The 72,089-nt window shown below is 44.0% G+C and overlaps 1 protein-coding gene across 4 annotated transcripts; it reads right to left on the reverse strand.

The window, feature by feature from the left end:
- Nucleotides 1–22,396: 22,396 nt before the first annotated feature.
- MAFF (MAF bZIP transcription factor F) lies at nt 22,397–47,809 on the reverse strand. Of its 4 annotated transcripts, none has more exons than XM_040406949.1 (3): nt 47,676–47,809; nt 33,364–33,422; nt 22,397–27,098 (listed from the first exon to the last, which is right to left on the reverse strand). In XM_040406949.1, the coding sequence occupies exons 2-3, from the start codon at nt 33,397–33,399 to the stop codon at nt 26,688–26,690; spliced, it is 447 nt and encodes a 148-aa protein (XP_040262883.1). In that variant the 5' UTR covers nt 33,400–33,422; nt 47,676–47,809; the 3' UTR covers nt 22,397–26,687. The 4 variants fall into 4 exon arrangements, with proteins under 4 accessions (XP_040262883.1, XP_040262884.1, XP_040262885.1 ...); XM_040406950.1 differs by lacking the exon at nt 47,676–47,809 and adding an exon at nt 47,107–47,533; XM_040406951.1 differs by lacking the exon at nt 47,676–47,809 and adding an exon at nt 37,327–37,403.
- Between the last annotated feature and the right edge of the window lie 24,280 nt (nt 47,810–72,089).

Below are 72,089 nucleotides of genomic sequence, written 5' to 3' on the forward strand. Positions count from 1 at the left end.
AGGAACCACCCCACTCTGAGTTCCAGGACCTTAATCAGAGCAGGTAACAGGCATATACTTGCGGTTAGTTGGTCCTGGCTAGGAAGCCAGCAGTGGGGAAGCCAGTGGCAAGAAGGTAGGCAGTCCTTCACAATGTTGTTAGGGATCCAGGTCTGGATATGTGGACAGAGTCCTCAGATGCAATGGAGCTAGCAGGGTGCGCACTCCATTAGTGGAACACCCTGCTTAGCACCTGTCTTCTATTTAAGGCCCGGAGGTAAGTGGGCGGAGTCACAGGGAGCCGCTGCGATCCAGGCTGTACTGTTACAATGTGATATTTTTATAAAGCCGGTCGATACGGACGCAGCGATACATGTCTACTTTATTTTGGAAAAAGGACGCTTTTTTTTTTCCTTGAACATTATTATTATTTATTTTTAAAACCTATATTTTTTTACTTTTTTTTTTCCAGTTCATTTTTTGTCCCCCTCTGGGACTTCAACTTTTGGGGGTCTGAACCCCTTTACAATGCATTACAATACTTCTGTACTGTAATGCATTGGCTGTAAGTGTACTACCAGTGTAATACAGGGGGCTGGATCTCACAGGCCTCCCAGACAGGAGCCACAATGCCTAAGGAAGGCATCGGGCTACCTTCCCGACCATTGGCTCCCCGTCACAGCAGCGTGGGGACCCGATGGACACCCCGCACATGTCTGAAACTCGCACGTTCCGCAGTCAGCGCTGACCACGGCCGTGCAGGGGTTAGTGCGCCGGCATTGGTGATTTCACCGATGCCGGCACATACAGCAGGGGTCTGACTATCAGTGCCTGCCGGACCCCTGCCCCCGATCGGGCAGGCGCAGCTCCTGCACCCGCCCGATCACCATGCAGTACATTTACGTCACTGGGCTTTATCTAGAGCAGCTGAACTTTATTTGGGGTTAATCAGAGGCACTTTAAAAGATGGCAGGTGTATGCTGACTCCTATATAATATGATTTTGAATGTGATTGCTTAAATCTGAACATAGCTACATCCCCAGTTATAAGAGGGTGTGCACACTTATGCAACCACATTATTTAAGTTTTTTTGTTTTCTTCCCTCCACCTAAAAGATTTCAGTTTTTCAATTGAGTTGTACAGTTTATAGGTCACATTAAAAGGTGGAAAAAGTTCTGAAATGATCTATCTTTGCCTCATTTTTTTTTTACATCACAGAAACCTGAGATTTTAGCAGGGGTGTGTAGACTTTTTATATCAGCTGTACATCATCGGGTGCTAAGGAGTTAAGTGGGGGATGTATCTAATGTAATGATGTACGGGGCCTTTTACTAGAATACAAAATGATGATTGCAGTTTATGTATATATACACACACACACACACACACACACATGTGTGTATAAAACACACAAAATCAGCCAGTTACATCATACATCTGTACCTCGCTGTGTGTATAAATTGTATAAATATATATACAAACCGGATTCCAAAAAAGTTGGGACACTATACAAATTGTGAATAAAAACTGAATGCAATGATGTGGAGGTGCCAACTTCTAATATTTTATTCAGAATAGAACATAAATCACGGAACAAAAGTTTAACCACTTCCCGCAACTGTAACGCCGAAAGGCGTCATTGCGGCGGCTCCCCCAGGCTACGCTAACGCCAATAGGCGTCATCTCGCGTGAGCCGAGATTTCCTGTGAACGCGCGCACACAGGCGCGCGCGCTCACAGGAACGGAAGGTAAGAGAGTTGATCTCCAGCCTGCCAGCGGCGATCGTTCGCTGGCAGGCTGGAGATGTGTTTTTTTTAACCCCTAACAGGTATATTAGACGCTGTTTTGATAACAGCGTCTAATATACCTGCTACCTGGTCCTCTGGTGGTCCCCTTTGTTTGGATCGACCACCAGAGGACACAGGTAGCTCAGTAAAGTAGCACCAAGCACCACTACACTACACTACACCCCCCCCCGTCACTTATTAACCCCTTATTAGCCCCTGATCACCCCATATAGACTCCCTGATCACCCCCCTGTCATTGATCACCCCCCTGTCATTGATCACCCCCCTGTAAAGCTCCATTCAGACGTCCGCATGATTTTTACGGATCCACTAATAGATGGATCGGATCCGCAAAACGCATCCGGACGTCTGAATGAAGCCTTACAGGGGCGTGATCAATGACTGTGGTGATCACCCCATATAGACTCCCTGATCACCCCCCTGTCATTGATTACCCCCCTGTCATTGATCACCCCCCTGTAAAGCTCCATTCAGATGTCCGCATGATTTTTACGGATGCACTGATAGATGGATCGGATCCGCAAAACGCATACGGACGTCTGAATGAAGCCTTACAGGGGCATGATCAATGACTGTGGTGATCACCCCCCTGTCATTGATTACCCCCCTGTAAAGCTCCATTCAGATGTCCGCATGATTTTTACGGATGCACTGATAGATGGATCGGATCCGCAAAACGCATCCGGACGTCTGAATGAAGCCTTACAGGGGCATGATCAATGACTGTGGTGATCACCCCCCTGTCATTGATTACCCCCCTGTAAAGCTCCATTCAGATGTCCGCATGATTTTTACGGATGCACTGATAGATGGATCGGATCCGCAAAACGCATCCGGACGTCTGAATGAAGCCTTACAGGGGCATGATCAATGACTGTGTGATCACCCCCCTGTCATTGATTACCCCCCTGTAAAGCTCCATTCAGATGTCCGCATGATTTTTACGGATGCACTGATAGATGGATCGGATCCGCAAAACGCATCCGGACGTCTGAATGAAGCCTTACAGGGGCGTGATCAATGACTGTGGTTATCACCCCATATAGACTCCCTGATCACCCCCCTGTCATTGATTACACCCCTGTCATTGATCACCCCCCTGTAAAGCTCCATTCAGATGTCCGCATGATTTTTACGGATCCACTGATAGATGGATCGGATCCGCAAAACGCATCCGGACGTCTGAATGAAGCCTTACAGGGGCGTGATCAATGACTGTGGTGATCACCCCATATAGACTCCCTGATCACCCCCCTGTCATTGATTACCCCCCTGTCATTGATTACCCCCCTGTAAAGCTCCATTCAGACGTCCGCATGATTTTTACGAATCCACTGATAGATGGATCGGATCCGCAAAACGCATCCGGACGTCTGAATGAAGCCTTACAGGGGCATGATCAATGACTGTGGTGATCACCCCATATAGACTCCCTGATCACCCCCCTGTCATTGATTACCCCCCTGTAAAGCTCCATTCAGATGTCCGCATGATTTTTACGGATGCACTGATAGATGGATCGGATCCGCAAAACGCATACGGACGTCTGAATGAAGCCTTACACGGGCGTGATCAATGACTGTGGTTATCACCCCATATAGACTCCCTGATCACCCCCCTCTCATTGATCACCCCCCCTGTCATTGATCACCCCCCCTGTCATTGATCACCCCTCTGTAAGGCTCCATTCAGACATTTTTTTGGCCCAAGTTAGCGGAATTATTATTTTTTTTTTCTTACAAAGTCTCATATTCCACTAACTTGTGTCAAAAAATAAAATCTCACATGAACTCACCATACCCCTCACGGAAACCAAATGCGTAAATTTTTTTAGACATTTATATTCCAGACTTCTTCTCACGCTTTAGGGCCCCTAGAATGCCAGGGCAGTATAAATACCCCACATGTGACCCCATTTCGGAAAGAAGACACCCCCAGGTATTCCGTGAGGGGCATATTGAGTCCATGAAAGATTGAAATTTTTGTCCCAAGTTAGCGGAACGGGAGACTTTGTGAGAAAAAAATTAAAAATATCAATTTCCGCTAACTTGTGCCAAAAAAAAAAAATTTCTATGAACTCGCCATGCCCCTCATTGAATACCTTGGGGTGTCTTCTTTCCAAAATGGGGTCACATGTGGGGTATTTATACTGCCCTGGCATTCTAGGGGCCCCAAAGCGTGAGAAGAAGTCTGGTATCCAAATGTCTAAAAATGCCCTCCTAAAAGGAATTTGGGCACCTTTGCGCATCTAGGCTGCAATAAAGTGTCACACATCTGGTATCGCCGTACTCAGGAGAAGTTGGGGAATGTGTTTTGGGGTGTCATTTTACATATACCCATGCTGGGTGAGAGAAATATCTTGGTCAAATGCCAACTTTGTATAAAAAAATGGTAAAAGTTGTCTTTTGCCAAGATATTTCTCTCACCCAGCAAGGGTATATGTAAAATGACACCCCAAAACACATTCCCCAACTTCTCCTGAATACGGCGATACCACATGTGTGACACTTTTTTGCAGCCTAGGTGGGCAAAGGGGCCCATATTCCAAAGAGCACCTTTAGGATTTCACAGGTCATTTACCTACTTACCACACATTAGGGCCCCTGGAAAATGCCAGGGCAGTATAACTACCCCACAAGTGACCCCATTTTGGAAAGAAGACACCCCAAGGTATTCCGTGAGGGGCATGGCAAGTTCCTAGAATTTTTTATTTTTTGTCACAAGTTAGTGGAAAATGCTGATTTTTTTTTTTTTTTTTTTTTTCATACAAAGTCTCATATTCCACTAACTTGTGACAAAAAATAAAAACTTCCATGAACTCACTATGCCCATCAGCGAATACCTTGGGGTCTCTTCTTTCCAAAATGGGGTCACTTGTGGGGTAGTTATACTGCCCTGGCATTCTAGGGGCCCAAATGTGTGGTAAGGAGTTTGAAATCAAATTCTGTAAAAAATGACCTGTGAAATCCGAAAGGTGCTCTTTGGAATATGGGCCCCTTTGCCCACCTAGGCTGCAAAAAAGTGTCACACATCTGGTATCCCCGTACTCAGGAGAAGGTGGGGAATGTGTTTTGGGGTGTCATTTTACATATACCCCTGCTGGGTGAGAGAAATATCTTGGCAAAAGACAACTTTTCCCATTTTTTTTATACAAAGTTGGCATTTGACCAAGATATTTATCTCACCCAGCATGGGTATATGTAAAATGACACCCCAAAACACATTCCTCAACTTCTCCTGAGTACGTAGATACCAGATGTGTGACACTTTTTTGCAGCCTAGGTGGGCAAAGGGGCCCACATTCCAAAAGCACCTTTCGGATTTCACTGGTCATTTTTTACAGAATTTGATTTCAAACTCCTTACCACACATTTGGGCCCCTAGAATGCCAGGGCAGTATAACTACCCCACAAGTGACCCCATTTTGGAAAGAAGAGACCCCAAGGTATTCGCTGATGGGCATAGTGAGTTCATGGAAGTTTTTATTTTTTGTCACAAGTTAGTGGAATATGAGACTTTGTATGAAAAAAAATAAAAAAAAATAAAATCATCATTTTCCACTAACTTGTGACAAAAAATAAAAAATTCTAGGAACTTGCCATGCCCCTCACGGAATACCTTGGGGTGTCTTCTTTCCAAAATGGGGTCACTTGTGGGGTAGTTATACTGCCCTGGCATTCTAGGGGCCCGAATGTGTGGTAAGGAGTTTGAAATCAAATTCTGTAAAAAATGACCTGTGAAATCCGAAAGGTGCTCTTTGGAATATGGGCCCCTTTGCCCACCTAGGCTGCAAAAAAGTGTCACACATCTGGTATTGCCGTACTCAGGAGAAGGTGGGGAATGTGTTTTGGGGTGTCATTTTACATATACCCATGCTGGGTGAGAGAAATATCTTGGCAAAAGACAACTTTTCCCATTTTTTTATACAAAGTTGGCATTTGACCAAGATATTTATCTCACCCAGCATGGGTATATGTAAAATGACACCCCAAAACACATTCCTCAACTTCTCCTGAGTACGTAGATACCAGATGTGTGACACTTTTTTGCAGCCTAGGTGGGCAAAGGGGCCCACATTCCAAAAGCACCTTTCGGATTTCACTGGTCATTTTTTACAGAATTTGATTTCAAACTCCTTACCACACATTTGGGCCCCTAGAATGCCAGGGCAGTATAACTACCCCACAAGTGACCCCATTTTGGAAAGAAGAGACCCCAAGGTATTTCGTGATGGGCATAGTGAGTTCATAGAAGTTTTTATTTTTTGTCACAAGTTAGTGGAATATGAGACTTTGTAGGAAAAAAAATAAAATAAAAAAAAAATCATCATTTTCCGCTAACTTGTGACAAAAAATAAAAAGTTCTATGAACTCACTATGCCCATCAGCGAATACCTTAGGGTGTGTACTTTCCGAAATGGGGTCATTTGTGGGGTGTTTGTACTGTCTGGGCATTGTAGAACCTCAGGAAACATGACAGGTGCTCAGAAAGTCAGAGTTGCTTCAAAAAGCGGAAATTCACATTTTTGTACCATAGTTTGTAAACGCTATAACTTTTACCCAAACCATTTTTTTTTTACCCAAACATTTTTTTTTTATCAAAGACATGTAGAACTATAAATTTAGAGCAAAATTTCTATATGGATCTCGTTTTTTTTGCAAAATTTTACAACTGAAAGTGAAAAATGTCATTTTTTTGCAAAAAAATCGTTAAATTTCGATTAATAACAAAAAAAGTAAAAATGTCAGCAGCAATGAAATACCACCAAATGAAAGCTCTATTAGTGAGAAGAAAAGGAGGTAAAATTCATTTGGGTGGTAAGTTGCATGACCGAGCAATAAACGGTGAAAGTAGTGTAGTGCCGATTTGTAAAAAAGGGCCTGGTCTTTAGGGGGGTATAAACCTGTGGTCCTTAAGTGGTTAAACTGAGAAAATGTACCATTTTAAGGGAAAAATATGTTGAATCAGAATTTCATGGTGTCAACAAATCCCCAAAAAGTTGGGACAAGGCCATTTTCACCACTGTGTGGCATCTCCCCTTCTTCTTACAACACTCAACAGACGTCTGGGGACCGAGGAGACCAGTTTCTCAAGTTTAGAAATAGGAATGCTCTCCCATTCTTGTCTAATACAGGCCTCTAACTGTTCAATCGTCTTGGGCCTTCTTTGTTGCACCTTCCTCTTTATGATGCGCCAAATGTTCTCTATAGGTGAAAGATCTGGACTGCAGACTGGCCATTTCAGTACCCGGATCCTTCTCCTACGCAGCCATGATGTTGTGATTGATGCAGAATGTGGTCTGGCATTATCTTGTTGAAAAATGCAGGGTCTTCCCTGAAAGAGATGACGTCTGGATGGGAGCTTGTTGTTCTAGAACCTGAATATATTTTTCTGCATTGATGGTGCCTTTCCAGACATGCAAGCTGCCCATGCCACACGCAGTCATGCAACCCCATACCATCAGAGATGCAGGCTTCTGAACTGAGCGTTGATAACAACTTGGGTTGTCCTTGTCCTCTTTGGTCCGGATGACATGGCGTCCCAGATTTCCAAAAAGAACTTTGAATCGTGACTCGTCTGACCACAGAACAGTCTTCCATTTTGCCACACTCCATTTTAAATGATCCCTGGCCCAGTGAAAACGCCTGAGCTTGTGGATCTTGCTTAGAAATGGCTTCTTCTTTGCACTGTAGAGTTTCAGCTGGCAACAGCGGATGGCACGGTGGATTGTGTTCACTGACAATGGTTTCTGGAAGTATTCCTGAACCCATTCTGTGATTTCCTTTACAGTAGCATTCCTGTTTGTGGTGGAGTGTCGTTTAAGGGCCCGGAGATCACGGGCATCCAGTATGGTTTTACGGCCTTGACCCTTACACACGGAGATTGTTCCAGATTCTCTGAATCTTCGGATGATGTTATGCACAGTTGATGATGATAGATGCAAAGTCTTTGCAATTTTTCGCTGGGTAACACCTTTCGGATATTGCTCCACTATCTTTCCGCGCAACATTGTGGGAATTGGTGATCCTCTACCCATCTTGGCTTCTGAGAGACACTGCCACTCTGAGAAGCTCTTTTTATACCCAATCATGTTGCCAATTGACCTAATTAGTGTTAATTGGTCTTCCAGCTCTTCGTTATGCTCAAATTTACTTTTTCCAGCCTCTTATTGCTACTTGTCCCAACTTTTTGGGGATTTGTTGACACCGTGAAAATTGGAATCAACGTATTTTTCCTTTAAAATGATACATTTACTCGGATTAAACGTTTGATCTGTCATCTACGTTCTATTACAAATAAAATATTGACATTTGCCATCTCCACATCATTGCATTCAGTTTTTATTCACAATTTGTTTAGTGTCCCAACTTTTTTGGAATCCGGTTTGTATATTATATATTATATATATATATATATATATATATATATATATATATATATATATATATATACACACACACACACACACACACACACACACACACACACTCACCTAAAGAATTATTAGGAACACCTGTTCTATTTCTCATTAATGCAATTATCTAGTCAACCAATCACATGGCAGTTGCTTCAATGCATTTAGGGGGGTGGTCCTGGTCAAGACAATCTCCTGAACTCCAAACTGAATGTCAGAATGGGAAAGAAAGGTGATTTAAGCAATTTTGAGCGTGGCATGGTTGTTGGTGCCAGACGGGCCGGTCTGAGTATTTCACAAACTGCTCAGTTACTGGGATTTTCACGCACAACCATTTCTAGGGTTTACAAAGAATGGTGTGAAAAGGGAAAAACATCCAGTATGCGGCAGTCCTGTGGGCAAAAATGCCTTGTGGATGCTAGAGGTCAGAGGAGAATGGGCCGACTGATTCAAGCTGATAGAAGAGCAACGTTGACTGAAATAACCACTCGTTACAACCGAGGTATGCAACAAAGCATTTGTGAAACCACAACACGCACAACCTTGAGGCGGATGGGCTACAACAGCAGAAGACCCCACCGGGTACCACTCATCTCCACTACAAATAGGAAAAAGAGGCTACATTTTGCACGAGCTCACCAAAATTGGACTGTTGAAGACTGGAAAAATGTTGCCTGGTCTGATGAGTCTCGATTTCTGTTGAGACATTCAAATGGTAGAGTCCGAATTTGGCAGAGTGAGAACATGTATTCATCATGCCTTGTTACCACTGTGCAGGCTGGTGGTGGTGGTGTAATGGTGTGGGGGATGTTTTCTGGGCACACTTTAGGCCCCTTAGTGCCAATTGGGCATCGTTTAAATGCCACGGGCTACCTGAGCATTGTTTCTGACCATGTCCATCCCTTCATTACCACCATGTACCCATCCTCTGATGGCTACTTCCAGCAGGATAATGCACCATGTCACAAAGCTCGAATCATTTCAAATTGGTTTCTTAAACATGACTGAGTTCACTGTACTAAAATGGCCCCCACAGTCATCAGATCTCAACCCAATAGAGCATCTTTGGGATGTTACACTAGTGATGCACCGTCGCTTGCACTAAAATGGACTGACGCAGCGGTACCGCAACGGTATCGCCACCGTTGAAAATAAAATAAATGATGTGTATAATATATATGTTAGGTACTGCGCGACATATACCCCCTATTGCTTTCCTTGCCAGTTTGGCACTATGAAGGTCCGCAGTAAATATTACAGAAACTTACAGATTGATTGGAATACCTTTATCCTGGATGTTCCTCTGCGAGGGCTGTTCTCCTGCGTCTTTCTGTTTTTTTCTTTTTTCTTTTCTTTTTAGTGCCGTTCGGGATGAGGAAAGGTGTAGGGGGCTGAGCCCTAATGGTAATTAATGATTTTTATAAAAATACAGAGCTTGCCCCGGCCGGTGGCACAGCTCGTGGTTAAAAGGTGCCGCTCGTGACGTCACGGCAGTAGCTACGGTGGATCAGGAGGACCAAAGTTTACCCAACGCGTTTCGATTAGTTCGCAAATCTTCGTCAGGGATGATTCTTCTGGCTCCTGGTGCTACTTTTAAAGGTCTGTATCTCCTCCCTTCCTTAACTCCTACATCCCTGGCATTCTTGATTGATGTTTATTGAAAAGCAAATAATTCTATCTCTGAGTTTAGTCCTGAGGGTACCAGAGTATTTAAGTTGAATATCCAGCGGCTTTCTGATCTGGACATTTTCTTGATATAATCTCCTCCCCTTTTATCTTTTTTAACCATTTTGATACCACAGAAAGTGGTGCCGCTGTGGTTTCCTCCGTGTTTATCCTTATAATGTCTAGAGAGTGGGTGACCCTCATATTTTCTTCCTATGTTGTAGATGTGTTCCCCTATTCTTTTACTTATGGTTCTCTTTGTGCGTCCTATATATGTTTTTTTACACGGACATGTTATAGCATATATTGCACTCTGACTTCTGCAGGTTATATGATCCTTTATTTTGTATGTTTCTGTGTCCCCTGTCCATTAATTTTTTATTTCCATGTTTGTGTGCTGTTTTTTGTTCGTTTTTAATTTTTTGCAGACACCGCAATGGCCACATGGGAAGAAGCCTCCCTGGGGTTTTTGTCCAAGGATGGTATTTATTGTTTGATTGTCATTTTTCTTGCTCAGGCATTTGTTAGTGGGGGCTATTATGCTTCCCACATTTTTGGCTTTTCTATAGATGAATTTTGGATTTTTGGGGATCTGATCTCCTATTATTTTATCCTCCTTCAGGGTTTCCCAATGTTTTTTGATGATCCTTCTCAGTGTTCCTGCTTGGCTGTTGTACTGTGTGATAATGGGTGGCATTTCAAAGGTTCCCACTTTTGTACTGTCTTCTGGTTTTTTCTTCTTTTTATTAATTAGCTCCTGTCTGTCTAGTTTTCCTACTAGTTCTTTCTGTATTAGTAGTTTTTCCTTGTTGTAGCCTCTCTCTTCGAATTTTTTCTGCATTTTGTCCGCCTCTGCTTGATATTCACTTTCCTTTGTACAATTACGTTTTAATCTCATAAATTGTCCCTTTGAAATATTTTCCAACCATTGTGGGAGATGGCAGCTCTCGCGGGAGATGAAGCTATTAACGTCTGTTTGTTTGTTGTATGTCCTGGTTTGTATATTACCATCCTCTATGTAGATGGTTAAATCCAGGAAATTGATTGTACTTTGACTAAATATTGGTGTGAATTGTTAATTTCATTAAAAAAATGTGTTCAGTTCTTCTTTTTCCCCTGCCCAGATGAATATGATATCATCTATAAAGCGTTTCCATAGGACGAGATTCGACCGGAGTTTGCCGTGGGGATAGATGACTTGATGCTCCCACTGGCCGACATATATGTTTGCGAACCCCGGTGCGAATCTCGTCCCCATCGCGGTGCCCCACTGCTGTATATAGAACTTGTCCTTGAATAAAAAAGAATTTATTTTTAAGATGAACATGATACATGCACCGATGAAGTCTATTTGTTTCTCTGCAAGAATTCCCTGATTCTGTAGACACGTTTGTACTGCGTCGCACCCTTTCTCATTTTCAATGATGGTGTATAAAGATTTGACATCCAGGGTGCCTAGAATGTAATTTGGTTCCCATTTCACCTGATTTAGGATGTTCAGGATGTGCTGGGTGTTTTTCAAGTGTGTTGGTAGCAGGTCTACACATGTTTGCAGGAAGCTGTCTATGTATTCGGATAGATTGTTTGTCAGGCATTCTACTCCTGATACTATTGGTCTTCCCGGGGGGTCTATTGTGCTTTTATGTATTTTTGGACTGTAGTAAAACGCGGCAATTCTGGGTTGTTTTGTTTCTATATATTCGGCCTCTTTTGTATTTAGGATGGCTTCTGTTCTTCCCTTCTTGACCAGTTCACTTAGTTCTTTTTTGAACCCTTCTGTTGGGTCATTTTTTAGTATTTTGTATGTTTTCTTGTCTCCTAATAGTTTGTATGCTTCCTGTAGGTATTTGTCTTTGTCCAATATTACAATTCCCCCACCTTTGTCAGCAGGTCTTAGAATAATTTTTTCATTTTCCTGTATTTTGGTTAGTGCCTCACGTTCCGCATGGGATATGTTTCCTAGGTGTTTTTTCCTATGTTTTTGTTTTTTTGGACTTCTGATTTTTCATATGTCCTTAGTGACCATGTTCATGAAACTGTTGAGTGCCTGGGAATATTCTTGCACCGGATGGTATTTGGATTTTGCTTTTAAGTCGGTGTGTTTGTATCCCTTGTCTGCATGGTTGTCTTCCATTATTTCTGCTTTGTTGGATTGATGGATTTTATTGGTGTTTTCCCTATTATTGTTGGTTTTTTGTTGTTTTTTTATGAAGTATTTCTTTAGGACCAGTCTTCTCATAAATTTGCGAACCCCTATGAACGCTTCAAATTTATTGAACAGTGTGCTAGGTGCAAATTTTAACCCTTTTTCCAGGATTTCTTGTTCTCCCTTTGTTAGTATGTATGTACTAAGGTTAAAAATCTTCTGTCCTGACTCTATTTTGATCTCCTTTTGTTTTAGTTTCTTCTTTTGGGCGAGTTTCCCTCCTCTATTACCCCTCTTGCACTTTTTCTTCTCAGGAAAAAATCCTGTTTCACAGTTTTTTTCACTGTTGCTCTTTTTTCTCTCTGTTCATTGCGTCCTCTTTCCTGCTCTTGAGGTTTATTTCTATGTGTGTTTCTTGTTGCCATTGTTTGGTTTGTTGTTCTTGGTTCTTCTTTCCTGGTATTATGGTTATTTGAAGTAACCTTCATATTGCTTCCTTCAGTATTATGTTCTTTCTCTTCTATTTGATTGTCTTCTGATGGGTTACGTTTGTCTTGTCTTTCTCTTTCTTGTGTTTTCTTCTGTTGGCAAGAGGGAGCTATTTCTTCCTCATCTGTCTCATAGTTCATCAGTACCTCATAGCGGTTGTCCATCTGTATTTCATTTCTATTAGTAGCTTCATTTTGTCTTCTAATAATGACTTCTGGGGTTATGGGTATCAGTTGTTCTATTTGCGTGTCCCCCTCTTCTTGATAGTTATCCTCTTCATGTACCGTGAAGATGGATGTATGTTCCTCAGCTTGGCTATATCTACCTTCGTCCAGTGTGTGGAAGGAGTTCTGGCTGCTATGTTCCGTGTGATTTTTTGGTAATGCATCACGGTTGAATTTTCTGCTTTTCTTTTCTTTAATTTCCTCTTCTTTCTGGTGGATTCTTCTTTTTATGTTTTCTACCAGTTGGTGGATACTCGCATGGTCTTTCCAAGGTCTCAGTGTTTCAAATGTTGCCATGATTATTTTGTTGGTTCTTCACAATCTTTCTCCCCTTTTATTGATGATGAATTTGATTGCATTGCGGGAGAATTCGTGGAACATGCGTTCCCATTCATTTATTGTGCCGTTTTCTCCCATGTCCCCTGATAGTGTTTTCTCTACTTTTAGTCCCTTAGGTATAATGTCCCATTCAAGGTATTTCTCCAGTGAGGTAATTTCCCAGAGGTCCTTCATCTCGAGAATTAGGAGTTGTTCTAATTCTCTTAGTGTATCCTTCACATATGTGAACTGTATGCCATTGTCTTGGTTAAACACTTCAGATTGTCTTTTATAAGAGCGAAAGAAGGTTTGCACATCTTTGGGATGTTGTGGAACGGGAGCTTCGTGCCCTGGATGTGTATCCCTCAAATCTTCATCAACTGCAAGATGCTATCCTATCAATATGGGCCAACATTTCTAAAGAATGCTATCAGCACCTTGTGGAATCAATGCCACGTAGAATTAAGGCAGTTCTGAAGGCAAAAGGGGGTCCAACACCGTATTAGTATGGTGTTCCTAATAATTCTTTAGGTGAGTATATATATATATATATATATATATATATATATATACATATACATACATACACACACACACACACACACATACAGTACAGACCAAAAGTTTGGACACACCTTCTCATTCAAAGATTTTTCTTTATTTTCATGACTATGAGAATTGTAGATTCACACTGAAGGCATCAAAACTATGAATTAACACATGTGGAATTATATACATAACAAACAAGTTTGAAACAACTGAAAATATGTCATATTCTAGGTTCTTCAAAAGTAGCCTCCTTTTGCTTTGATTACTGCTTTGCACACTCTTGGCATTCTCTTGATGAGCTTCAAGAGGTAGTTCCTTGAAATGGTTTTCACTTCACAGGTGTGCCCTGTCAGGTTTAATAAGTGGGATTTCTTGCCCTATAAATGGGGTTGGGACCATCAGTTGCGTTGAGGAGAAGTCAGGTGGATACACAACTGATAGTCCTACTGAATAGACTGTTAGAATTTGTATTATGGCAAGAAAAAAGCAGCTAAGTAAAGAAAAACGAGTGGCCATCATTACTTTAAGAAATGAAGGTCAGTCAGTCAGCTGAAAAATTGGGAAAACTTTGAAAGTAAGGGCTATTTGACCATGAAGGAGAGTGATGGGGTGCTGCGCCCAGATGACCTGGCCTCCACAGTCCCCGGACCTGAACCTAATCGAGATGGTTTGGGGTGAGCTGGACTGCAGAGTGAAGGCAAAAAGGGCCAACAAGTGCTAAGCATCTCTGGGAACTCCTTCAAGACTGTTGGAAGACCATTTCAGGGGACTACCTCTTGAAGCTCATCAAGAGAATGCCAAGAGTGTGCAAAGCAGTAATCAAAGCAAAAGATGGCTACTTTGAAGAACCTAGAATATGACATTTTCAGTTATTTCACACTTGTTTGTTATGTATATAATTCCACATGTGTTAATTCATAGTTTTGATGCCTTCATAGTCATGAAAATAAAGAAAACTCTTTGAATGAGAAGGTGTGTCTAAACTTTTGGTCTGTACTGTGTAATATATATATATATATATATATATATATATATATATATATACACATACATACACACACACTAGCAGAAGGACCCGGCTTCGCACAGGTATATTTAATTTTATGTTTTCGTGTGTCAAAAACAGATAGTTTCCCCCATAACAGTGACCTCTACAGTACCCACCCCTTTAACAATGACCACCACAGTGCTCACCCCTTTAACATTGACCTCCACAGTGCACGCCCCTTTAACAATGACCTTCACAGTGCCTGCCCCTTTAACAGTGACCTCCACAGTGCAAGCCCCTTTAGCATTGACCACCCCTTTAACAGTGACCTTCATAGTGTCCGCCCCTTTAACAGTGACCTTTACAGTGGCCGCCCCTTTAACAGTGACTTTCACAGTAATTGCCCCTTTAACAGGGACCTTCATAGCGCCCACCCATTTAATAACAGTGACCTCCACAGTGCCCGCCCCTTTAAGCAGTAAAGAAAAATGGCTGTGTTGTTACGGAAACCTGGAGTAAAACTGTGTTTATGGCAGTTGGGATTTGAAGAGAAAGACTTGCAGGCTTGTATTGGCTAATGTGGGTCATTTTTTGGAAATATCTCAGGAACAGTACGTCCTAGAGAGCGAATATCTCAGGAACAGTATGTCCTAGAGAGCTGAAACGGTCTAAAACCTTCCCGGACACCTGATGTAACGGTGTACCAAATTGGGTGAAGATCTGTCGAGTCGTTTGGTCAGGCATAAAGAACGTCCAGACAGACAGAAACTCATATATATATATATATATATATATATATATATATATATATAATACTAGCAGAAGGACCCGGCTTTGTACAGGTATATTTCATCTATTTGATTTTATGTTTCCGTGTGTCGTAAAAAGATATCGAGTTTCCCCCATAACAGTGACCTCCACAGTGCCCGCCCCTTTAACATTGACTTCCACAGTGGCCGCCCCTTTAATAGTGCCTGCCCCTTTAACAGTGATTTTCACAGTGGCCTGCCCCTTTAGCCCCTTAGGGATCCATGACGTACTGGTACGGCATGGATCCAGAGTCCTTAAGGACCCATGACGTACCGGTACATCATGTATAGTTCCGATCACCGCCGCCCGGCGGACGGTGATCGGAACCTGGTGCCTGCTCAAAGCAGGCACCTAGGCTAAATGCGCGGGGGGGTCCCGTGACCCCCCCCCCCGTGTCGGCGATCGCCGCAAACCGCAGGTAAATTCAGACTTTTTATTGTGCGGGCGGTGGTGCCATCGGGTCCCCATGGGGCTGTGGGGGGGACCTAATGGCATGGAAGGCAGCGCGATGTCTAAGGAAGGCATCGCGCTGCCTTCCGGTGAAGAGCCTGTGAGATCCAGCCCCCTGGATCTCACAGGCCGGAAGCTGTATGAGTAATACACACAGTATTACTCATACAGCCAATGCATTCCAATACAGAAGTATTGGAATGCATTGTAAAGGATTAGACCCCCAAAGTGGGACAAAAAATAAAGTGAAAAAAAAAAAAGTTTAAAAAATAAAGTTTTCCCCCCAAAAAATTTAAAGTTTCAAGTAAAAATAAACAAAAACGTCATTTTCCCCAAATAAAGTAAAAAAAAAAAAAAGTATACATATTAGGTATCGCCACGTCCGTATCGACCGGCTCTATAAACATATCACATGACCCAACCCCTCAGATGAACACCGTAAAAAATAAAAACGGTGCTAAATAAACCATTTTTTGGTCACCTTACATCACACAAAGTACAACAGCAAGCGATCAAAAACGCGTTTGCCCACCAAAATAGTACCTATCTAACCGTCACCTCATCCCGCAAAAAATTAGCCCCTACCTGAGACAATCGCCCAAAAAATTAAAAAACTATGACTCAGAATATGGAGACACTAAAACATCATTTTTTTTGCTTCAAAAATGAAATCAGTGTAAAACGTATACATATTAGGCATCGGCGCGTCCGTATCGACCGGCTCTATAAAAATATCACATGACCTAACCCCTCAGATAAACACCGTAAAAAATGTAAAATAAAAACTGTGCTAAATAAACCATTTTTTGTCACCTTACATCACAAAAAGTGTAATAGCAAGCGATCAAAAAGTCACACGCACCCCAAAATAGTGCCAATAAAATCGTCATCTCATCCCACAAAAATCATACCCTACCCAAGGTAATCGCCCAAAAACTGAAAAAATTATGGCTCTCAGACTATGGAAACACTAAAACATGATTTTTTTTGCTTCAAAAAAGAAATCACTGTGTAAAACTTACATAAATTAAAAAAAAGTATACATATTAGGTATCGCTGCATCCGTGACAACCTGGTCTATAAAAATATCACATGATCTAACCTGTCAGATGAATGTTGTAAATAACAAAAAATAAAAACGGTGCCAAAACAGCTATTTCTTGTTATCTTGCCTCACAAAAAGTGTAATATAGAGCAACCAAAAATCATATGTACCCTAAACTAGTACCAACAATACTGCCACCCTATCCCGTAGTTTCTAAAATGGGGCCCTTTTTTGGAGTTTCTACTCTAGTGGTGCATCAGGGGGGCTTCAAATGGGACATGGTGTCAAAAAAAACAGTCCAGCAAAATCTGCCTTCCAAAAACCGTATGGCATTCCTTTCCTTCTGCGCCCTGCCGTGTGCCCGTACAGCGGTTTACGACCACATATGGGGTGTTTCTGTAAACTACAGAATCAGGGCCATAAATATTGAGTTTGGTTTGGCTGTTAACCCTTGCTTTGTAACTGGGAAAAAAAATTATTAAAATGGAAAATCTGCCAAAAAAGTGAAATTTTGAAATTGTTAACCCTTTAGGTGTTCCACAAGAATTAATGGAAAATAGAGATAAAGTTTGTCAAATCAGTTTTGAATACCTTGAGGGGTGTAGTTTCTAGAATGGGGTCATTTTTGGGTGGTTTCTATTATGTAAGCCTCGCAAAGTGACTTCAGACCTGAACTGGTCCCTAAAAATTAGGTTTTTGAAAATTTCAGAAAAATTTCAAGATTTGCTTCTAAACTTCTAAGCCTTCTAACATCCCCAAAAAAAGAAAATATCATTCCCAAAATGATCCAAACATGAAGTAGACATATGGGGAATGTAAAGTAATAACTATTTTTGGAGGTATTACTATGCATTATAGAAGTAGACAAAATTGAAACTTGGAAATTTGCTAATTTTTCCCATTTTTTTTTGTAAATTTGGTATTTTTTAATGCAAATTTTAGCAGTGTCATGAAGTACAATATGTGACGAAAAAACAATCTCAGAACGGCCTGGGTAAGTAAAAGAGTTTTAAAGTTATCAGCACTTAAAGTGACACTGGTCAGGTTTGCAAAAAATGGCCAAGTCCTTAACATGAAATAGGGCTGAGTCCTTAAGGGGTTAACAGTGACTTTCACAGTTACAGGCCCTTTAACAGTGACCGCCCCTTTAACAGGGACCTTCATAGCGCCCACCCCTTTAATAACAGTGACCTCCACAGTACCCGCCCATTTAATAACAGTGACCTCCAAGGTGCCTGCCCCTTTAAAAACATTGACCTCCACAGCAACCGCCCCTTTAAGCAGTAAAGAAAAATGGCTGGGTTGTTATGGAAACCTGGAGTAAAATGGTGTTTATGGCAGTTGGGATTTGAAGAGAAAGACTTGCAGGCTTGTATTTGGGGGAGGGCTCATTTTTTGGGAATATCTCAGGAACGGTACGTCCTAGAGAGCTGAGGTACGTCCCAGTCTAAAACCTTCCTGGACACCTGATGTACCTGTGTGCCAAATTTGGTGAAGATCGGTCCAGTCGTTTGGTCGCGCATAAAGAACGTCTAGACAGACAGATAGACACACACACATTATATATATATATATATATATATATATATATATATATATATATATATATATATATATGAAAAAGAAAAGAAAAAAAAGATGAGCAGCACACAACTCACAGAGGTGCAATTCCTTGGGTAGATCACGGACTTGATCCAGTAAGATATATATAGAAGAATCCAAGGCAGCACACGAATGACGGTGAAAAAAAATGATGTTTATTCCCCCATGTGCAGACAGCAACGTTTCAGCTCTCTCAATGGAGCCTTTGTCAAGCCATAGCAATCAGTGCAATCTCAAGTGTTTAAATAGCATACATGATTACTGTGTAAATTACATGATTATACAAAAAATTACATAATTATACAGAAATAGTATAAAAAAAGTTTCTCCTGGTTAACCAAATTAGTGACATGTGTTTATAATAAATCAACTGCACAATTGATATCCATTATTACAATTATAATATTGAACGATATCCCTAACCCACTTAATTGTAGTGTGTATACATAATTCATAATAATTACATTCAGGTGCCTGTGATTGTGTAATGTTAAAAACATACAAGGAAAACTCACATACTGGAGGAGAGCAGGAATCGCTCGGCGTCCGGAAATCGCAAACGCGCATGCGCGGAACTTCATCGGTGCCGCAAGACAACCTGTATTACACAGAGATCCGAGACCCACAACCAAGATGGCCGCGCGTGAACAGAAGCGTTCTGCGCATGTCCACTCCCGACCCAGGGCGGAATCAACACAGCCAACGTGACAGTCATATGTCCTGTCACATGATATAAACAACCCACCACGTCATGGACTATTAGCGATCATACGCTGCAAATACTATATTAAATCCTCACAAAACAGGGGTCCAGCGGTTTATTATGAAACAGTGGCATACACCACCTATATATATATTACCACCTCATCCCAATATTCAACAGGAAATTTTACTCACGTCCATGTGGTTCATGCATACAGATGACAATCTCTCAAGCCCGCAGTCTTCAACCGAAAATCAATCGGAGACCCCAGGCTTGTGAGGCAGCTGCAGGCACGGAGATATATATTACACAGTCATGGCGAGGTAGAGATGTATGATGTAACTGACTGATTTGTTACATGTCACACCAGTTAATAAGTAATAATTTGTAAGGGGATGAAATACTTATTTTCATAACATATATATATATATATATATATATATATATATATATATATATATATATATACACACACACACACACACACACACACACACATTACAGAGTGTTGGCGAGAGATACAAAAGTAATGTAAGCATTGTAGCTGGGCATTTTCTGTCACGGATCTCTCTGATCCGCTCCGAATTCCTTCTCTTCAAATCCGACCATTTTTTTAAAATATGGCCATCCTAGGGTGATTGCCCTTAAACTTCCTCTTGAGCTTGAAACGGATGTCTATAGTGTATATAGTGTGCGGCAGGAAAATGGATGTGTAATGTGCATGTGAGAGATATTTCTATGCTGCCCATAATTATTCATACCCCTGACAAATTTTGACTTAGTTACTTTTATTCAACCAGCAAGCAATTTTTTGACGGGAAATGACATAGGTGTCTCACAAAAGATAATAAGACTATGTACAAGAGGCATTATTGTGGAAAAAAACATTTCTCAGCTTTTATTTACATTTGAGCAAAAAGTGTCCAGTCCAAAATTATTCATACCCTTCTCAATAAAATCAATAGAAAAGCCTTTATTGGCTATTACAGCAATCAAACGCTTCCTATAATTGCAGACCAGCTTTTTGCATGTCTCCACAGGTATTTTTGCCCATTCATCTTTAGCAATGAGCTCCAAATCTTTCAGGTTGGAGGGTCTTCTTGCCATCACCCTGATCTTTAGCTCCCTTCACAGATTCTCAATTGGATTCAAGTCTGGACTCTGGCTGGGCCACTCCAAAACATTAATGTTGTTGTCTGCTAACCATTTCTTCACCACTTTTGCGTTGTGTTTTGGGTCATTGTCATGCTGAAATGTCCACTGGTGCCCAAGGCCAAGTTTCTCTGCAGACTGCCTGATGTTGTCGTTGAGAATCCTCATGTATTGCTCTTTTTTCATGGTTCCGTTTACTGTGATTAGGTTCCCTGGTCTATTGGCTGAAAAACACCCCCAAAGCATTAGGTTCCCACCACCATGTTTGACAGTGGGGATGGTGTTCTTTGGGTTTAAGGCTTCTCCTTGTTTACGCCAAATGAAGGAAACATCATTGTGACCAAACAATTCAATTTTTGTTTCATCTGACCATAACACAGAAGACCAGAAGTCTTCTTCTTTATCCAGATGAGCTTTTGCAAAGGCCAAGCGAGCTTTTGTGTGCCTTATCTGGAGAAGTGACGTCCTCTTGGTCTGCAGTGTGCAGTGTCCGTTGGATTGTCTGCCTTGAGACATTGCCACCAGCAGAGCCCAGATTCACCAGGATGGCCTTGGTGGTGATCCTTGGATTCTTTTTCACCTCTCTAACTATCCTCCTGGCCAGCACAGGTGTCACTTTTGGCTTCCGACCACGTCCTCTGAGATTTTCCACAGTGCGGAACATCTTGTATTTTTTGCTCAAATGTAAATAAAAGCTGAGAAATGTTTTTTTTTCCCCCCACAATAATGCCTCTTGTACATTGTCTTAATATCTTTTGGGAGACACCTATGTCATTTCCCGTCAAAAAATTACTTCTCTAATTATCTACTTAGACATGATAAAAAGTGAAGTAATATGTATCGCGAAAAAAACATTCGGATCATAAGTGGCGATTTTCGCAATCACGAATATTTTATAACACTCTATCTGCATATAAAGCGATTGGTCTGACATGCATGTAAAATTTAATCAAATACACTGGTGTAATGTGAAATTACTTACAGTGATCAGGAGTTCTTCCTCACCGTCTCGAAAATTGCTTCCGACCATCTTTTCCAATTGCCTCAAACTTCGGGTATGTGCCCCTTTTTGCACATTAAGCGAATTTTACATTGCGATTTTAGTAATGCAAAAAATTAAAATGTAAACAAAGATAGCGAATTCACGAATATTCGCATAATCGAATATTGCTCCTGCCGCTCAACACTAGTCTAGATGGCCTGTCTAGGCTTATGCCATCTACAGGATTAGAAAATCTGGGCAATTGAATACATGAATTACATTGAATTGTAGAACTGTTATATTTACTTACATAGAAATCTGAGGTTACACACCTTATGATTCAATTGTATGAATTTTTTTTTTTTACTGTATATATACATACCACATCATAACTTTTTTTTATTTTTATATGGAAGTCAGTGGCAGATACATCCAGTCTGTGCTACATCACAAGCCTACCATATAGAGCCTAAAGGGCCCTTTACACCGGCCAGTTCTCAATCTCGTTAGCAATTATCTGGTGGTGTAAAAGTGATGCCGAAAAAGTGAAATGCTTGTTCATCGGGTAATCGCATTGTTCATGCGGTCACAAAAAATTTGATTGTGCTGGCAAACAACAAGTCTGTAAGGGGACAAGCGATGGCATTAGCGATCACTCCTCTCCATACTGTGGAGGAGATCTCTGCATGTAAATGCAGGGGTCTCCTCCGCTGACATGCAAGCGATTGCTGGGAAAGAAACGCTTCCTTCCCGACATTCGCCTGCAGAATTAGACTGTGTAAAGGAAATGCTAATTTGTTGTGTGATTGCATCTTATACCCAAGACCTAAAATCCTAATTTCTTCGCAGCACATCTCCCTGGACAAACATGGATGTGCTACCAATAAATAATGAAACTGTATGTAATGGAGTGTGGGGGGGTGTCAAACGATCACAGTGGTGATTGTTTATCCCCATAATGAATCAAAAATCTAATCAAAATAAAAGAACAGATGCAAAGTAAAGTAAAATAAAATGGATTAAAATGATATCAGGTAGATGAGACATAAACTTCAGCGGCAAATACATCATTTACATGAAAAAAATTCTTTATTCGAACAATATAAAATACACTTATAAAGGGACTTTAAAATGCTTCAGAAAAATAAATAGCATTCACTATATTTATATACACACATATATTAGATATATGAAAATGTTCAATACATGTGACTCGTAATACAGAATAAGTACTGTGCACTTGTATCTGACACACAGATACTACACCTGAAATATGCCACACGCCTCGGCTGGTAATAGGATTGATAAAGGAGCTGGGTAACCACCAAGTGACCCATGGGCGAGTGGCCACTGTTAAAAAATGAGCAACTGATCAACTAAAGGGTCAGAAATGGAATTAATTAACCCTCATCTTGCCAAGAAAGCCACATCTGCTAGTCAAAATAAGAGACTAATGGATAGAGCAGATAGGTACACCAGCTGGAATTTGCAGATTGGCATGAACTATATCCATTATCGAGGAGCATATCTTTTGGGCTATATGTTTAACACACATATTGGCTTTAATTGCTTTCGGGTATGATTAAAAAGCCACTCTGAGTGCAGAATACAGACTGCCAATGGCGACAACTACAGGGAATTTCAAATTCTATATTTTTTTAATTACTCCAGATGCTACTAAAAACAGGGGATTTCCTAATAGACTTGCCTTCAGAAGACACATGGAAACGAGGATGCCCGACAGCAGAGAACCCCTTCAATTACAGGGCTGTAGACCAGCTATGCAGAGCTAAGGCTTCACAGATTTTAAGGTTCTGTGTTCTGATAGTAGTATGTCAAGGAAATGGCTGAATTATGACTGTCCTTTGGGTGTTTGAAGGGGTCATAAAGGAATGGAAAAAAAAAGAAAAAGATGTCTGCTCTTTTTCCAGAAACAGCGCCACTGGCGTGGCTAGCACTGCAGCCCCTCTCTGGTCAAGAGAACTGCAGAGACAGCCCATGGACATGAGTGGTCCTGTTTCTGAGACAGAGCAGACCTTTTTTCTAATCTCTGACAACCCCTTTAACTTTTTGCAGTGTGGCTTTCTAATAAACATACCTGGCTATGGCAAGTAGCCTCAAGTGTTTCTGTATATTGCTGTCAATAGGTGACCAGTGAGCAGGTATAGAGTATCTGCTGATGACGGAAAGAATGGTATAAAGCGTCTGGACTTGTGCCTGTCAATTACATTGAAATTTACGAATCCCACTAATTCTACGCTCAAGTAGTAATGCTATCATTATCAATTACCATTAACAGAAATCAATCGTCCTATGAGACATAGCAAACATTTAAAATAAGCATTTCCCACCCTTTACCCTAAATTCTTTAAAATAAAAATATATAAATATGCAGAAAAATAAAACGTCTCAAACATAAATAAGAAAGCAAATAAGGGCAACCGGGATAATCAGAGAGAAATGGCCTGGAAAATTGAGGTCTGTGACTCGCCCCCTCCCCAGCAATGTGAATTTCTCTGTCCCATATTTTGTCAAACTGATTTTTATTAAGCAGCTAATAAGGTATTTTTTTTTAGAGTTTCTCCGAAAGAGTGGAGCAGACCCATCTCGCCGTCAGTAACATCACAAGCGGGAGCGGGGTACTTGTCATATGCTCAAAACTGGCCACTTTAAAACTTACAGTAATATTACAGCGTGATGTCAGAAAGACATTAAAGTACCTTGCACCAGTATCCGTATGCATCAGCATGAGTCCCTAGCCGGGACGCCGCGCATGACCTCACACATTGCGGCTAGGCTTCACATTGTTTTGCAGCATTTTGCAGCGTTTTTTTTTTTTTTTTTTGCTTTTTTTTTTCTCTGGCTGCTGCCAGATGTGACTTTAAGTACTACATTTTATATTTTACTATAAACTTTAAAACATTTTTTGTCATCTGTGGCTTTCTTTTCCTCCAAAATGCAGCTTGTTCTAGGTATGACTTTTTGCCATTTTTTTTCCCCCATAGGCTTCTCTATAGGACTTAAAAAATAGACATGTTTTGAATGTTATACAAATAAAAAAAAGCCACCATAAATGCTTAAAATGCAGCAAAAATTGTAAGCATGTGAATAAGGCCTTAAGAAGGATTTGGGTTCCTGGTGGAGATTGCTTGCAGTTTTGTGTCCCATAGGATTTTTGGTCCTACTCACTGTCCACTCGTTTAACAGTCCGTTCCTACTTCTTACATTAGTAGGAGCCACTTTCCCTTATTCCTGCATTTATTATCCAAACATTAAGTCCCGCTTGCTGAGGCCATCATGAATACATCATGTTGCGTTCTACCTTTTTTCCTTTCATATTTCTGTGCTTACTGCCCTGTGCAGCGTCCATCATAGGTGAATCAAACACGTATGGCGTTGCGACGCAGCATTCTGCATTCAAGTACCATGAGGCAGTACAGGTCGCAGCGGACTCTAATTAAACTAATGAGACTGTTTAGTGGGCCTGTATTGTAAATGACCAAGCAGTATTGAATGTTCCGTATGGCCATTAAGAATACAGACCAACTAAATAATGCGCCTCATGGTCATGCCCTGAATGTCTTCTCGGGGGTTCCTATAAGCAGAGTTCCATCTCCTCCTGGGCTGTAAATGCACATAATTGCTGAAAGCAGTCACAGATAAGAACATACAGATGACACATGGGTTATATATAGCCATCAAGGCTGCTTTTCAACACAGCTCTTATCTCAGAGGATTTAAAGGGGTCGTCAGAGTTATATAAAACTCACGCAGCAGCAGTAAATATGATGAAATAACAGAAGAAGTGGTATTTACCACTGGTCCTCCCCTCCGGTGTTTGCTTTCCTGGCTGCAGCGGTGATGTTCCGTGCACACCAGGTCACTGCTGCAACCAATCACTGGCTTAGCAATGATGTCACATGTTATACAGCTGAGGCCAGTGATTGGCTGCACAGTGACTTGTGTGCACATCACTGCTGTAGCCAGAAAGATGACGGCTTCGGTCCTACACCACTGAAAAGCGCTGGAAGCAGCAGAGGAGAAAAGTGGAAGGTATCGCTTTTGTTATTTTATCATATAAACAACTGCTGCCTGGGTATTAATTTCACTCGACCAACTCTTTTAAGGAGTCTGGATTTTTAGATCTTCCGGACCAGCATACTATAGACTTTATAGCTTCACTGACTACTTGCAATTTTCCATCTCTGAATTAAATATCTATCTATAGATACATCTATGATCCCCCAGGGATTTCCAAACTTATTACCATGGTGGAACCCCTCAATACTCATTGCCATTTCCAGGGAACCCCGACTTCACCGCACTTAAATCCCTGCCTATAAATTCTCAGCATAGATAGTCACGTGGGCCAATGCAGCAGGGAGCAGATAAGTATGTGTCTCTTCACAGGTCATGTGAGGTGGAGTTGGAACCCCTTAAAAAAAAAAAAACTTGGGGCAGGGGCAGGTAGAAGATACTATCATTCTTGCCTGGCACTATATTTCGTATTACAGTAGTTGTGTTGACTACATTGTCAGGCATATTTGAGCAAAACGGTTATAATTGGTTTGCTATATCTACTGTAAAAGGGACACTTCTCCTGGGGGAACTTCTGACCTGATTCAGTAGTCCCAATCCCTCTCAAGGTGCACAGTGCACATTAGAAATGTCTAACACATACATGATCACTCTTTTCCCCTTGAATTAACATTCTCGCTCTCTCCGACTTCCACATCTTGATTTCTCTTTCTTGTTTCACATTCCCTTTACCTTTTGTACGATTTTTCACTCAAACTCCTTTATGTTCTGTTGGACCAAAATCTTGAGGATTAGAAATCCTGAAGCAAGCTCCACAAGGACCAGCACAACCCATCTAGAAAGGTTAATTTGCCATTCATGGAAACAAAGCATGTAGATTGTTTCTTAAAGTAAACCTGTCTTACGCGTAATCTGTAGCATTTTATATTAGAATAAATATTGTGAAAATAAATTAAATATTAACTTAATGTTATATAATATATGACTTTGGGGTTTATAGATCCTCTCCGAGATGGAATGTTACATGTTCCCATACAATGCAGCTAAACAACCAGTACACAAGATAATCAGAATTATAGTTGACATAGGTTGTGTTAGGTTTACTTTAAGACAAACCCCACCGCTTTCCTTAATTGAAATATTTCCAGATGTGTGAAACCGACATCTTCCTGTTGGAAGGGACAGGTTCGGATTGGTGAATTATGGAAGTCTCATACTGATGAATATGTAAGTCTTTGGGAGGCCGCTATCTGGTGCGTGGCTTGTAGGTCTTGTCAATGTGAGATGGGATTTGGGATCTCAAGCAATGTTCTATTGCCTGTGTTAAGAGTAAGAGTTCCCAGAGGACTTCACAATGGTGATTACACTGGTGGCAGCCACTTTAGCTGGAGTGATGGAGCCTCTGGACACTGAGTGAGCAAAGTTTTGCAGAGCCTCGTACTTAGCCCTCAATGCGTCCAGTTCCAGTTTTATGGTGGAATTCTCCTGCGCCAACTTATCTACCTCCTGCTGAAGGTCATTCTTCTGCTTCTCCAGTTCCTCTTTCTGTGACACACGCTTGACACGGCAGCTGGCAGCATAGCCCCTATTCTTTAGGGTTCTCCTCCGCTGTTTTAGCCGGATTACCTCCTCTTTGGATAAACCACGTAAATGGTGGTTAAGCTCCCGAACAGACATGGACATTAATTCATCGTCGGAGAGCACTGGTGTATTTTCCCCCATTTCTCTTTTCACCTAAAAAGGGAAAAATAATAGTAGTTTTTACATTTTATTTTATAACTTTATATTCTATAATGCAATGAAAATCCAACGCTTTTGATGTTGGAATCAAAATATATCAATTCAATGAATCTAGGTCTAGAGAAATATAACCAGGGCTGCAATTACTGACTACTAAAAGTGATTAAGGGGAACCTGTCACCTTCAAAAGTCATCTGGTTTCTAATCATGTGCTTAGCCAATTCCTCTGATGGGCAAGATCGCAGGAAAACAACTTTTATTCTGTCGCTTGCTGTATGTAAGTGAGGATCTTGAAGTCACCACCTTGCTGCCCATTCATGTTTGATTGATGTCTTTGTTTTTAGTTTTTCCTTCACTGGCGATTACCCAGGAGAACTCGTGCCTGTGCAGCTAGAGCTTGTTTTCTGCGCCTGCACAGTGATCCCCACTGTAGTGTCCTAGGCTTGGCTTGCGCACTGGGAAGTTACTGCGCAGGCACACAAAACAAGAGCGACGAGACAGGCTCCTCCTGGAGAATCATACATGAAGAAGAAAAAAAAACAAAACAAAAGGACATCAAACATGAATGGGCAGGAAGGGGACGCGGCAAGCTTGACTTCCATCGTCAAGGCCAATGCCCCCTTGACGTCAAGCTTTTCATTTGCATACAGTGAGTGACGGAGTAAAAGTTTTTTTCTGCGATCTTGCCCATCACATCAATTAGCAAAGGACATCATTAGAAACCAGATGACTTCAGCTGCGAGGTACTGCAGGCGGTTCAGGGGGCATTTTGGCAGTGACAGAGTCCCTTTACAGGGTCATTGTGCATGGAGGGGGAGTAAATTACCTAATATATATATATATATATATATATATATATATATATATTTGTAATCCATATTATTAGGCTTAATGGCCAGTGCAAAAACTGCAGGATTGTAGGATTATTTTCAAATATAACTAGCGACTTGGAAAATTTAAAAACAAACACACAAAAAATTCTTGAAAAATATATATCTAACAAACACTTGATTTAAACAATAGGCTATTTTAGAATAACACATTTCCTGTAAGTTACAGTGAAAATGGGAATTAAAAGAAGTTTTCCAGGAATATCCATCCTAAAGACAGGGCATAAAATGTCTGACTGTGGCTGTAAATGGGATTAAGCCCAAATTTTGTACAAAAAAAAAGTAATGCAATAAACCATAATGAATTATAAAGATTATAAGTGACATATGTTTATAGCTCAATATACTGATAGGATGATAATTTGGCAATTACAATCGCCTATGTCATAAAAATCATGCATGCCTCTAAGGAATTTACATACAATTGGAAAACCTAGGTGGAGCTGCGGTAAAAGGCATGACCGCTTGTACCAATGCGCTGCTGTATTGGTAAGAATAGTTGAAAGGTCATAGCTCTCCAGCAAGCAATGAAACCTCTTTGATCTGTTCACTGCTGGGGGTCCCAGGGGCTGAACCTTCATCAATCCAACGGAGAGACCAATCAATACTCATTGAAATCCCCTTTAAGTACAATATTGTCATCCACCAGTATTAGAATTGTTTTCAGAACATCAGACAAACTCTTCTAGTACTAAATATAATATCAAGTCGATCACTATTTAATTTCTTAAAAGGGTTTTCCCAAGATTTTCTAACTCATGACCTATAGTGTTGAGCAAACTTGTGTTTCAAGTTCGGCGTACAAAGTTCGGGTGATCTAAGAATTCTGTTATGGATTCCGCTAACACGGACCAGAAGTTATGGTCCGTGGTAGCGGAATCACATAATTGCAGCTCAGCCTCATTTACTTGAATACCAGACACAGCTCATGAGCAGGACTGGTTCGGTTTCTGGGACAAAGGCACACCCTTTCCTAACCTCACACAACCTCTTTTAATAGTAGGCGGGGTGCCAGTTGTGCATTATTCTATTGTTGTTACCATGGCTAGTGCAAGTGTTATAACCCCATGGGCAGAGAGTAACAGAGGACTTGATGAAACAAGTAAACTTTCACTTATGCTGACAAGAGTCGATTCGCAACACTTGGGCCACTCCATGATAAGAGACAGGAATGTTACCTGTGACTCCACACCCACGGGTCTTAGCGTACCTTATAATTATGATCATTCACATGCCCTGCCCGTGTAAAAAGAAACCAGATAATAGCATGAGATAAGGCACTGAGCTGGCACATGCCTCGCTAGACACAGAAGAGCTCTAGTATTGCCGCTGTGTGAAAATGTAACAATAGATGGGCTATGCCCAAAAATCAACCCCTTCCTGATGTTCTGTGCAGGGTAATGGCAGCTCACCGCATAAAAAGGACTTTAAAGGAATTTAGAAAAATCTTTGTGCTGATAAATGGTGTATATGTTCAGCTTTATTGTAACTTAATTCACCTGCTGGCGGTATTCTTACACTACACTGAAGCAGCAGTATCCCACTGCATAGAATATAAGAAGTACCGGTATATGTATTCACTTTGTACAGTATATATATATATACACACATATATATATACACACACACACACACACAGATAAAGGGGGGCATTTATTAAGACCGGTCTTTTAGACGAGTCTTAATAACCCCTATAGCTGCCGGTGGATGAAGAGGCGCTGGACTCTACATAACTTCGGCATATCTTGTACCAGTATAAATGTAAGACAGTCTCCTTGCGGTCTTACATTTAGACCATTTTCTACGCCTAGGCGTAGAAAATGATGAATGAGATGGGCCTACGGCCTGTCTCTTTCCTCGTCCACTTTTTTTAGTCATGGCGTGAGCGGGAAAAAGTTGCAGATTGCAGTGGAAAGGTTGGCCTTATATAGGCATAGTTCTGGATAGTAAATGACCCCCGAAATCTACTTTAAAAATTTGAGTAACTTTGCACATAGGGGGAATTTATCAAAGCTTTCCAAAGCCCTCCATATTTGCACCATAAGTTTACATTAGAAACTGGCATAAGTAATATAAGATATAGCTCAAATCTGCACTACAGCTCCTAGCTGGCGAAGACTTCAGTTTCTGGCACACGGCAGGGCAGACATGTGCCTCAATAAATTAGGGGCATCTTACTCCAGCACAGGGAGAACAAGTCTGGATAAATCTCCGCCACTGTCCCGATCCCGAGTTACATCCTGTATTCTAGTCCAGATCAGCAATGCCTATGTAGTTATCCTGTTATTAGACAGGTATTCTGATCTCTAATGTTATGGCGCAACACTATGAGGGACATTTATCATATCTGCTACGCCACTTTTGTGCCGTAAAAATTTCGCAAGTGATGCACGCGTGCAACATTTGGTACATATTTTTTGTGACTTTTTTGGTCAGGATTTCAGATTAAAACACCTTTAAGTCTCATTTATGACGTGCGACTTAAAAAATAATAATAAAAGTCACAAAAAGGGCTCATCTCCACGCCAGGCAACCCCTGGTGTAGTTACAGATATAGGCGCACACCACATTGCACTTGTGCCAAATTTAATATTACTGGGTGCCATTTCAGACTTAAAACGGACACCAAAAACACTGCAAATGATGACTTCTCCCCTATGATCTCACCTGTGGGACCCGAGACAATCCCAAGAGGAAGGGGACCTGGATCCTTTTGGCATTTCTCAGTGAATGTTCTGGAGTTTCCTACACACTAGGTCAGGCATGCTCAACCTGCGGCTCTCCAGCTGTTGCAAAACTACAACTCCCATCATTTCCGGACAGCCTACAGAAGGGCATGGTGGGAGTTGTAGTTTTACAACAGCTGGAGGGCCGCAGGTTGAGCATCCCTGCACTATGTGTCTGAGAGCATCTCTTTGAGGAAAAAATCTATTATGGGTTGGCTTCATTCTGAGGTTCATGCCAGTGAGACTCCTACCAATCAGGACTATGTATCCTAGCAATATACAATCACTTTTTACAGTGGACAAGTCCATGTAAGCTAGTCTATGCTGTTTAACTGTTAGTTATTGGAAAATTGTTTCAGGAAATAAACGGACAACTAGAGCGATGAGAAAATCAGAGGGACTTCTACTGTATTCGAGTTTTATGCTCTTCAACCATGATGTTGAGGTTCTGGCTCCCTTTGCACACCCTGACAAATGTTGCGTAGATGACATGGACATAGCTTCTCAGCTAAAACTTATAGCTGACCCCCTGCTGCAACGACCAGGAGGCAAAGCTAAGTGTATGATCGCATGGCGGGCCTGGCAGCCAGACCACACATTTTTGCGGTTAAATCATACAGCCATTGACCATCTCAGGTGGGATGTACCCTAACCCTGTACCCTAAGGTTATGCACATGGGAAGGAATAATGCAAGTCACTAGTACATACTGAATGGTAAAACACTGGGTAACACTGACATGGAAAATACATTTTAGTCAACAGCAAACTAAGCTGTAGAAACCAGTGTCAGGCAGCTGCTGCCAAGGCCAATAAGATAATGGGTTGCATCAAAAGGGGCATAGATGCCCGTGATAAGAACATAGTCCTACCACTTTACAAATCGCTAGTCAGACCACACATGGATTACTGTGTACAGTTCTGGGCTCCTGTGAACAAGGCAGACATAGCAGAGCTGGAGAGGGTCCAGAGGAGGGCAACTAAAGTAATAACTGAAATGGGGCAACTACAGTACCCTGAAACATTATCAAAATTAAGATTATTCACTTTAGGACTGGATAGACAAATGTCTTTTTTCAGCCTTAGAAACTACGTTACTTTGTCATGACGGCTGGGGGTTAATTTGTCTATTAGGCAATGATACACTGCAATGTATTACTACAGGGATCAGAAGTAGTGGGGCTAAAAAATTAAGTAAAGAAATGATAAAGGTATAGAAGTAAAAAAAAATAATACTATAACTTTAAACCATATGGTAAATGCAGTAAATAAGATGGAAGAATTCCTTTTTTCCCTTCCATTAACTGTCCCCCTGCCTATTCTAGGTCTGCTTCCTTCCCTCTGCTGGTTCCCGTACCGTCTCACTTTCCACGCTTGCTGTGCGAGTGCTCTTACTAGAGCTATGTAAATGCTGCAGAAAATGGCATATGCCCATCAAGTTCAATCAGGGATGTGAGCGGATCTGGAGGAAGGGAAAGGATTGAAAGAACGAAATGAAAGGGAATGTGTTACCTAAAAAAGGTTTCTGCTAACACACATCTCTTTATCCAATTAGATTTTAGTTTGATTGCAGATCTTTTTTCATTTCTTTTTCCTGAAGATGGTGATGGGGTGGCCATCTTGGCTGAGCTGTTCTTAACAGCATTTAGAGATATGCTTTACGGCAGCCACATGGGCCATAGACAGAATGGACTGAAGGGGATCTTATTGACTTCTATGGGGAGAGTTCTAGGCATGCTCAGGAGGGAGTAGATCAGCTGTGATGGTGGATCCTGTGTTATCTATATAATAAAGGTCAGGGATCAGCAAGTTTTGGCACTCCAGCTGCTGTGAAACTACAACTCACCGCAGTCACACTTAGGCTACTTTCACACTCGCGTTTGGTGCGGATCCGTTATGGATCTGTACAGACGGATCCGTTCAGATAATACAACCGTCTGCATCCGTTCAGAACGGATCTGTTTGTATTATCTTTAACATAGCCAAGACTAAGTCAATGGAGGACGGATCAGTTTTCTATTGTGTCAGATTGTGTCATAGAAAACGGATCTGTCCCCATTGACTTACATTGTGTGTCAGAACAGATCCGTTTGGCTCAGTTTCGTCAGACGGACAGTTCAAAGTGGAATGGAGACGGAACGGAGGCAAACTGATGCATTCTGAGCGGATCCTTTTCCATTCAGAATGAATTAGGGCAAAACTGATCCGTTTTGGACCGCTTGTGAGAGCCCTGAACGGATCTAACAAACGGAAAGCCAAAACACGAGTGTGAAAGTAGCCTTAATCGGCTGTTCTTGTAACTCTCATGGAAGTGAAAGGAGCGCTCTGGGATATGTAGTTTCAGAACAGCTGGAGTGCCAGAGGTTGCTGATCTGTGTAATGGGTAAAATGTGTCATTTTAATCAAGCTTGTGATAATAATGAGATGACTGCTGAAAAGTGATCTGTACAGACCAAGAAGTTGTGCTTATTATCAGGTTTAGTGAACAGTGCAAAAACTGCAGGCGTTTAGGATTTTCTTTTTAAATATAGTGACATGGAAAATTACAAAATAACATCACCAAAAATTTCCTTAAAATATGTTTAACATAAAAAAACGTTATTTAAACAATAGGTTATTTTCTGATGACACATTAAATGCAGTACCTTCAATGCCTTGGATGACAGTCCATCAGACGACATTGTCACCAGGGTTCACAACTTGTCTGGAAAATTGAAGAATTTAAACGCTAGGTAAGTAAAATCCAGAACATTTTAAAGCAAATCCTAAATATATAGCACAACTATTCTTGCAAATAATGGAAAGAATAACTTTAAAAATCAATTTATATCCGAAGCCATATAATATTAGTAAATCAGAAGTTAGAGCAGTAGCCAGCTTTCACCGGGTCACAATTACTTAGGCTAAGTTCACACGAACGTGTGTGATCTGTGTTCCGTGTGAATTCCGCATCACGGATGCGGACCCATTCACTTCAATGGTTCCACAAATCCGGAACCGCGGAACGGCCGCACGGGACGGGACCCCTCGGAAGCACTACGGAGTGCCTCTGTGGGGTTACGTCCCGTACTTCCGTTCCGCTAAAAGATAGAACAAGTCCTATCTTTTAGCGGAACGGCCGGATCGCGGACCCATTAAAGTGAATGGGTCCACGATCCGATGCGGCTGACCTACGGCCGGCGATCGTGCATTGCGGCCCACTATTTGCGGGCCGCAGCACAGGCACGGGTCACACACGTTCGTGTGAACTCGGCCTTACACAGCCATTGACATTTCGTCATGTGTTGCAGTGCCCATTTGACAAGAAAAAGTGCAGCCATATTGGTTGGTCATATTACATTTTGGACTAGGACTCCAGAGTTCCGTGACAATAATCCTAATTGCTGGGCCACCATACTCCCCAACCCCATGTAAACATTTTCAAGGTAAGTTTTTCTCTGTTAAGGACCTTTTACATGGGTGATTATCAGGATTGAACAATCATAGGAACATTCGTTTGGCTGATCATCATCCCAACACATTACCCCACCGGTCATCCGATAAACAAGCAAATGGTTAAACGAATCTTTTATCCAGCCATAAAAAAAAAAAAAAATCATAGTCTGCAGAACATCCCCCTGTGGAAACAATGGATGTGCTGCTGAGAACATGCAAAGTGTAAGGGGGGTGAACAATTGTACGAACGAATAATCCCCCATGCGGTTTGCAGTGGCCTGTGTAAAGGACTGATTGACCGCTCATTATGGCCTCATCAGGCCATGTAAAACAGACACTTACTGGCTACTCTCGTAATCGGACGTGACGTACAAAGCACTGAAGTCACTGCAGGTCAGGTAACAAACAATTATCCATTACAACATAGGTTTTCACAATGATGGCCTCTGGCACACAACTTCACATAAGACATCTGTCCATATCATTTTTTTGGGTGATATTTCAGGCATTGCGAGCGCTGAAGGATAACACATCTATTGGCGTTTGTTTGCACTGACCTTACTACACCTCCTGTCCCCTCCCGTCAGCTTCTCTAGCATACAGTCCCATGTAAACACCATTACTTCCTTCCCTCCAGCATAGGGTTAATAACTCCCGGGGAGGGGTCTGGAGTGAATGCACAGCAAGGTATTATAGACAAGTGACAAAGTACAGTCCAGTATAGTGTATCTTCCCTGTACGTTATCATTTGGCTGTAATAGCCTGCTGTGCATTCACTAACGACCCCCCCAGGGGCTTAGGAACCCGAGGCAGGCCTCCTGTCAACATTTAAAAGCTACACTTTTTTTTTACCTTTTGATATGTCATAGGGACCCATCAAAAGTGTTGATCGGCAGGTTCCCAGCTCTGAGACCGCCGCTGATCTCTAGAATGAGAAGTCAGAAGTGCTCAGCCAAGTGCTGCTTCTCCTCACTGCTGAGCGCAATACTGAGGATGGTCCCATAGACCTTCTATTGAGGCCGCCTTCACTACCGCGCTCAGCAGAGCTTCTGACTCCTCATTCTTGAGATCACTGGGGGTCTCAGAGGTGGGACCCCGCCGATCAACACTTTTGATATAGCCCTATGGCATATCAAAAAGGTTCAAAAACTAATGCCCACTGAACACCAAGGCTGCTTACCCCGGCAGGCGCCACCCCAAGAAGATCGCATGCCGCTGCATGAGCCTCCCTCCAAAGATTCAGAGCGGTGCGCCAAAAGCTCAGGCAGCCTGCCCAAACAGACCAATAACAGAGCTCCTTGCTGTACGGAGCTTTGTTATTTCAGGCCCACCGCTGTGCTGCCTGTGCCACCTGCGCTGATGAATGGCAGGAAAAGTCTAAGGCGTATTGGTACACCTCAGGGTGGGTTCACACCACGTTTTAGGCCTCCATTTGACGTATACATTAGAAAAAGAAAGGATCCGAAAACGCAGCACACCACATTGTATCCTGCACAGTCTGCTAAAAAAAAATATACTAACTCTATCATGAACGGATGCCACTGTCTGAGGCATCCGTTTAATGTATACGTTTGTTGTATACGTTAATAGGATGGGAAAAACGTGATGTGAAACCACTCAGACATTTTTAAAGAGTAAGATGGCCTGAACAGGCGTCTATGACCCTCGTACAGGCGTTAGTGCGATTATACGAGCATACTTTTGGGAATGATAGTTTGCACTCCTGCTAATTGGCCCGATATCGTGCAGTGTAATAACGCCCTTACATTAATGCATTAAGTCAACTGATAAGAATCTATTAGGAAAGATAACAAATCCCAAGTAGGTTTACTGTACAATCGCTAGTCTTACATCTGCGCTGTGAAATCCGGCAATGGGATCCGGCTGCTTTCAGGCATAGATGCCGGGTTTTGGCCGGACAAAAAATGCTGTATACAGTGACCGGATTACAGTGCTGGAGTTCGCAACGCAGATGTTAACCCAGCCTAAAGGGCTTATCCCGAATCCACAGGGGGACAGGGGATAAGCAGATAGGGACCAGGAGGTTTCACGAATTCTCTATTATCAGGACTCAAAGCCCCGAGTTATCATTTGTAATAAGATCAGCTCCTAACTACTGAAGAGGATTTATGCAATCTTACTTCCTCAAACTGTCACCTGCAGGACTTCAGCTTCCCCATTGCATGTTATGTAATAAAGGAGACTTCTACAGAGGAACAGAACTGCTGCAGACCATAGAGTTAGGCGATTAAAGGGGCTTTCCGGGCTATAGATATTGATGACCTCTAGGTCAGCAATATGAAATGAATGGCGGTTGGGAAGCTCAGCTCCATCCACTGTGTAGCGGCTGTCACCGGAGAACTATAGGTATACTGACACTGCGACATAGACACATTGTAGAGGGAAAGTAATAAACATAACCATGCTGGTGGTGGCCAGTATCACCCAGGACCAGGAGAACACTTACATACACAGTGTCTGGTCCCCGTCCCTCTAGACAAGTTTCAGACTTTCACCTCAACCCTCCACCCCAAATATATTTTATTTTCTAGGATAGTTACAATGTACTTTACAGATCTGTCATTCAGTTTAAAAGAAATTAAATATTGCCTCTATTTGCATGCAGCAATTATATCTTCTGTGTCTGGGGATGAGTGATCGCTACTGGGATTGTTCATCCCCAAACAGATCCACTGTTTGCCCTCCAGATCCCAGATGACACAAGACTATGTGCTGCCAGCAAATGATGATGTTATGTGCCACATAAACAATGTCATCAGTTCATTGGGTAATCAATGGCACCTTTACATAGGGCAATTATAGGGACAAGAGCAGATGCCATTGGTGTAAAAACAAAATCATCAAAAAAAAAAAAAAAGACATAACGTTCTTTATAAATTCCAATCATGGTCATAAAATTGATTACCTATTGCCGTATACTAGAGATGGATCCTTTTTGGGGTTTGATCTAGTACTATGGCTATGAAAAAGGGTCATTTATTTCAATTTTTTTTTATTTTTATACATTTACATTTGAGGGATTTTCTTTCAAAAGATTCATGAAACAAGCAATAACAAATGTATTTCTCCCCATAAGGAGTTCTGGAATGGGCGTAAAACCCCTAAAGCTGCAGTTGTGGCTCCCTTCTAATATTTGCTAGCTCATCCTGTACCTGCGCAGTGGTTTGTATTTCCTGCCTCCTCTCACATCAGATGGTCGGTCACCTTTCTGCGATTAAACATTAACTTGCAAACAGAACGGTTATAAATTCTTCTTCTAGAAAGGAAGTTACTAGACCAGAGGGAGAAATGAAAACTACAGAGTATGCGGAAGTAAAATCTATATTTTACAGTTCATGAAAAAAGCAAGTAGCCATCAATATAAGATCAGTGTTCATAACAATATAAAGAAGAACTCTACTGGCTCAGTGATCAAAAACAGAGGGTGGTTATTAACAGCATGTACTTAGATTGGGTCACTGTCACAAGTGCGTTACCACGACCCGGTACAGGATGCAATAAAGTTTATTTTGAGACAACGCGTTTCGGGGTCTCGACAGCCCCTTTATCAAGTCTGTGTCACCCTAGTTTTTTGTGCAGCTGGGTGTGTACTGCCTGGTTTCCTCTAAAAAAGGCGCATGTCCGTACCTTAATTTTGTTAAAGAGGACCTTTCACCGATTATTACACTATGAACTAAGTATACAGACATGTAGAGCGGCGCCCGGGGATCTCACTGCACTTACTATTATCCCCGGGCGCCGCACCGTTCTCCCGTTATGCCCTCCGGTATCTCCGCTCACTAAGTTATAGTAGGCGGAGATTCCAGTCACTAAGTTATGGTAGGCGGAGTCTGCCCTTGTTCTACTCTAGCGCAGGTTATTTTCTCCCAGACTGTGAGCTCTGCAATGCGATTGGCCAGCGCTACAGAAGAACAATGGCAGACTCCGCCTACCATAACTTAGTGAGCGGAGATACCGGAGGGCATAGCAGGAGAACGGAGCGGCGCCCGGGGATAATAGTAAGTGCAGTGAGATCCCCGGGCGCCGCTCTCCATGTATGTATAGTTAGTTCATAGTGTAATAATCAGTGAAAGGTCCTCTTTAACCTTGTTACACTTTGAGTGAGTGTAGCGGTTCACCGCTACAGTCCTATGTGCGGCGCGTGTAGAAAGGGCCGCACAAGAACAAAATAAAGGTACGGACATGCGCATTTTTTAGAAGAAACCAGGCAGTACACACCCAGCTGCACAAAAAACTAGGGTGACACAGACTTGATAAAGGGGCCGTCGAGACCCCGAAACGCGTTGTCTCAAAATAAACTTTATTGCATCCTGTCCCGGGTCGTGGTAATGCACCTTATGATCGTCTACCAGCTTGATCACTCCACAGTGACAAGCTAAGATACGTTTTCCAATATATACCCGAGTGGCGACTTGGCCTTCGTCCCAAGGGGCTTCTTGACGCATCTGGCAGCACCGACCTGCACCTTTTATACTTCACAGCTCACCTGCAATACGGTTGCACTTAACTTCGGTGCAACCATAACAGGTGAGTCTATCCCATCCACCTCGATTTACTTACCCTATGAGCGCCTTTCTCACCCTTTGGCCGTTACCTTACAAGTGCGTTACCACAGGGGTCAGTATTGGAGGAGGTCAGTGTCACTAGTGGGGTACCACAGGGGTCAGTATTGGAGGAATTATTTAATTTTATCTTGTAGAAGGCTTGCACAGAAAAATATTAATTTTTGCAGACAACACTTAGGGTACTTTCACACTAGTGGCAGGACGGATCCGACAGGCTGTTCACCCTGTCGGATCCGTCCTGCCGCTATTTCACTGTGCAGCTGGGCCGCCGCAGCACGGCAGTTCGCGGTGAGAGGCCGCCGGACTAAAACGTCGGACATGCAGTACTTTTAGTCAGGCGGCCTTTTGCCGTGCTGCGCCGTAATTCCGCCCCCGTCCCGATTATAGTCAATGGGGACGGAGCGGCGGTCCGGCGAAACAGCAGCAGGACTGATCAGACAGGGTGAACAGCCTGTCGGATCCGTCCTGCCGCTAGTGTGAAAATAGCCTTAGGCTACTTTCACACTCTCGTTTGGTGCAGATCCGTCATGGATCTGCACAAACGCTTCCGTTCAGATAATACAACCGCATGCATCAGTTCAGAACGGATCCGTTTGTATTATCTGTAACATGTTAATGGAAGACGGATCCGTTTTCTATTGTGCCATATTGTGTCAGTGAAAACAGATCTGTCCCCATTGACTTACATTGTGTGCCAGAACGGATCCGTTTGCCTCCGCATCGTCAGGCAAAACGTTTTGGTGTCCGCCTCCAGAGCGGAATGGAGGCAAACTGATGCATTCTGAGCGGATCCTTATCCATTCAGAATGCATTACGGCAAAACTGATCCGCTTTGGACCGCTTGTGAGAGCCCATGACGGATCTCAGAAACGGAAATCAAAACGCCAGTGTGAAAGTAGCCTATACTGTGTAAAGTAATTTACACTGAAGAGGACAGTATACTGCTGCAGATGGATCTGGATAGATTGGAGGCTTGGGCAGAGAAGTGGCAGATGAGGTTTAATACTGATAAGGCCGAATGCACATGGCCGTGTTCCGCGGCCGAGAGCGGTCCGTGGTATGCCGCGCTGGATTCCTGTTCAGAGCAGGAGCGCACGGCGTCATTGGTTGCTATGACGCCGTGCGCTTCATGCCGCCGCTGCACTACGGTAATACACTCGTATAGTGTATTACTGTAGTGCAGCGGCGACATGAAGCGCACGGCGTCATAGCAACCAATGACGCCGTGCGCTCCTGCTCTGAACAGGAATCCAGGCCGTGTTACCACGGACCGCTCTCGGCCGCGGAACATGGCCGTGTGCATTCGGCCTAAATGTAAGGTTATGCACATGGGAAGGAATAATGCAAGTCAAGTACTTACTAAATAGGAAAACACTGGGTAAAACTTTGCAGTCAGTGTCAGGCAGCTGCTGTCAAGGCAAGATGGTGGGGTGCCTCAAAAGGGGCATAGATGTTCTGCCACTTTACAAATCACTGGTCAGACCACACATGGAGTACTGCGAGCAATACAGACAATAGCAGAACTTGAGTGGCTTCAAAGGCGGCCGACCAAGTAATATATGGATTTGGCGAATTACAACATCCAGGAAGATTGTCAAATGTATGTGTTGTTATTTAGAGTTAGACAAAAGACAGGGGGAATCTAATTACTATGTATAAATATATCAGGGGTCAGTACAGAGATCTCTCCCATCATCTATTTATCCTCGTGACTGTGACGAGGGGACATCCTCTACGTCTGGAGGAAAGAAGGTTTGTACACAAACATAGAAGAGAATTCTCTACGGTAAGAGCAGTGAGACTATGGAACTGTCTGCCTGAGGAGGTGGTGATGGGGAGTACAATAAAGGAATTCAAGAGGGGCCTGGATGTATTTCTGGAGTGTAATAATATTACAGGCTATGGCTACTAGAGAGGGGTCGTTGATCCAGGGAGTTATTCTAAATGGAGCCAAGATTTTTTTTTTTTCTAAAATGAAAAAATGAGGGTTTTTTGCCTTCTCCTGGATCAACACTACAGATGGACTTGTGTCTTTCTTCAGCCTTAGGGCTCATGCACGCGTCCGTTGCGGTTTTTGAAAACACGGATACCGGCCATGTGTGTTCTGCATTTTGCACAACAGAACGTCCTCTATAGAACTGTCCCAATCTTGTCCGTAAAACGGACAAGAATAGGACATGTTCTATTTTTTTGCAGGGCTGTGGAACGGACATATGGATGCAGACAACATGTGCTGCCCGCATCTTTTGCAGCCCCACTGAAGTGAATGGGTCCGCATCCGACCCGCTAAAAATGCGGATTGGATGTGGACCAAAAATACGTTCATGTGCATGATCCCTTACTATGTTTTACACTTTGTCGGGTCAGTTTTCACAGCCAGCTATTTGTAATAGAAAAGAAGAGTGAAATCTTCTCATATTCTGTTTGGTTATTCCTGGGAAAGCTAAGTGACAACCAATGTGGCCACCATTACAATGGTGTGAAGATGGAAGAATGCAGGAAAACCTGACAATCTGGAGTTTTGGAAAGTGACAAAACTTTCTGGGGGAGCCGTGGAGGAGGCTCACGCAAGTAAATATGCAGAGAGGGTTTTACAGATGGAACCGTTTAAGGCTACTTTCAGACTAGCGTTCAGAGCGGGTCCGTCTGGTGTATGCACAGACGGATCCGCTCCTATAATGCGGACGTTTGGATCCGTTCAGAACGGATCCGTCTGCATTATAGTTTAGAAAAAATTCTAAGTCTGAAAGTTGTTCAGACGGCTCCGTCCAGACTTTACATTGAAAGTCAATGGGGACGGATCCTTTTGAAGATTGAGCCATATTGTGTCAACTTCAAACGGATCCGTCCCAATTGACTTATAGCAAGTCTGGACGGATCCGTTTGCCTCCGCACGGCCAGGCGGACACCCGAACGCTGCAAGCTGCGTTCAGGTGTCCGCCTGCTGAGCGGGGCGGAGGCTGAACGCTGCCAGACTGATGCATTCTGAGCGGATCCGCGTCCACTGAGAATGCATTGGGGCAGTACGGATGCGTTCGAGGCCGCTTGCAAGAGCCTTCAAACGGAGCTCACAAGCGGAGCCCCGACGCTAGTGTGAAAGTAGCCTAAATGGGTTTTCTGATCAGTATCTGATCGGTGGGGGTCTGACACCTGGAGCCCCCGCAGATCAGCTGTTTGAGAAGGCACCTGCACTCAGTAGCGCCGCTGCCTTCTCTCAGCGCCATACAATAAATGGCGGCTGTGCTTGGTATCGCGCTCAGTCACTGGCCGAGACAAAGCTGAGAGAAGGCCGCAGCACTGCTGTGAGCACCGCTGCCTTCTCAAACAGCTGATCGGCGTGGGTCCCTAGGATAGGTCATGGGGAAAACCTCTCAGAAAACCCCTTTAATATGTACATTAGGTGGAAATAACATCTCCGTCACTCATACATATATAGTTTGGCTCCAGCTAAAGGAAATTATACTTACTAATTGAATTATAATTCTAAGTGCATGATTTTATGAGCCCAGTGACAATGGAGAAGCAATCCACACGCAATCCACCTCTGCACATCTACCTTCTAATCACGGCCCATTACTGGGTTTCTAATAAAGATTTCTGCAGCTTTAAAATGACGAATGTTCTGCTGTTATATGGCTAAAACACTGATTTCTCAAAGCACTTGGGAGGAGATTTATCAAACTGGTGTAAAGTAGAACTGGCTTAGTTGCCCATAGCAACCAATCAGGTTCCACCTTTCATTTTCCAAAGGAGCTGTGAAAAATGAAAGGTGGAATCCGATTGGCTGCTATGGGCAACTTAGGCTACTTTCACACTAGCGTTCAGAGCGGGTCCGTCTGATGTTTCATCAGACGGATCCGCTCCTATAATGCAGACGTTTGTATCCGTTCAGAACGGATCCGTCTGCATTATAACTTAGAAAAATTTCCAAGTGTGAAAGTAGCCTGAGCGGATCCGTCCAGACTTTACATTGAAAGTCAATGGGGGCGGATCCGTTTGAAGATTGAGCCATATGGTGTCATCTTCAAACGGATCCGTCCCCATTGACTTACATTGTAAGTCTGGACGGATCCGCTCGCCTCCGCACGGCCAGGCGGACAGCCGAATGCTGCAAGCAGCGTTCAGGTGTCCGCTTGCTGAGCGGAGCGGAGGCTGAACGCTGGCAGGCGGATGCATTCTCAGCGGATCCGCCTCCACTGAGAATGCATTAGGGCCGGACGGCTGCGTTCAGGACCGCTCGTGACCCCCTTCAAACGGAGCTCACGAGCGGACACCTGAACGCAGGTGTGAAAGTAGCCTAAGCCAGTTCTACTTTACACCAGTTTGATAAATCTCCCCCTTGGTTTTCACTGCAAATTTCCATTGTATTTATAAGACTGAACCATATAACATTTTTATAATGTCCGACTGACAAGCAATTATCAGGACTGAGCCATTCATTCCCAATAATTCCCTTCATTTACATGCAGTAACCATCCCCCCTGTATGACGGAGAACAGTTTCTGCTGCAATCGCTCGTCCCCCTACAGATAGATTTCTTGTTACTGGACAGCACATCCCTGTTCAGGTCTCATTCACGTCCGTGACAAGACTGTCAGCGTTTAATTCGTGAAGGCTCTGTTGTTCCGGGTGTCCGTTTTTTGCTCTCCATGCGTCATTCATATTCCATGCACACTGCTGGGCTGCAAAGAGATTTCAAGAGCAACTCCTACCAATGGTCCGTGGAAACCACTGCCACCTGTGTTCTGGCAGTGGTTTTCTTGGACACGTAAACGGCAATGGGCATGTTTGGTCTGCGTCGCCCAAAATAGTGAATGTCTCTCCTGACCTGCAGTCAGTCAGAAACACAAGGTCGTGTGAATAATGCATTAAAATCAATGGATACATGTCCGTGGAGAACATAGACAATACACATCTGTAATTCACCGACGTGTAAATGAGGCCTTACACAGCCCAATCTGCTGCCCAGAAATTTTATTTCTAGGCGCCACAGGAAAGATGCGATCACGTTTGCTCATTCATCAGGTGATCAGTGGCACCTTTAGGGTTCATTTACACAACCACACCACGTTTTGTGGTCCGCAAATTGCGGATCTGCAAAACTCAGATGCCGCTGTGTTCAATCTGCAATTTGCGGAATGGGTCGCCCATAATTAAAATGCCTATTCTTGTCCGCAAAACAGACAAGAATAGGACATGTCTCCGGACCGGAGCAACGGATGCGGACACACACGGAGTGCTGTCCGGATCTTTTGTGGCCCCATTGAAGTGAATGAGTTTGCTTCCGAGCTGCAAAAAAAATGCGACTCGGATACGGAACCAAACAACATTCGTGGGCATGAGCCCTTACCCAGGGAAATGGTCAGGAACAAGCATTCCTAGGTACAAAGGGGGTCATTTATTATTAGATATAAGCCAATTTTTAGTGTATATCTGTTGCAGATTCGGTTGCAAAGGGAATTTGTGGCTGAATTTGAGACATTTCCCCACTCATGCCAGGTCTTAAAAAGGGGGCGGCTTTACATTTATGATCTAAAAGGGAACTGGCGTCGATTTAGGTCGGCGGTGGATCCGTCTAAGTTATGTAGAGGCCGGCGCCTCTACATAACTTGGGCGTATCAAGTGCCAGTGCAGGGGTATTAAGACCGGCATGTAAAACGCTAGTCTTAATAAATGACCCCAAGAGTTTCCCGATAATTACCCTGATCATCAGCCCGTGTTTCATTGGATGTGTGATGAGGAAATGAATAACTAGAGTAGCAGCACATCTTTCATACAATATACATAGAAAACAAATCCAGTGATGCATAGAAACATTTTACTGAGGCTCAGAATGGTGATCTCGGAAGCTTTGGGTTTTATTTTTATTTGCTTTGAAAGTGTTAACTAAGGGCTCTTTCACACCTGCGTTCTTTTCTTCCGGCATAGAGTTCCGTCGTCGAGGCTCTATGCTGGAAGAATCCTGATCAGGATTATCCTAATGCATTCTGAATGGAGAGAAATCCGTTCAGGATGCATCAGGAGGTCTTCAGTTCCGGAACGGAACGTTTTTTGGCCGGAGAAAATACCGCAGCATGCTGCGCTTTTTGCTCCGGCCAAAAATCCCGAACACTTGCCGCAAGGCCGGATCCGGAATTAATGCCCATTGAAAGGCATTAATCCGGATCCGGCCTTAAGCTAAACGTCGTTTCGGCGCATTACCGGATCCGACGTTTAGCTTTTTCTGAATGGTTACCATGGCTGCCAGGACGCTAAAGTCCTGGTTGCCATAGTAGTAGTGGGGAGCAGTATACTTACCGTCTGTGCGGCTCCCGGGGCGCTTCAGAGTGACGTCAGGGCGCCCCGCGCGCATGGATGACGTGATCGCATGGGGCGCTCTGACGTCACTCTGGAGCGCCCCGGGAGCCGCACGGACGGTAAGTATACTGCTCCCCCGCTCCCCACTACTACTATGTCAACCAGTACTTTAATAGCGTCCTGGCTGCCATGGTAACACTGAAAGCATTTTGAAGACGGATCAGTCTTCAAATGCTTTCAGTTCACCTGCGGTGTTACGGATCCGGTGGGCACTTCCGGCAAATGGAGTACACGATGGATCCGGACAACGCAAGTGTGAAAGAGCCCTAACCGGAAAGAGAAGGGGCCTGGAGAAGACTTCTTGTGAATAAGGGGGCTCTTCCTGAATGAGCAGAATCTCAAACATGACCCGATGTATATATATGTAATGAAGGAACACCATTTGTACATCCAGTTACTTCACCGTCCAATACATACATATACGATAGAGGAGTCCTCAGTTATAGGACACTTCCCTTTAGGCCGGTCACGTATTGGGGAACCACAGATGCCACAATGGGATCCTGATAATCAGTCAGTGACACGTCTCCCCATGTGATCAACTTTTTTTCCATCTGAATTTTATGATCTGTGACTTTGTAGACTTTGACGTGTAGACTGACCCTAAATTCAAACTTCTTCTTGCCAAATTGTACCCCATCATCTCCATGATGTGACAACCACAAGGACACGACTGACAGATAGAGAGAATAGCTTCATACAAAAGTGTCATAAATTTTTTTGGACCCACAAAGAATTCGGCTGAAAAGAACCTCAGTATAAAATCAAAGATATATAGAGGTACAGCAAGCAGTTCTGTGTGTCCTATTATGTCTCTGTACAAAATAGAGCCATAATATAAAAGTGCCTATGGCTTTAAAGGGGTTTGTTCACCCTTGGTGACAGTTTCTTCAGATGATGCCCTCAGTCTGGCAACCATACTTACTTGATCCCTGCAGATGCGGGGTCTACCCCACCACGTCAACATCTTAGACGCAGGTCACATGACCGCTGCAGCCCACGACTGGCTGCAGTGGTGACATGTCCCCTGTGCTACCAGTTGGGGGTACGTCCTTGGACAATTTTATACTATCGATTCAGCGCTGCCAGTGTCAAATTGTGCAGGGATTGGTTGCGATTTTCTAGCAATTCATTCCAAACTTCTAACTGGAATAGGGCCTCCAGCAATCTGCGTACCGCTGGATGATGCTCCATTGGGTGCATTAGCTTCTAGGCCAGAAACGCTCTACACAAACAGGATTTTTCCGCGACGTTTTGTACTGTAAAATCAGTTTGCCACTGAATTGAATGGAGATATTCTCATCCAGGAAATCTGCACCAACAATCCTGCGGATTTTCTGGCAGAATTTCCCGTAACGTGTGAAGGGTTTCGTAGACAGACCTGGCGGCACACTGCTAAAAGCACTCCAGACAACTATAGAGTTTGTCGCCTGTAGACAAATACAACAGCGTTTGTACCCGCCGACCCCCTGAACCTGGGGACAAAATGGCTATGAATGTGACAAAACCTAAGGACACCGTCAAGCCGTATGTTAGGATTATAGCAGAAAAGGGGACCAGTGATGTCATCAGACAGTTCACAGCACAGAAGAGGTTAAGAGCCACTTCATCTGTATACCACGGGATGGACGGACTGTGCCAGACAGGATCTAGAGGACTTCCCGGTCATATACTCCGATCGCTCTGCTCAGAACGTGGCCATTTTCGGTAACAAAACAAAATATGGAAGGGGATAGGAATGTGACAACCTCCTGGACCTCTCTGCAGATGTGAGACTGCTCAGAACCCTGCCACCAAACATCCACGCCTCCTGCATGTTACAATAAGACAACACCCAAGGAAAAACAGGAATGTTACGTAAGGAATGTTACACACAGTCCTCTCCGGAAGACAACATGACTTCATCTGGGAGCAATCAGCGAGGAAAACACAGCAAGCGCCACACAACCCTACCTCCTCTCATGTTACACAACGCTCGTCCCCGTACCCACCTGTGGTACGTGTACCTACCTACTAGAGTACACAGGGGGCCATGTGTCAGTATAGATCCAGCGTCGTCACCAGCCACAGGGAGGACCCACCAGAGCTGTCATGGACACCTGAGAAGGGACTATGACTGGTCACTATATATACGGCACAGCGTGGTAAATTTGGTAACCACACCCCTTCCTAACGTCACATTTCAAAGTTGTCGGTGGGTTGTCAGAAAGTGTTAGAGTTCCTCCATAAGCCCAACCAATGTGTGTTATGGGGTGTAACACAGGAGACCTCACTCCAGAGGAATTCTTATCAAGGCCTTCCTGACATGTCCACACCACATACCAAGCCTCCACTGGCTGATACAAGAGATCACCAGCAATCACCCTCCCACGAGTCACCAAAATAGCCTTCCCCAGGCTGGGGGACTACAACTCCCAGCAACAGCTGGAAAGCCACAGGTGGCGGCTCCCGGATGTCCGCAGCCGTCCCGCTCCCTGTAAACACAAAGCGCCCGCCCGCACGGTCTCTACTAGGACACAATTGATCGCCCACCCGACGGCGTGGAAGGGCGGCACACGGGGGGCACGGAGCCCACTTACCTGCACTGCTGCGGGGCGAGGGGCCTGGAGGTCCCTGGAGCTGCTCGGCGCCTGACGGAGGGAGTGCTCAGATCTGCTGAGTTGTAATGTTACTGTTTCCTGGAATTACTCACTCACAGATTCCTTTCATTCATAAAAACACAGTCATGCACTGACGTCATACCGAGGCGGGGCCTGCGGCCGTCACATGATGGGAGCAGTGATGTCATTTAGATGCGTGACTGACTTTTAAAGGGGCCATGGAAAGTGAGGCGTGTGTTCTCCACATTGCTGATGCCTATAGGCAGGCAGAGCAGCCTGTTCATATACTCTGCTGCAGTGACGTCACTGCTAGGAGGCGCAGAGAAAGCCAGAGACAGACCGTAAGGGTATGTCCACACGGTCAGGTTTCTTTATGCAGGTTTTGATAGAGAACATATAACGGATAGATAGGACGTCTCTTTTTTTATTATTCACTCTTCGAAAACTACATAAAGAAACCTGAACATGTGCCCTAAAAAGAGGGACAACCTCAGTACACGGTGCCAAATGTTATTTACATTATGCCTTTAGCCATGTACCCCCTATTCCGCCCAGTCCCCTTTGTAGCCCCCACACACTAAGCATGTGCCCAGGGGTGCACCACCAATGAGGCCAGGTAGGGGCAAGAGGGGGGCAGCAGAATGCCCATGGGCAATGAGCATTTTCATTAGGGAAACGCTCATCTCTACATATTCAACTGCACCTCTGTACTCAGGACAGCAGTGATGTCTCCCTGGCCGCCGTTTCCTCTGATAGGCTTTAGTCCTATTTCCTGTAGCCCTTCAGAGGCCGGTCTCATCATTATCGCTCTGCCTGAGCCGGACGTTTCAGTTTTCGCCTCAGGCAGCAGAAAGGTTGGGTGCACCCTGCATGTGCCGTTAGTGCCCCCACAAGGTATTAATTGCCCTTAGTGTTTCAACTAGTGATGCCCCTCTAGTATCCTACACACAGTAACAGTGCCCTCCTGACAGTAATGGCACCCACACAGTGTGATGCCCCTTAAGTGGCCTTCACACATCATTAAAGGGGTTCTCTGGGCTTTTACTATTGATGACCAATCCTCAGGATAGGTCATCAATATCAGATCAGTGGTGGTCGGGCACCCCCGCCAACCAGATGTATGGGGAGACGGTGAGCGCAGTGTGCACGTGTCGTCTTCCTTCTCTCTTCCTGCTGCTATGGGCTTTGCCAATAAACCAATAAAGTATTGAAGAATTTAAATTCATCTCCCGGAGACGGATTCCGATCTGTTCGTATTTCCCTGCTGCAATCTCCTGGCACCGGCATGAAAGAGGGAGTTACCAGGGTGCCCTCACTACATGTGGGCGTCTGTTTGCATTATAATTACTGGGACCACTAAAAGGACTGGGGCACAACAGAGGGGCACTGGGGGCATGACAGGGGGATACTATAATAACTGAAGGGACTATAATACTGGGAGAACTACAGAGGAGCATTATACTTCAAGGGGTTATCCAATATCACAAACAGCCCCCCAATGTGCGACATGTGCCAGGCCCCTCAGTTGAAAACATCCGGTGTCGGGGGGGAGCAACCAATGGCAGGCGGGGATGGGGACGAGCCTCCCTAGCATCACCCGCGATGCTAGGCAGGCTCGTCCCCGTCTGCCATTGGCTGCTCCTCCCGACACCGGATGTTTTCATCCGTGTACAGGGAGAAGCAGCAGCGGCGGTGCGGGGACCAGGAGTGGCGCCGGGAGCGGGGTAAGTATTTTCCCTCTGAAGAGCCCGGCACATGGGGGGCTGTTTGTGATATTGGATAACCCCTTTAATGGGGCATTGTAACTACTGGGGACAATAAAGAGAGTCATTATAACTACTGGGGACATTTACCTAATGGGGGCACTATAGGAGACATTATACCTACTGGGGGCCCTATAGGGGGTATTTCTTACACTAATGGGTTACCATAGAGGGATTATTAATACCAGGGGCATTATAACGAGGCCTTATTACTACTGGGTACACTATGGTGGGCATTAATATTTAGCACAATATGGAGGGCACTACTACTGATAGGGGCACTCATGGGGACCATTATCATTATTGGAGGCACTGTAGGTGATACATCTAATTAACATAGCTAAGCACACCCACTTCCCACCCATAGTTCTAAACAGGAGTGTGTGGTTTAAAAATGAAACACATTTTGTGCGCAACTAAGTCCAAAAATTATCAAAAGACAATTTTTTTGCAACGTTTTGAAGTACGAATTCTGGCGTAAAGGCATAATAGTTTAGGGCCAATATTTTTTCTCCCTCGGTTTCCAACTACAGTGACAACACATACATGTGTGTCTACTGCACATGCGTGGCAAATGAAGACCATGAATGAACTTGGTGACACCTCTGATTCAGCTTGAGGACCTCGGGTGACCTTTGTTCTGTCCCAGCTAATGGTTTCACATTTAAAATTCATATTAATTGCATTATGTCTGTTAAAGGGGCGGTCTCACTTCAGCAAGTGGCATTTATCATGTAGAGAAAGTTAATACAAGGCACTTACTAATGTACTTTGATTGTCCATATTGCCTCCGTTGCTGGCTGGCATTAAACACTGCTTGTTTCCATGGTTATGACCACCCTGCAATCCAGTAGCGCCGGCCTCTCTGGTGGCTGGGACCACTCTTATTCGCTTTTTCCTATAGTGTGCAAGCATAGCCACCATTGCTGGATTGTAGGGTGGTCGTAACCATGGAAACAAGAAGTGTATGATGTGATGGAAAAATGAATGAAGCCAGCAAAAGAGGCAACATTACAATCACAATACATTAGTAAGTGCCTTGTTTTAACTTTCTGTACATTATACATGTCATTTGCTGAGGTGAGACAGCCCCTTTAACCACTTACTTTAAACAAAAAAAATAAAAATCACCACCCATAGCCTCTCTCCCCCCATGCACTCTCCCAACAGTCCTCTAGTCATCTTTTTTGATCCATCTTTTCCACATCTTATCAAATTTCATAATTATGTTGGCTTGTAAAAGCCAACATATTGTTATTCGATAGTCAAAAAGCGTTTCAGCTTATTCCTCTTCTTCTTATTATTATTCTTAGCCGCGTTTTCTATACGCTACTCCTCCTACAGTTTTGGGGCTACATACCCCAAACTTTCTACACTTCTTCGACCTATAGCGACTCGAGTTGCTTGTGCTTTTATAAGCGATCCCAACCCCGGGGCCCCCGTGGCGGGCCCCGGAAGCCCCCTTTTTTCCCATAGACTTTGACAGGGTACATGTTTAAATCGCTCCCACTCGCCAGGCTTTGACGCTAAAGTCACCAAACTTGGGTCACCTAGTCATGAGGTCAACCCGAAAATTTTGGGCACATTTTGGGGACCCCAAAAAGTGGGCGGGGCCACACAGAACCAATCAAAATCTCCCCATTGACTGTAATGAGACGTTTAAATTGCTACTCCTCCCACATTTTTAGGAGTACAAATTCCAAACTTTGCAGTCTTGGTCGGCACCCACCCTAGTACCTTACTTGTGCTTTGTTAACCGATCCCACCTTCCGGGCCCCTGGGACGGGCCCCCAAAATCCACGTTTTTTCCCATTGACTTTGACAGGGAAAATTTTCAAATCGCTCCCAGTCGCACAGATTTGAAACTAAAGTCACCAAACTTGGGTCACTTAGTCATGGGGTCAACGCGCAATTTGTTAGAACATTTCGGAGACCCTAAAATGTGGGCGGGGCCACACAGAACCAATCAAATTCTCCCCATTGACTATAATGAGACGTTCAAATTGCTACTCCTCCCACAGATTTAGGAGTATAAATACCGAACTTTGCACTCTTGCTCGGCACATACCCGAGTATCTTGCTTGTGCTTTGTTAACCGATCCCACCCTCCGGGCCCCTGGGGTGGGCCCCCGAAAACCCCTTTTTTTCCCATAGAGTTTTATTGGAAAAATGCAAACGTTTGTCATTTATACAGCTTCGGAGTGAAACTCACTAAACTTGGGTCACTTAGTCATGGGGTCAACCTGAAAATTTATGTCACATTTTGGGGACATTAAAAAGTGGGCGGAGCTACAAACAACCAATCAGATTTTCCCTATTGACTTCAATGAGAAACCTTTAAAAAGCTGTCATTCTCACAGTATTTAAGCCACAGCACCCAAACTCGGCAGGGTGGGTCAGTGTGTGACAAAGGTTAAAATTTATAAAAAGTGGGCGGAGTCTACAACGGCCAATCAAATTTTAGTCAGTTGTTTTAATAGGGAAATTTAAAACTGCGGCCGCTCTTAGACTTTTGTTGGCACAGTCTTCAAACTTGGCACAGTTGGTCACTGGAGGACTGGGATTCAAATTCAAAAAAGTGGGTGGAGCCACCAACAGCCAATCAGATTTCAAGCCAACATCCTGTGGTTTCTTCAGAAACGACACCTTCTAGTTTTTATTATTATTATTCTTAGCCGCGTTTTCTATACGCTACTCCTCCTACAGTTTTGGGGCTACATACCCCAAACTTTCTACACTTCTTCGACCTATAGCGACTCGAGTTGCTTGTGCTTTTATAAGCGATCCCACCCCTGAAGCCCCCGTGGCGGGCCCCGGAAGCCCCCTTTTTTCCCATAGACTTTGACAGGGTAAATTTTCAAATCGCTCCCACTCGCCAGCCTTTGACGCTAAAGTCACCAAACTTGGGTCACTTAGTCATGGGGTCAACCCGAAAATTTTGGGCACATTTCGGGGACCCCAAAAAGTGGGCGGGGCCACACAGAACCAATCAAAATCTCCCCATTGACTGTAATGAGACATTCAAATTGCTACTACTCCCACATTTTTTTTTTAAAGACAATTTTTATTTTCATTGCGAAAAATAGAACATAAAATACAAAGGTACAGAAATCAAAGCACAGCATGTCTGTTACATATCATTTTCATAAAGCATACATTAATGCCTGGTTAGACAGCAAGGATACGTAACAAGTTGACCCAAAGAGGCAAGTACCTCCTCAAGTAATTCCCCCACCCCCCCAACCCCAAAAACCTAAATCCCCCCCCCCATCTTCCCAACCCCAAATCAAAACCAACTAACTTTCTTTTCTTCTTGTCCTGCCAGAACAATTGCAAAGCCACTTGATAGCCATGGGTCAAAGGTATTATGTCGACATAGGGGCAAATTCTCAGACGATCTGAATAAAAATATCATAGTGCCAAGCGACCTAGCGTCCCTTTCAATTGTTCCTCTAAATACCATTTTGTTAGTGTAAAAGGTCTCATAATATTATCAATCTCGGAATTAGTAAAGAACTGGATTAGGAAACCTCTCCATTTCTTAAGAAACTTGCCTCCCTTCCCTTCTTTATGCCTTATTGCATCACCTCGCTCCAGAGCCAACAATTCCCTAAGAGAGGCTAGAATGTCATCTTTAGAAGGGACCAAAGGCTGAAGCCAGCGTTGCAAGATGCTCCTCTTAGCTACCATACAGAGTGCATGGAAGAGGGTAGGCAGTCTTCGCTCCACAAGGACCCCATCCTTCATTTCCTCCCAATAATGAAACAAAAAGATCATCGGGCTTAATGGAACCGTAAGATTCCAGCTAACCTTTGAAATCTGGGCTATCTGGGACCACAGACCTTGAATTTGAGGACAGGACCATAAACCATGAAATAGATCGGTGTGCATCACCCTACACTTTGGACAACTAGTGATCCTGTCTGGATTGTTAGGCGCTGTCGGGAGATTGAAGGCATATATGGCATTGTGCATTATCCTGAACTGTGTGTCCCTCCAAGTTTCATTTATGACCGAGTTCCTCAACGCCCACCACCCTTTTAAGATCTTGTCTCCTGCCTCACCATCCTCTAAGATACGCGCCCATGGGCGAAAAGCCAGTTGTGGCAGACCGTCCCCCATGATCTCACGAAGTTGGAAATATAAGAGAGAAATGGATTGTGGGCCAGAGCCCTTCAGTACTATCTTATCAAACTCATTTTTAATTCTTTCCTTAGAGACATCTTTCAACCTCTCTGTGAGAAATTTGCTAACTTGAGTGTATTGAATCGTTTGAAAGGGCTTCAAATGGAAGGTTTCCCTAACTTCCTGGCACGACAACCATCTATTCTCGGTCTTATGCAACAAATGCTGGGCCGTTAATATTCCCTTTTGCTTCCATTCCTTAAATAAGGCATTCCTCCTACCCTGCTCAAATTCCGGGTGTCCCCACAAGGGCAAAAATTTTGAAACCCTCTGGCAGAGTCGCAAATTCTTCCTAATGCTACGCCATGCTGCCCAAGTGTGACGGAAGATTATCGAGTTACGCAAGTGAATGGGAAGGGCTCTCATAGCCGTGTGTAACAAGGTGCAAGGATCCCAAGGTGAACAAAGATCCTTTTCTAGATCATAGTCAGAATGAAAACTCGTGTGACGTAGCCAGTCTATAATATGTCTAAGAAGACACGCATGGTTATATGTTCTAACATCAGGCATATTCAAACCTCCTTTGATTTTAAGGGCCATCAGCTTCCTCAGGCCTATTCTTGGTCTCCTACCCTTCCAGATAAAACATGTCACCTCGCCTTGAAATCTGCTGACATCCACATGTTTGATCATCAAGGGCAACGTCTGGAGAGGATAAAGAAGCCTGGCGAAGCTGATCATTTTAACTAAATGAATTCTGCCCAGTAAGGGCAAGGGTAAATTTTGCCACTTACGCAACTCCGAAGTCACCCTTTTTAGTAGAGGGGTGTAGTTCAGACCGTATAACGATTCCGCTCTGGGGCCTATCTTAATCCCTAAGTATGTAATGTGATCCTTGGCCACCTGTATCCCTTCTATTTCATTCCTCGAGTTTAATCTTGTCCCCCCCCTCCCTAGCTGTAAAAGGGCACACTTGTTTTTATTCAATTTGAAGCCTGAGAGCTGACCAAAATCTGTTATAGTGCTCAATACCTTCTGTAAGTCAAGAATGGGGTTTTCCATAAATAAGAGTATGTCATTTGCGAAAAAAATAGCTTTTAGTTCAGAGTTCCCTACTCTAATACCCTCATAGATCCCACCTGAGTTCAGGAGACGAACTAATGGCTCCACCGCCAAATCGAACAGTAAAGGGGATAAGGGACAGCCCTGTCTGGTTCCCCTATGTAAACAGAAGGGGTCAGAGAGAAAGCCCTGCATGCCTATCCTGGCCATAGGAGTTGCGTATAGCTGAGAAAGATATTCCCTGAAGGATCCTCTTACCCCAAACTTGTCCAGCACCCTCCATAACCACTCCCAGTGAATTTTATCGAAAGCTTTCTCAGCGTCCAGGGTGATTATGGAGGGTGTCGATCCATCTCCCTCCCTCCTACCCACCTCGTCTAACACCGTCAGGACTCTACGCATGTTGGTGACCGCTGATCTATTTCTAATAAAACCAACCTGGTGTGGGCTGATCAGACTCGGGAGGATGCAGGCTAGTCTATTGGCCATAAGCTTCGACAAGATCTTAACATCTTGGTTGATGAGAGAGATTGGTCTGTACGAAGCTGGGTCTTCTGCTGGTTTACCCTCTTTAGTACTCCCACATTTTTAGGAGTACAAATTCCAAACTTTGCAGACTTGGTTGGCACCCACCCTAGTACCTTGCTTGTGCTTTGTTAACCGATCCCACCCTCCGGGCCCCTGGGACGGGCCCCCAAAATCCAAGTTTTTCCTATTGACTTTGACAGGGAAAATTTTCAAATCGCTCCCAGTCGCACAGATTTGAAACTAAAGTCACCAAACTTGGGTCACTTAGTCATGGGGTCAACGCGCAATTTGTTAGAACATTTCGGAGACCCTAAAATGTGGGCGGGGCCACACAGAACCAATCAAATTCTCCCCATTGACTATAATGAGACGTTCAAATTGCTACTCCTCCCACATTTTTAGGAGTACAAATTCCAAACTTTGCACTCTTGGTCGGCACATACCCGAGTTTCTTGCTTGTGCTTTGTTAACCGATCCCACCCTCCGGGCCCCTGGGGCGGGCCCCCGAAAACCTCTTTTTTTCCCATAGAGTTTTATTGGAAAAATGCAAACGTTTGTCACTCATACAGCTTCGGAGTGAAACTCACTAAACTTGGGTCACTTAGTCATGGGGTCAACCTGAAAATTCTGGGCACATTTCGGGGACCCCAAAAAGTGGGCGGGGCCACACAGAACCAATCAAAATCTCCCCATTGACTGTAATGAGATGTTCAAATTGCTACTCCTCCCACATTTTTAGGAGTACAAATTCCAAACTTTGCAGACTTGGTCGGCACCCACCCTAGTACCTTGCTTGTGCTTTGTTAACCGATCCCACCCTCTGGGCCCCTGGGACGGGCCCCCAAAATCCATGTTTTTCCCATTGACTTTGACAGGGATAATTTTCAAATCGCTCCCAGTCGCACAGATTTGAAACTAAAGTCACCAAACTTGGGTCACTTAGTCATGGGGTCAACGCGCAATTTGTTAGAACATTTCGGAGACGATAAAATGTGGGCGGGGCCACACAGAACCAATCAAATTCTCCCCATTGACTATAATGAGACGTTCAAATTGCTACTCCTCCCACAGATTTAGGAGTATAAATACCGAACTTTGCACTCTTGGTCGGCACATACCCGAGTATCTTGCTTGTGCTTTGTTAACCGATCCCACCCTCCGGGCCCCCGAAAACCTCTTTTTTCCCCATAGAGTTTTATTGGAAAAATGCAAACGTTTGTCACTCATACAGCTTCGGAGTGAAACTCACTAAACTTGGGTCACTTAGTCATGGGGTCAACCTGAAAATTTATGTCACATTTTGGAGACATTAAAAAGTGGGGCGGAGTCTACAACAACCAATCAGATTTTCCCTATTGACTTCAATGAGAAACATTTAAAAAGCTGTCATTCTCACAGTATTTAAGCCACAGCACCCAAACTGGGCAGGGTGGGTCAGTGTGTGACAAAGGTTAAAATTTATAAAAAGTGGGCGGAGTCTTCAAAGGCCAATCAAATTTTAGTCAGTTATTTTAATAGGAAAATTTAAAACTGCCGCTGCTTTTAGACTTTTATTGGTACAGTCTTCAAACTTGGCACAGTTGGTCACTGGAGGACTGGGATTAAAATTCAAAAAAGTGGGTGGAGCCACCAACAGCCAATCAGATTTCAAGCCAACATCCTGTGGTTTCTTCAGAAACGACACCTTCTAGTTATTATTTTTAGCCGCGTTTTCTATACGCTACTCCTCCTACAGTTTTGGGGCTACATACCCCAAACTTTCTACACTTCTTCGACCTATAGCGACTCGAGTTGCTTGTGCTTTTATAAGCGATCCCACCCCCGGGGCCCCCGTGGCGGGCCCCGGAAGCCCCCTTTTTTCCCATAGACTTTGACAGGGTTCATTTTCAAATCGCTCCCACTCGCCAGGCTTTGACGCTAAAGTCACCAAACTTGGGTCACTTAGTCATGGGGTCAACCCGAAAATTTTGGGCACATTTTGGGGACCCCAAAAAAGTGGGCGGGGCCACACAGAACCAATCAAAATCTCCCCATTGACTGTAATGAGACGTTTAAATTGCTACTCCTCCCACATTTTTAGGAGTACAAATTCCAAACTTTGCAGACTTGGTTGGCACCCACCCTAGTACCTTGCTTGTGCTTTGTTAACCGATCCCACCCTCTGGGCCCCTGGGACGGGCCCCCAAAATCCATGTTTTTCCCATTGACTTTGACAGGGATAATTTTCAAATCGCTCCCAGTCGCACAGATTTGAAACTAAAGTCACCAAACTTGGGTCACTTAGTCATGGGGTCAACGCGCAATTTGTTAGAACATTTCGGAGACCCTAAAATGTGGGCGGGGCCACACAGAACCAATCAAATTCTCCCCATTGACTATAATGAGACGTTCAAATTGCTACTCCTCCCACAGATTTAGGAGTATAAATACCGAACTTTGCACTCTTGGTCGGCACATACCCGAGTATCTTGCTTGTGCTTTGTTAACCGATCCCACCCTCCGGGCCCCTGGGGCGGGCCCCCGAAAACCTCTTTTTTTCCCATAGAGTTTTATTGGAAAAATGCAAACGTTTGTCACTCATACAGCTTCGGAGTGAAACTCACCAAACTTGGGTCACTTAGTCATGGGGTCAACCAGAAAATTTATGTCACATTTTAGGGACATTAAAAAGTGGGCGGAGTCTACAACAACCAATCAGATTTTCCCTATTGACTTCAATGAGAAACCTTTAAAAAGCTGTCATTCTCACAGTATTTAAGCCACAGCACCCAAACTCGGCAGGGTGGGTCAGTGTGTGACAAAGGTTCAAATTTCTAAGAAGTGGGCGGAGTCTACAACGGCCAATCAAATTTTAGTCAGTTGTTTTAATAGGAAAATTTAAAACTGCCGCTGCTCTTAGACTTTTATTGGCACAGTCTTCAAACTTGGCACGGTTGGTCACTAAAGGACTGGGATTCAAATTCAAAAAAGTGGTGCAACCACCCCGACCCTTACCCCGACCCTTAGGTGCAACTACCCCGACCTTTAGGTGCAACCATCCCGACCCTTCGGTGCAACCACCCCGACCCTTCGGTGCAACCACCCCGACCCTTAGGTGCAACCACCCCGACCCTTAGGTGCAACCACCCCGACCCTTAGGTGCAACCACCCCGACCCTTAGGTGCAACCACCCCGACCCTTAGGTGCAACCACCCCGACGCTTCGGTGCAACCACCCCGACCCTTCGGTGCAACCACCCCGAACCTTCGGTGCAACCACCCCGACCCTTCGGTGCAACCACCCCGAACCTTCGGTGCAACCACCCCGTCCCTTCGGTGCAACCACCCCGACCCTTAGGTGCAACCACCCCGACCCTTAGGTGCAACCACCGCGACCCTTAGGTGCAACCACCCCGACCCTTAGGTGCACCCACTCCGACCCTTAGGTGCAACCACCCCTACGATTAGGTGCACCCACCCCGACCCTTAGGTGCAGATGGGTGGAGCCACCAACAGCCAATCAGATTTCAAGCCAACATCCTGTGGTTTCTTCAGAAACGACACCTTCTAGTTTTTTTCTGTGATTTATAATACATTTTCCCACAAGCTATCGAGCACTTACCTGCGCCCTCCCACATTTGGATTGCTGGGACCCTCCTCTCTATCCAATTCTTCACAATCTCCTTGCTTGAAACAATACTTTGCTTACTAACTCTTGCATTTTAACATTACTTTTATCCCCTATATTTCCCAAAATGCACACCTCAAAACTCATAGGGATATCAATATGATGGTATTTTCTTATTTGAGTAAGTACCTCATTCCAGAATTTTTGTATATGGTGATATTTCCATAATAAATGCACATCATCCTCTCCTATTTTTAAATTGCATTTAAATTCCTTATTTTTATAATATTTCATGAATTTTGCAGGAGAATAGTCCATTCGATGGACCACGAAAAATTGTATCAGTCTGTGAGCAGGATTTAAAGGGGTTATCCCATCTTAGAAAATGGGGGCTGGGAGGCAGTGACAGGCCTCATGGCTGCTAGGGGAGAGATATGGCAGGAGTTTCCATTTCTTCGCTGTCAATCAGCAGGTCAGAGGCCGCACCAGGTGGAACAATCAGTCTGGGATAAGAGCCCAGTCCAGACTGTTAGGCTCCATTCACACGTCCGCAAAATGGGTCCGCATCCGTTCCGCAATTTTGCAGACCCATTCATTCTCTATGGGGACGGAATGGATGCGGACAGCACACAGTGTGCTGTCCGCATCCGCGGTGCGCGGCCCCGATCTTTGGGTCCGCAGCTCCGCAAAAACATAGAGCATGTCCTATTCTTGTCCGCAGCTTGCGGACAAGAATAGGCATTTCTATGGGGGTGCCGGGCTGGTGTGTTGCGGACCCACAATTTGCGGGTCCGCAACACAGCACGGACGTGTGAATGCAGCCTTAGGAGGAGGAAGAGTCTGTGTGCAGCAGAGGTCTGGGAATGCTCTGTACAGGTGGGCTCAGCCGAGCTGGCTGAGGGGCCACGGGGCTAGGTGTTAGCCTGAACTTTGGGGGACTCTGCGAGGTCTTGGAATCGACGGTCGCTAGGCCACAGTCAGGAGGACTTCTGGGCCACAATCCCCCAAAAGGTACTGGACTTTGTTACAGCCTGGAAGTGCTGGATTGTTAGGCTAGGAAAAGCCGCATGCTCTTCCCGTGTGTGAACGGGGCTTTCAGTAAGGTAGGGAGTCCTCATGTTTAGTTAGAGCCCAGCCGGCAGGTGTTTTATTTGTATTGTTTGTTTTGGTTTTGCTGAGGTGCCAAATAAAAGCAATGTTTGGCCCCTAACCCTGTGGTCGATGAAGATCATTGTGAGAATGACCCCCGAATAAGAGGCGATCCCTTACAATTGGTGGAGGATGCGGGCACGTTGTCCACGAAAGAAGGGCAACGGTCGGTCGCTAGGGGCAACGGCGAGACAGCAGGTGCTGGTGAAAGCTGTTTTGCAGTGTGTTGAGTTAAAGGGCCAGAAGCCTGTTTGTTCGGTGGAGCAGGTGCTGCTCGTGCTATTGTGGACTATTTTTGCTGTGGTTGAGAGATTTAAAGGGCCAGAAGCCCAGAGAAGAGACTGACTGAAAAAAAAATATATATATTTTTTTGTTGTTGTCACTATGAGGTCTGTCATACACTTCCGTCTCGGAAGTGTATGACATTGGGAAAATCGCAGTGTCTGAACAGGCGGGTAAGCCTGTTGCGGTTACTCCCTCGCAGGAACCTGCAGGGGAGAAGGTTTCTGGGTCGCCCAAAGAGCCTGTGATCAAAGCTAGATTTGGGGTGGTGAAAGTCAGAGATCCCATGCTAGCCCGGGTAAGAGGTAGCATGATGGCCGCCCCAGAGACTGATAGAGTGTTACATGTTCGGGACAATTATGTGGATAATACGGACTATCAGTTGGTTCTCACTGAGGGAGAGTCTCCGGTGAGAACTGGGACTTGTGAACCTGATGTTACAAATACGCTCATACATGAGGAAATGGTGGGCCGTAATTTCCCCTTATGCTTGGAGGTTTTAAGTAATGGAGACACTTTTGCAGAGAGTGACAAAACTCCTGCAGAACCTGTACCTGTCTCTTTAAATGATAATGTGAAGGAGCTGCACATTGAGAACAAGAGTGCAGATCAGGTGCAAAGTGATGGTACCATGTTTGCCGAAATGCATAATGGAAATGTGATGTCATGTGAAATATGTGATAATAATGTCATGCCTTTTCCTTTGTAGGCTGTGATTGGGGAAGAAGCTCCCCCTGTTGGTAAACATGTGTCTGATATAAAAGTGTTGATAAATGTTGAAGAAACACCGCTAGGAGACCCCATTGTAGACAATATGGCGGGGCTAGAGGGTGTACCACACGTACCAGATGTGGATGTGCAGTCTCCACAGCTTTTTAGGATTAATAAAATGTCCCAGGTGGGGATTGACTCATGGGTGCCCCTAGAGGTCAGGGTTAATAATGACACGAGCAGTATAAGTGGCGTATGTGCCGTGACAGTTAGCAACTCCGAGAGTGAGGCTACCATGTCAAGACCCAGCAAAACTAAAGTGGTTACTAGTAGCGACCAGATGACAGTTATATCTGACGAGACGAGAGTTCAGTCGGGTGACAGCCTAGTGTCTGAAGCTCATATCCAGACAGTTGTAGATGACCTGACAGGACAGTACAGCTACAAACTTGAAGATGTTTTCGCTCGCTCTGCACAGTCCCTAGATACACTAGAGATGGGGCTAGCGGTTCTCGCAGAGCAACTGCAGGAATCTCCAGAGGAGTCACAGAAAGCGATGAATGAACTGAAGGAACTAGAGTCACTAATAGAAGTGGAAATTCTCCAACTTCAAGAGGAACTTGCAGCTTCTGAGCAATCCAGACTTCATGCAGAGCAGGAAAAAGATGAGCTGGCTGATGAGGTTCTAAACAGCGTCTCAGAAAAATCTGCTCTCTTGGAGGAGAAAAGACATTTGGAAGCCAGGATGGCTCAACTTGATCAAGAGTTGCGTGATCGGATGGTAGACCTGGACCACCAGAAACAAATTGTATCTAAATTGGAGAAGAAACAGAAGATGTTGGACAAGCTCCTGGCTGAAGAGAAAACCACCTCGGCCAGATATGCCGAAGAACGTGACCAAGCGGAGACTGATGCTCGAGAGAAGGCGACCAAGGCCCTCTCCTTGGCCAGAGCTCTTGAAGAAGTACTTGAGGAGCGAGATGAATTTGAGAGGCTGAACAGGCAACTCAAAGCAGAGAGGGAAGATCTCATGAGCTCAAAAGATGACATCGGGAAGAACGTCTATGAGTTGGAGAAGTCTAAGCGTGCTCTTGAGCAGCAGGTGGAAAATGAGAAACCTGAAGAGGAGAGTCCTCTGAAGAATGTCAAGAGGTCTAAGCCAGAGCCTGTTAGGAGGCAGTCTGGAGATGATGGCGCTGTAGTACCGCCCGAGGCAGAGAAGATGGAAGGTCTTTCTGCTGAACCCATTGATGGGGCTGATCTGGATGCAGAGGCCAAGAGTCTCATGACAGTGTGTAACCAGGACCAGGTCGCAAAAGACGTCCCCTCCGCCTACAAGGTCTTCCAAGTAGCCAGCAGCCTGCTGGGGAAGAAATATGAGGAGATGGACGACCAGTATGCAGATCCTGTCTACTACTGTGGGCTGGCTCTCCCGAATTCCTCCCAAAAGGAGAACAGTGTCCTGGGTGAGCGTCTGGAGAAAGAGGAGAAGGACTTAAAAGGGCAAGTATATGATGCCGGGTCCAAGGAAACAAAGGCTAAAGAAGTTAAGGCCGAGGTGTTGGGGGACGTGAAGTCCTCAGGTGCTGCAGAGACGAAAGGAGTTGCTACTGATGTGCAAAAAGCCACTAAAGAAGCAGAGGTCTCTGAAACTGCTGCCAAAGTGGGAAGATGTGCACCGGAGGCACTTTAAAAAAGCGTGCGGGGACAAGCCTGCTCTGCTGAAGGAGAAAGGGTCGAGACACAAACATGAATTGGAACCGTTCAGTCAAGAGTTGCAGCAGTCCAAGAAAGAACATGAGGAGCATGTACAGAAGCCCGAGAATCAAAAAAGAGAGCTTGCCGATCATATAAAAACATCTTCTGAGAGAAATTCCAGAGGCCGAAGGCCAAATGTGGAGAGAAAAAGAAAGAAAAGAGAGAGGCCACGGGTGCGAAGGCGTAACATCCTCGCTCGTGAAAGAGAGTACCTGCTCATGAGATGGGGAAGAAAGTCCAATAGATATGATCTACTCCATAATAAACTTGTGTTCGTGACCAACCAAGCGCTGTCAGGAGGACTTCTGGGCCGCAATCCCCCAAAAGGTACTGGACTTTGTTACAGCCTGGAAGTGCTGGATTGTTAGGCTGGTAAAAGCCGCATGCTCTTCCCGTGTGTGGGGCTTTCAGTGAGGTAGGGAGTCCTCATGTTTAGTTAGAGCCCAGCCGGCAGGGGTTTTATTTGTATTGTTTGTTTTGGTTTTGCTGAGGTGCCAAATAAGAGCAATGTTTGGCCCCTAACCCTGTGGTCGATGAAGATCATTGTGAGAATGACCCCCGAATAAGAGGCGATCCCTTACAATGGCATATCGCTAGGATATGCCCCCATTGTCTGATAGGTGTGGGTCCCACCTCTGGGACCCGCACCTACAAGGAGAACGGAGCCGGGGAGAGTTATGGCTGGAGGACCCCGGGGTCTGTCCACCACCAGGCGCAGGTCCCCGCCTCTCCCATTGAAGTGAATAGGAGCGCACCGCGCATGCGCGGCCACCGCTCCCATTCATTTTTATGGGGCCGACGGAAATAGCCGAGCCAGTGCTCGGCTATTTTCGGCAGCTCCATAGAAATGAATGGAAGGGCGGCTGCGCATGCGCAGTGCGCCCTCCTCCACTTTCTCCGCTCCATTCTCCTTGTAGGTGCGGGTCCCAGCACCTATCAGACAATGGGGGCATATCCTAGTGATATGCCCCCATTGTCTAAGATGGGATAACCCCTTTAAGGATATTTTCTTTATTTCAACAAAAAAAAATTCCCATTTTTTTATCTAACCGTAGTAGAGTCTTTGTTTTCTTTTGTTGTAATAAAGTATTATAAATTATTGAAATCCTTTTCTTCCCTTTTGTTAACTTAGTAATCTTTTTTAAAGGATGTGGAAGTTCAGATATACCTATCCTACCTAACTGGCAAAATCTAATTGCATGCCTTAGGCCCCTTTCACACGGGGGAGTATTCCGCGCGGATGCAATGCGTGAGTTGAACGCATTGCACACGCACTGAATACCGACCCATTCATTTCTATGGGGCTGTTCACATGAGCGGTGATTTTCCAGCATCACTTGTGCGTTGCGTGAAAATCGCAGCATGCTCTATAATCTGCGTTTTTCACGCAACGCACGCCCCATAGAAGTGAATGGGGTTGCGTGAAAATTGCAAGCATCCGCAAGCAAGTGCGGATGCGGTGCGATTTTCACGCACGGTTGCTAGGAGACGATCGGGATGGAGACCCGATCATTATTATTTTCCCTTATAACATGGTTATAAGGGAAAATAACAGCATTCTGAATACAGAATGCATAGTAAAATGGTGCTGGAGGGTTTAAAAAAATAATTTAACTCACCTTAATCCACTTGCTCGCGCTGCCGGCATCTTGTCTGTCTACTTCTTTGCTGAACAGGACCTGTGGTGAGCATTCATTCCAGGACCTGTGGTGACGTCACTCCGGTCATCACATGATCTTTTACCATGGTAATGGGTCATGTCATGGATCATGTGATGACCGGAGTGACGTCACCAGAGGTCCTGGAATGAATGCTCACCACAGGTCCTGTTCAGCAAAGAAGGAGACAGACGAGATGCCGGCAGCGCCAGCAAGTGGATTAAGGTGAGTTAATTTATTTATTTTTTTTAACCCCTCCAGCGCTATTGTACTATGCATTCTGTATTAAGAATGCTATTATTTTCCCTTATAACCATGTTATAAGGGAAAATAATACAATCTACAGAACACCGATCCCAAGCCCGAACTTCTGTGAAGAAGTTTGGGTACCAAACATGCGCGATTTTTCTCACGCAAGTGCAAAACGCATTACAATGTTTTGCACTCGCGCGGAAAAATCGCGGGTGTTCCCGTAACGCACCCGCACATTTTCCCGCATCGCCCGTCTGAAAGAGGCCTTAGAGTACTTTCAAACTTGCGGCAGAGGGATCCAGCAAGCAGTTCCGTCGCCGGAACTGCCTGCCGGATCCGTAAAAACGCATGTAACCATACAGTTTTTCATCCCCCGGATCTGTTAGTCCGTTGCCGGAAATAAATACTGGATCCGGCAAACCGGAGATCGTTTTTACCGGATCCATCTGACGGATCCATTGAAATAGCGGATCCGTTCATCCGTTTTTAAACGGAATGACGGATCCAGTATTCAAATTTTCTAAGATCAAAGAGAAGCAATTTCATATGCAAATAGTACAGTGGCTATAAAAGACAACCGAAGGTCACTTACCCCTCAGATGCTCCCTCAGAAGATAGCAAAGATGATGCCGGACCACATTCGGTTTGGATTTCAGGCTCTAATCCTTGTTTCCCGCTTTTCCTGAATTGCAGAATTATCCAGACAAGTTTTTTAATTACTTACGGATGAGCTTGGAAAGTTTTGATGATCTGTTACAACGGGTGCCACCTCACATCCAAAGACAGGACACCACTTTCCGTCGCAGTGTTTCCCCAGCAGAACACCTAATCCTGACCATAAGGTAAATTATATTGTAAATTTTTATATATTGCAAATTTTTTGGGTATAATGTCTTAAAGTTGATTTTCATGATTTAAAGGGACACTGACAGGCCCAATAAGCATATTTAGGTATATATATGACAGTACAGGTCTTATAAAGTGTATTAGAATCATCTAAGTATCCCCCCTGTCCACCTTATAAATACAGTAAAATGAAGTTTTATAACCTGCTTGAATCGTCTTCAATCTGCCCAAGGGGCGGCGTTTCATCTCCACTTGCGCCCAGCCAGCCTCGCCCTAACTGCCGTTTTGAAGCGCCGCCCAGCTCATCAATATTCACTTTGCTGGGCGGCTACTACTGTCCCCGACGCAAGATCCGGCGAATACAATCCTATGGGCATCGGCCTCCAGCTCATCTTCAGCGCATGCGCCCGGCACCCTCACTGGCCGGGATCACATCGCGCCTGTGCACAGTCTGCATCTCAGAGGCCGATGCAGCCTCTGCTTTATGCGCATGCGCCGGGCAGAGTTCAGAGCAGCGCTTCAGAGTAGCCCGCCCAGCGAAGTGAATATTGATGAGCTGGGCGGCGCTTCAAACGGCAGTTGGGGGCGGCTGGCTGGGCGCAAGTGGAGATGAAACGCCGCCCCTTGGGCAGATTGAAGACGATTCAAGCAGGTTATAAAACTTCATTTTACTGTATTTATAAGGTGGACAGGGGGGATACTTAGATGATTCTAATACACTTGATAAGACCTGTACTGTCATATATATACCTAAATATGCTTATTGGGACTGTCAGTGTCCCTTTAAAGGTAAAACCTGAAATATTTCCTAACCCCATGTAAAGAAAACTCCTTTTTTTTTATTGCATGACTCTGCTGAGTGCAGAATTGCACAGGCCAAGGGCTATGGAGGCTCTGCATTAGTATTATTCACTGGGACTTAAACATCTTGTATGGTCACGATTTTACCCATATATCGGCCATTACAGACGTTGAAAGCACTGTGAGCATACGCCTATTGTTATCCAAGGAGAGCCCGTTCTATTACTGTATTTTCAAAAAAATTCCTTTGGCCTGTGAAAATTACAACAGAACAAATGAATGGGCAGTTTTAAGGTCCCAAACAATTGATATAGCTTGTATAGTATTTTTTGGTAAAGTATTTTAAATATATTTACACTTTTTTTTTTATGTCTGGCAACTGGAGAAAGTTTCACTTCACTCCATTATCAATTTCGGTATGGGATATCAACAGTTTCCACTATTGTGAAGGAGACGTGCCTTTTTTTGTGGGAGCAACTGCATGTGGAATTTATCCCACATCCAACTCGTCAAAAGTGGAGGAAAATTTCAGAAAATTTTTGGGAGGTCTGTCAGTTTCCTAACTATATTGGTGCAGTAGACGGGAAACATATCAGGATTATCAAGCCCCAAGGCTTTCAACTACAAAAAATATTTTTCAATCATCCTAATGGCCATCGCTGATGCCCAATATCGTTTTGTTGCCGTCGATGTTGGGCCTATGGACGCACAAACGATTCAATGGTTTTAAAAAATTCTTATATGGGGCGAAGTCTATATAATAGACAATTTGATTTCCCACCTCCTCAACCACTGCCAGGTACAGATGCTCCACCCATGCCGTTTGGGTTTGTTGCTGATGAGGCCTTCCAAATGTGTGGAAATCTTACGAAACCATATTCCAGCCGCGGATTAAATATAAAAAAAACGCACATTCAACTACCGCTTGACCAGGGCTCGAAGGATGGTTGAATGCACATTCGGGCTTTTGGTTGCCAAATGGCAAATTTTCTCTAAACCCATTCATATGAAAGTTGAAACGGTCGATGAGGTGGTAAAGTGTGCTATTGTGTTACACAACTACCTCCTTACAAAAGAACCCCAAAATGTGGAGCAGATACCAGAGGACAGTGAGATGGGCAGCATTCAAAATTTTAGACCACGGTCAAGTGTAGCAGTTGCAAGGATGAGAGACTCTTTTGCGGATTATTTCTGCTCTGATGCGGGAAGGGTGGACTGGCAGGACCGATTTGTCTAAATGATATTTGTTTATTTTGTCATGCAAAATTAATGTGATTATGTTTGGTTGCCTGGTTATGTGGGTGGGTACAGTGGGGTGTATTGATCTAGAATACTTGTATATTACATTTTTTGTTTAGTAATTTTTTTTGACCACCATACATTGAGTCTTGTTTCATATATTTATGTCCCCACGGTGGAGGAGCAACACATAATTGTGTCGCTCCACCGGCGCTGGAAGATTATGTCAGGCCTCTTCAACACACTACTTGTCTACCTAATCTCCCCACGCTGGAGTAGCAACAAACAATTGTGTCGCTCCACCAGCGCTGCCCCCTCCTGCAGATGTCGCACATTGTGAGATCCTCGTAGTCCGCCTGACGGCTCCTACCGGTTCTCTGGCGACGCATGAGGGCCTCAAATAGCGGTGCTAATTTAGCCATCGTTGCATCGCCAGAGGGCACAGGTAGGGGAAAACTGAGGTCCCGACCAGCTGCTTGAGCAGGACGAGAGGGACCCGCGGTGGGTGGCTCTTCAGGGATCGGCTCCTGTGCGACCGCCTCCTGTTTGACTTCACGAGGAGCCTAGGGCACCTGAGTACTGCTTGATGTTATGTAAAGCAAAGAAAAAAAAAGATTTTGCAATTAGAGAACCTCTGGATAGAGACGAGCAAAGGAACTTTGGATGCAACATGGAAAATTGCATAGAAAAAACAATAATCATACTGTACAGAGATAGAGCCCATACATTCTATTAGTGTACAGAGAAGTGTCTATGTACAGTATGATTATTATTTTTTTAAGCAACTTTGCTCATCTCTACTCCACCAAATACTATGTGGATGTCCCGGACAGAGTGCCAAATGACAGTCTACCTGGGCCACACACATACATTGGAGATCATAATTCATAATTTGTATAAACATTATATCTTACCTTCGCAGCGCTAGAATTCTTCTTAGGAACCCCAATGCGGCCGCATAACGGTACGGCCGCTTGCGGGTTCCTCCAGACCCACTCGGGCGCTTAACCTTCTCGTTGAAGTCCTTCTTGAAGCGGTCCCTCATTGACCGCCACCGCACCAAAATTGTCGTCCCTGGCACAAAGAAAAACATTAAAAAAAAAAAATTGTCTTTAAAATACATAATTTTTTTACATCAAAAATGGTTTACTATTTGATTGAACCTGCCACAACAACAACAAAAAATATATTGTTGTGAACTATCGGTGGCAGTGACCCACTTTAACCAGACGGAAAACCACTTTTGAGAAATAAAGCAGACGTGTATGCTATATACAAATGAAATACGATATACTTAGGGCACTCATCCCATTGACTTTCATCGAGGTCGTCCCAATTTGGTACAATTACCTCACAAATCTGTAGCCAAAGGAGCTGGGTTGCGTGATGGTCTGCTGTGTGGTCCCACAATGGTGGTCGGTCCTCCACCATCTGGATGAGGAGGTCGTTGTCGATCCTCCTCATCCGTTCTGGTGGAGCCTCGGGAACCCTAAAAAAAAAAAAACATTACAGTTTTAGCATAATGTTTTAAACATTTGGAATTAAAAAGACTTTGTTTGAAAATACTCACACGCCCACAACCGCCGCTTGCTCCCCGACTTCCTCTGGCTGAGGCTCGACGACCTCTCTCGGAGTCAACGGGACGAGATGACTGTAATAAAACACACAATACAAAAATGTAATTTACGAACATACACTAACATATCTATGAGAGAAAAAACTAAAAAACTACCGCTTGCTGTCCTCCACCCCCACTTCCTCCTCTCCTGCCGTTGCTTGGCCGGAAGCATCTCCTCCCTAGATGATGACTGTGAAAAAAACAACTAATTTTTACAATACTGTCAGAATATTAAACTGGGGAATGCTTCCCAACTTGACATACCGTATCATGTTGCCGACGTCATGTAGGAGGAGATCTCCCGGCCTCACTTGAAGAAGATGTGCCTGTAGAAACAAAAAAAATAATTTTGATTTGAACTTTACATAATACAACAGAAGACCCAAGAAAATATTACTTACTGGACATTGTGATAAATTATGGACGTCCCAAGGTGGCGGGCGGGCTGGCTTGTGGGAAGGCAGATGGGCAGGCTGTTAAGCGGTATGGCAGACGGCCTTCTAGTTCTTTTGTTATTTATTTTTATTGGGCTACATTAGAAAAAAATAATAATAGGAGTGGTATTCAACATTTTAAAGATAAGACTACTACTCCTATCATCCACAATGCACCTATACCACCTGCGGTCCCTATGCAAAAGTACATAGGAACGGCAGGTGGTATAAGTACATAGTGGATGCTAGGAGTAGCAGTACCAAGGACTACTAATCCTATCATCCACAATGCCCCTATACCACTTGCGGTCCCTATGCAAAAGTACATAGGAACTGCAGGTGGTATAAGTACATAGTGGATGCTAGGAGTAGCAGTACCAAGGACTACTACTCCTATCATCCACTATGCACTTATACCACCTGCGGTTCCTATGCAAAAGTACATAGGATCTGTAGGTGGTATAAGTACATAGTGGATGCTAGGAATAGCAGTACCGAGGACTACTACTCCTATCATCCACAATGCACCTATACCACCTGCGGTCCCTATGCAAAAGTACATAGGATCTGCAGGTGGTATAAGTACATAGTGGATGCTATGAGTAGCAGTACCAAGGACTACTACTCCTATCACCCACTATGTACTTATAACATACAGTTCCTATAAATAAGTACATAGGAGCTGCTTATATTTTATTTTCCTATTGTTCAAAAAAGAAAAAAAAAAAAACGTTATACTCACCTTCAATGACGTGCTCCCTTCTCCCTTGCAGGCTGGAACGAAGAGACAAACCGGAAGCTGCGCCACCAGCTCCTCCTATATTCTTGCGCAGGCGCAGACTGAAAATGTGGATCCGTCAATGAGGCAAACAACGGAACTCTTTAAAATGGATCCGGCATTAATACATTTCAATGGACATTAATGCCGGATCCGTCATTCCGGTATTTTGGCCTGAGAAAAATCTGCAGCATACTATGGTATTTTCTCAGTCCAAAAAATGTTCAGTGACTGAACTGAAGACATCCTGATGCATCCTGAACGGATTTCTCTCTATTCAGAATGCATTAGGATAAAACTGATCAGTTCTTTTCTAGTACAGAGCCCCTGTGATGGAACTCAATGCCGGAAAAGAAAACCGCTAGTGTGAAAGTACCCTTAATTGGGTATAGTAGAAAAATTATTTATCTGTAAAACAAAATCTATCCTTAAGTTCTTGAAACCCTATCACTTCGCCATTATTCTAAATCTGTCCAAACATATATATCCCATGTTTCAGCCAAGGTATCTTATCTATAGCACTTAGGTGTTTTAAAAAAAATGTATTCCACAACAGGGTATCTTCATGTATTTCTATATTGTTCCATAAATATTTAACTGCCATCCATATTTTATACATCAGATTCATTGTGGGAGATCTCCTAACTTGCCCTTGCAGGTGGATGCCAGCCTCCAATGCCTGAAAAATCCTACTATTTCAACATATATTTATCGGTGGCTCTGATTATAGACCTATATACGGGGGTTTTACCCCATTCCAAACAGTTCTTTAACTGGCCTGCCAGTAGGTATAGATTCAAGTCAGGAACTGATAATCCTTCTTCCCCTTCTGGCAGCTGTAGAAGTTGTAGTCTCGATCGAGGTCTCCTCCCCCTCCATATTAATTCACTAATTAAACTCTCAAAAATTTTAACAATCTTCTTTGGTATCTCTATCGTAGAATTCCATAATATGTAATTAATCCTAGGAAGTGTACATATTTTTATTAAAGGGGTTGTCCAAGTTATATTTATTGACGACCCTCAGGATAGGTCATCAATATCAGATCGGTGGGGGTCCGACACCCCCGCCAATCAGCTGTTTGAAGAGGAAGCAAGCGCCGTGCCAGCGCTGCCTCCTCTTCACTGTTTACCCTCTCGCCGTTGCATCTGCAGTGGTGAGCAGCAGGTGTAATTACACCCAAGCCGTCCCATTGAAATGAATTACACCTGCTCACCACTGCAGATGCAACGGCGAGAAGGTAAACAGTGAAGAGGAGGCAGCGCTGGCACGGCGCTCGCCTCCTCTTCAAACAGCTGATCGGCGGGGGTGCCGGGGGTCGGACCCCCACCGATCTGATATTGATGACCTGATATTGATGACCTATCCTGAGGATAGGTCATCAATAAATATAACTTGGACAACCCCTTTAAGGATATTTTGCCTGCCATTAAAAGAGGTAGTTTTTTCCAAATCCGTATCTTATCTCTAACTATCTTTATTAAAGGTATCACATTTATTTTATATATTCCTGAAGACACTGCGATACTCTTAACCCCAAATATTTTACATTTTCATCCTCCTTTTTAATTTCCAAGAGCCCGGGAGTAAAGTTACCTATTTGGTCCAAAGGAATACAAGCCGACTTATTCCAATTTTTATTTAACCCTGCTAATTTCCCATAGATCTCCAATACTTCAAAGATACATATCAGGGAATCATGAGAGCCCACAAACAGCATCAGATGATCTGCTGATGCCAGCACAGGGAATGAACATGATGCCGACACTGCGCATGCGCTAGC

This window comes from Bufo bufo, chromosome 9 (assembly GCF_905171765.1).
Source record: "Bufo bufo chromosome 9, aBufBuf1.1, whole genome shotgun sequence".
NCBI lineage: Eukaryota > Metazoa > Chordata > Amphibia > Anura > Bufonidae > Bufo > Bufo bufo.

Bases quoted from the DNA above. Each gene is read 5' to 3' on its own strand.
- MAFF (XM_040406949.1), bottom strand. From the start codon at position 33,399: ATGTCGTCTGATGGACTGTCATCCAAGGCATTGAAG. The intron at 27,099-33,363 runs GTACTGCATTTA...TTCCCTTTTTAG, and splicing joins TGTCATCCAAGGCATTGAAG to GTGAAAAGAGAAATGGGGGA.